The sequence below is a fragment of the Miscanthus floridulus genome, chromosome 2 (genome assembly GCF_019320115.1).
Source record: "Miscanthus floridulus cultivar M001 chromosome 2, ASM1932011v1, whole genome shotgun sequence".
Taxonomy (NCBI): Eukaryota; Viridiplantae; Streptophyta; class Magnoliopsida; order Poales; family Poaceae; genus Miscanthus; species Miscanthus floridulus.
The window spans coordinates 154784489-154855648 of NC_089581.1; the positions used below are offsets into that span (position 1 = coordinate 154784489).

Sequence of the window (71160 nt, forward strand, 5' to 3'; positions counted from 1 at the left end):
TAAGTTTATTGGTAAACCATGGATGGGCTCAAAGAAGAAAGCCATTTGGGTACCAAAGAGCTTAGTAACTAACCTTCAAGGACCCAAGCAAGTTTGGGTACCTAAAAAGAATTGATCTTCCTTTATAGGTTAATTACAAAGCCAGAGGAATGCATTAGGTTCTTGATAGTGGGTGCACTCAACACATGATCGGTGATACAAGAATGTTCAACTCAATCAACACCAATAGCAATGATGGTTATGATAGTATTACATTTGGTGATAATAGCAAAGGCAAGGTCAAAGGACTTGGTAAGATTGCAATATCCAATGACATGAGCATATCTAATGTATTGCTAGTAGAGAGGTTGAACTTCAATTTGCTATCCATGGCTCAATTGTGTGATCTTAGATTCAAATGCATATTTGGGGTAGATGATATAGAGATTATAAGTGTAGATGGCTCTAACTTGATCTTCAAAGGCTTTAGATATGAGAATCTATACTTGGTTGATTTCAATGCTAGTGAAGCTAGATTATCAACATGCTTGTTCACTAAGTCTAGCATGGGTTGGTTATGACATAGAAGGCTTAGTCATGTTGGAATGAAATAATTGAATAGATTGGTTAAGCATGACTTGGTTAGAGGCTTGAAAGATGTGTTTGAAAAGGATAAGCTTTGTACCTCTTGTCAAGCCGGCAAACAAGTTGGAAACACCCATCCTAAGAAAAGCATGATGAGCACTAGCAAAGCATTTGAGTTATTCCTACTTGGTTATTCCACTACAAGCAAAGCATATAGAGTTTGAAATTTGAATAGTGGTACTCTTGAGGAAGTTCATGATGTTGAATTTGATGAAACCAAGGGTTCATAAGTAGAGAATGAGAACTTGGAAGATGTTAGAGTCGTTCAACTTTCAAATGCCATAAAGAACATGGATGTTGGTGAATTGAGGCCTAGGCAAGTAAATGATGATGAAGATGATCAAGTGCAAGTGCTCTCTAACTCAAATGTGCAAGATAATACAAATCAAGCAAGTACAAGTGGCTCTCATAACAATGAACAAGATCAAGTGGCTAGTACATCATCTCAACCCAATGATCAAGCAAGTGCGAGCAATCAAGTTCCAATCCTCCAACCAACCAATATTGCAAGAGATTATCCATTAGACACTATTATTGGTGATATTTCTAGAGGTGTGCAAACTAGATCAAGATTGGCTTCATTTTGTGAGCATTTCTCATTTGTGTCATCCATTGAACCAAAGAAGATAGATGAAGCATTGAAGGATGTTGATTAGGTGAATGCTATGCATGAAGAATTGAATAATTTCACAAGAAATAAAGTATGAGAATTGGTAGAAAGACCAAAGGGACACAATGTGATTAGAACCAAATGGGTCTTTAGAAATAAGCAAGATCAAGATGGGATAGTAGTAAGGAATAAAGCAAGATTGGCCGCACAAGGCTATACACAAGTTGAAGGTCTTGACTTTGGAGAAACATATGCCCCGATTGCTAGATTAGAAGCTATTAGAATCTTGCTAGCCTATGCTTGTGCCCACAACATCAAGCTCTATCAAATGGATGTTAAGAGTGCATTTCTCAATGGTTACATCAATGAAGAAGTATATGTTGAGCAACCTCCCAGTTTTGAAGATGACAAGAAGCCCAACCATGTGTACAAGTTGAAGAAGGCATTGTATGGCTTGAAGTAAGCACCAAGAGCATAGTATGAGAGATTAAGGGACTTCTTACTCTCTAAAGGGTTCATGATGGGCAAGGTTGACACCACTCTCTTCATCAAGAAGATTGGAAAAGATTTGTTTATGTTGCAAATCTATGTTGATGACATCATATTTGGATCAACCAATCAAGATTTTTATGATGAGTTTGGAAAGATGATGGCTAATAAGTTTGAGATGTCCATGATTGAAGAGTTGAGTTACTTCCTTGGTCTTCAAATCAAGCAATTAAAAAATGGTACATTTGTGAGTCAAGGCAAGTATATTAAGGACATGATCAAGAAGTTTGGCATGAGTGATAGTAAAGCCATTAGCACACCAATGGGCACAAATGGTAACTTGGATAATGATGCAAGTGGAAATATGGTGGATAAAAAATTATATCGGTCTATGATTGGAAGCCTACTGATGAGTACAGGCCCGATCTTCCGAGAGGTAGCCGGTAAGTTCGATATGTGGAGATCTCGACGTTGGCAATCCGGCTTCAAATCAGACGCGATTTGAACCCTGCAACCGTTACACCACTGCTCCGTTGGTTATCAACCAAGCACAACTTGATTGACCTCGCTAAGAAGGCTTTTCCTGCAAGTGAATCGAAGAGCACAAGCAAGAAGGTAAAACACGCAATCTGATATTGCAAATATGAATGACGCGAATATCAATAGAGGGTTCAAGAACTCGGTTCCAAAGGACTAATCGACACAGTGGAGGAGATCAAGAACAGGGGCCCTGGATCACTGTAAAAGGATTTGTCACCACAGTTACAATGAACGATTCAGTTTCTCGATGGAAAACTAAACTCTAATCAAAACCCAATTGTGTAGCAGCGGCGGCGGCTGTGTTTATAGTCTAAGACTCGACCTAGGGTTGGGGACGGCCAGGGGTTGGGCACCCACAACTTGGGCTTAAGGCCCAACACGATACATGGCCAAGTTGGCCTAAATAGGTGACGCAGCACCTTGTCGTGGTCACACAGAATGATCCACGGACCTTCTGGAGCTGGGACTAGATCCAAAATGACGGCGTCGTCGTCCCCTTTCCAACGCATCCAAGAACGGCCCGTTTCGACGTCGTATGAGGAAGTTATGACCGAAACAGTGACGACGTGTCTGCTGAATCCGAGGGTGACGTGGCAGCTAAGTTGGGAACGAATTGCAACTTGGGGAAGACCATGGCGTCGGTGTGTCCAGCGTGGCGATGTCCTCATCATCCTCCCCTTCTCGAATTGGAGTCATCCTCGACTCCATCTTGGCAATGTCCTCATCACCTACTCTATGTGACCGCATCAAGGCCGGATGTCATGTTTAGTGTATGCATGTTTGCAAGATTTCAAGCCTCACCAAGAGAAAGTCATTTGAAGACTACAAAGAGAATATTGAGGTACTTGAAGCATATACTAAATGTTGGTTTATGGTACCCCAAAGGAGTAAAGTTTGAGCTAGTTGGTTACTCCGACTCAGATTGTGCGGGATGCAAGGTTGAAAGAAAGAGCACATTGGGCACATGTCAATTGTTGGGAAGATCACTTGTCTCATGGTCATCAAAGAAACAAAATAGTGTTGCATTATCAACCGCCGAAGCTAAATATATATCCGCCGATAGTTGTTGTGCACAAATACTTTGGATGAAGGCCACTTTGAGTGATTTTGGAATCAAGTTCAAGAAAGTGCCATTGCTATGTGACAATCAGAGTGCAATCAAGTTAACCAACAATCCAATTCAACATGCAAGAACAAAGCATATAGATGTCCGCCACCATTTCATAAGAGATCACCAACACAAAGGGGATATTTGCATTGAGAGTGTAGGCACCGAAGATCAACTTGCCGATATATTCACCAAGCCATTGGATGAGAAAAGGTTTTGTAAGCTAAAGAATGAGTTGAACATATTGGATTTCTCAAATATGTGTTGATGCACCCCCCACTCATATGACATGCCTCTCCTTCGAGCAATCCAAGGTAAAAATTGATTGGCATGGCATACATCCTTGCTAAGGACTTGTTTAGTGCATCTAAACATCTTTCACATTTAATAGGCTCATTCATGAAAATCAAATGAATTTGATGATTGTATGGTACCACTATTGCTTCTATGCTTATCTTGATCTAGTGGTAGCATATGACTTGTTTGTGGGCTTGTAAACCTAGTGTTTAATCTAGAAAATGAGCTCTAAGTGTTTAACTCAACATGGTACAAGATAACCCTTATTTGGAGGTGTGAAGAAGCTTGTCCTTGAATCAAACCGAGTTAAATATCTTTGGTAAATGATCTAGATTGGACCAAATTTGGGAAAATAATCCTCACCCCATTGATTGACATTGATTATCTCAACCTATCTATACTTTAAGTCTTTGTGGTCCTTGATGACAAAGGAGAAGAAAAACAAAGATAGTACATGGGGAGAAAAACAAAGATATTAGAGAAAAACAAAGATATTAGTGTACTAATATAATGAAAGACAACAAAGTGAGAAAACTTGACATAAAGGGAGAGATATGACAAAGGAAAGGGATCAATTATCAATTAAAATTTTGAGCACACAAGTAGGTGGAACAAGCTCATGAACTTGTATGGTGCATTTGAATATGCATTTCATATGTTTGCTTGCATGGCACAAGTTTTAAATTTCAATATCCATACTTGTGTGGTGTATGCTAGTTGTAGTTTTGAATGATAAAATGAAAAACTAGCATGCATAGGATATCTAATGATTTCATTTCCAAGTGGTATCAAGCTAACCATGGTGCTAAGGATGGTATAATGGTGCACTCTGATTGGTGTCACGCTTCAAAGGTCCATCTTTTATACCTTAGCATCATTTGGTAGACATTGTCTCCTATATTTCCTATCTAAGCATATGTACAAGCTACAATCTAAACTCTTAGCACATATGTAGGGGGAGCAATTGCTACCATATGGAGTTCATGAAACTTGTCCATATTCTTTTACACTTAGTAAATATGCTTGGACAAGCAACATGGATTCAATTGAATTTTAATTCATATCTTTGTGAAAGGGTTGTCATCAATTACCAAAAAGGAGGGAGATTGAAAGCTCTAGTTTTGTTTTGGTGAATTGATGAAACCCTAAGTGCTAACCTAGTTTATCAAGTGATCATGAGATAGGTAGCACACTCCAAGTAGTGAAGCAAATGAAGATCATAACATGATGATGATGATGCCATGGTGATGACCAAGTGCTTAGACTTGGAAAGAAGAAAGAGAAAAACAAAAAGCTCAAGGCAACGCTAAATTGTAGGAGCTATTTTGTTTTGGTGATCAAGACACTTAGAGAGTGTGATCACATTTAGGTTTGATAGCCATACTATTAAGAGGGGTGAAACTTATATCGAAATGCTAACACCCTTGAAAATGTTTGTGAAAATATGCTAACACATGTGCACAAGGTGATACACTTGGTGGTTGGCACATTTGAGAAAGGATGAAGAAGTTAGAGGTGAAAAAAGTTAGTCTCGCTGGTCACAAGGTGACCGGACGCTGGCCCTCAGTGGGACTGGTGCGTCCGGTCAGTTATAGCAGTGTGGACGCTGGCGTCGGTCAACTGACCGGACGCTGGGTCGCTCATCGACCGGAGCTGAAAGGTTGTGTCCGATCCTATTGTCGGGCAGCGTAGAAGAAAGTCACTGTGAGACCGGACGCTAGAAGAGTCCAGTCAAGCATGACCAGACATGTCCGGTCATAAAAAGTTATCTCTGGATGCTTACTAGAAATGATCGAACGCTGGGGTTCAGCGTCCGGTCACTGTTAGCTACTGCGTCCGGTCGTCTTCTGACCATTGAGATCGGGTGCACTGTATTTGAAGAGAGGGACACGTGGCACGCATCACGTGACCGAACGCTGAGGTCCAGCATCCTATCGATATGACCGGAGCATTCGGTCACCCCGTGTTGTGCCCAGTGAAGGGATACAACGGCTCTATTTCATGGGGGCTTCTATTTAAGCCCCATGGCCGGCTCAAGCTCAGTCTCTTGGCAATTTCGCAATGACATAGCAACCTTATGAGCTTAGCCAAAGCCCTCCCACTCATCTCCATCATTGATTCATCATCTTTATGAGATTGGGAGAGAATCCAAGTGCATTGCTTGAGTGTTTGCATCTAGAGGCACTTGGTGTTCGTGTTTCGCTATGGGATTCGCTTGTTACTCTTGGTGGTTGCCGCCATCTAGATGGCTTGGAGCAGCGAGGATTGTCGAGCGGAGGTTGGTGATTGTCTCTGGCTCCGATCTTGGTGATTGTGAGGGGTTCTTGACCTTTCCCCAGTAGATAGCCAAAAAGTACTCTAGTGGATTGCTCATGGTTTGTGTGATCCTCATCTTGTGTTGGTTGTGCAGCACCCTATTAAGGGTTTGACATATGATGCCAATTAGCACGTGAACCTCTAAGTGAGTGAATCGCCATAACGAGAACTAGCTTGCCGACAAGTAAGTGAATCTCGGTAAAAAATCATTGTGTCATCATTTGATTCCGAGGTGATTGGTCTTCATTGATATTCATTCTTATGATTGATTGGTTCCTTCCTTGAAAAGGCGGTATAAACAAATTGCTCACTCTCTTTACTTTACCGCAAACTAGTTGTCAAGCTCTTTAGTGTAGCTAGTTGTGAGAGCTTATTAGTTTGGTTAGCGTGGCTCTTTAGTTAGTATTTGAGAGCACGCTAACTTAGTGTAGTGACATAGTTATTATGTGGATAGAAACTACATAAACTAGAATTGTGGTAGGTGGCTTGCATTTTTAGTAGGCTAGCGCAACACTCGCTTTGCCTCATAATCATCTAATTGGTTTGTTAAGTGTTGTTGTAGAAATTTTTAAATAGGCTATTCACCCCCCTCTAGCCATTAGGACCTTTAAAGTGGTATCGGAGCTAAGGTCACCGTGATTTGAGGCTTAACAACCTTCGGTGTAAAAATGGCTCAAATCAACAACACCAAGAAGCCACCCCAATTTGATGTCTCAAATTATCCCTATTAGAAGGCTAAGATGACAACATATATTAAGTCAATCAATAGGAAAGTTTAGAAGGTGGTAGAAACAAAGATTGAGATAGAAGATGAAGAGGCTCCCACCGCCACCGAAGAGATGCTACTCCAAAATAATGACATTGCTCTTAGTGCTATCCATGATGCTTTGGATGAAAGAACATTTGAGCAAATCAAGAACATTGAGAGAGTCATGAGGCATGGAAGAAATTGGAGGAATCATTTGAGGGTACTCAAGCCATGAAGGGTGCAAAGGCATACATTCTTAAAGAGAAGTTTGCAAGCTTCAAGATGAAGGAGGATGAGAGTGTGCCGGACATGTTCCATCGGATGGAAGTGCTTGTCAATGATCTCAAAGCACTTGGTGAGAAGATAGAGGACAAGGACTTCTCTAATAAGTTCTTGAGATGTTTACCCACAAGATTCGGCATGTTGGTCACATTGCTAGTGAGGACCGGTTTAGACACAATGACACCAAACCAAATCTTGAGAGATATTATGACCGATGATGCTTATAGAGATGATGATGATAAGAAGGAAGAAAAGAGAGAGAAGAAGGATGAGAAGAGGGATGACAAGAAGAAGAGCGTGGTATTCAAGGCCACATCATCCAAGGGCAAGGCAAAGTAAGAAACATCAAGTAAAGATGATGGCTCATGGGATGATGATGATGATGATGATGAGAAGATGGCTCTCTTTGTCAAGAAATTTGGCAAGTTCATGATGAAGAAAGGGTACCATGCTAGAAGAAAGAAATCTTCATCCAAGAATAAGGAAGAGCCAAGAAGGTGCTTCAAGTGTGGAAGCAAAGATCATCTTGTTGCTCAATATCCATACAATAGCGACAATAATGATGATAACAAGAAGAACAAAAAGAAGGACAAGAAGGAAAAGAAAGAGAAGAAGGACAAGATGACCTTCAAGAAGAAGAAGGGTGGTTCATATGTGAAAGGGTTGTCATCAATTACTAAAAAGGGGGAGATTGAAAGCTCTAGTTTTGTTTTGGTGAATTGATAAAACTCTAAGTGCTAACCTAGTTTATCAAAGTGATTATAAGATATGTGACACATTCCAAGTGGTGGAGCAAATGAAGATCATGACACGATGATGGTGATGCCATGGTGTTGATCAAGTGCTTGGACTTGAAAAGAAGAAAGAGAAAGACAAAAGGCTCAAGACAAAGGTATAAGTGGTAGGAGCCATTTCGTTTCGGTGATCAAGACACTTAGCGAGTGTGATCACATTTAGATTCGATAGTCGTACTATTAAGAGGGGTGAAACTCGTATCGAAATACGGTTATCAAAGAGCCACTAGATGCTCTAACTCATTGCATATACATTTAGGATCTAGTGGAGTGCTAATACCCTTGAAAATGATCGTGAAAATATGCTAACACAAATGCACAAAGGAGATACATATTGTGTTTAACACTTAGGAGCAAGGGTTCAAAACTTCACCGGCGAAGTGTCAGTGCGGATAGTCTGACGGTGTCACAAGTGCTCTATACAAAAAAGACAGGGTTTCATAGAGTGGACCGGACGCTGGCTTCAACTAGACCGGCGCATCTGGTCAATGGAAGCAGTGAAGACGCTGGAGTCAGTCTTCGACTGGACGCTGGGTCACTTCATGACCGGACGCGGAGTGGGTGCATCCGGTCCTGTTGATGTGGCAGCATAGAGAAGAGGAGAAGGACCGGACGCTGTTGCTGCGTCCGATCATGACCGACTGGATGCGTCCGGTCGCAGTTGAGCAGCTCTGGGAACTCTCTGGACTCGACCAGACGCTGCCCCTCCTGCGTCCGATCATGATCGAACTGACGTGTCCGGTCGTAATAGAACCTTACTTGAAGTGGCCGGACGTTGGGGTCCTGTGTCTGGTCCTACACTGTAGTGCGTCCAGTCACAACTTAAGTGTACTGATGACCGTTGAGATCGGACAATCAGCATTTGAAATAGGGGACACGTGGTGAAAATCTAAGGACCGGACGCTGGGTCCTGCGTCCGATCAATACTACCGGCGCGTCCGGTGAGAGCCAATGGGCTAATCTTTTGTGGATATAGGTCTTGTTCGTTCGTCTTATGAGCCGTACCATTTCAGCGAAAAAATAGTGTTTTTCTCTCGTAACAAATAATGGTACTTTCGGCCATGATTTTTCAGCGAATGAAAGAGGGCCTATAATTAGCCTGTTAATGGGTTTACGGACAACCCGTAAGACAACCCATCTTGCATCCCTGACCCGCCTTGCATCCCTATGAAACAGTAATTTCTCTGATAGTCACAAAAACTAGTAAATGGGACTGCCAACCTTTTATTAGGATGAGATATGGAGGTAGTACAGCGACAAAAACATGGACAGATCTTAAGATACCACAATGAAGAAATTCTAGATAAAGAGCAAACTCACGATACATCATACATAGACCACAACAACAGGGACTCTCAAAGCTAAGATTCAACACCACCAGGCAGACCAAAAAGACGTAGAGTTTCTGACCACATTCCGCCATCATACCACATTACCACCATATTAGTGACATACACTCAAAATGCTTTTAACCCAATTTTATTTCACAGAACGGCCGAGGCGAACTGCCGTTTCCTCCAATCACGCAGGCACGAGGACCGGACGTGCGGACCGATGTCTAGCCGGAGATCTGAATGGACTTCACCTCAGGCTTCTTGACGTCCTCCTTGGGCACAGTGACCGTAAGCACGCAGTTCTCCATGGCGGCCCTGATCTGCTCCGTCTTGGCGTTCTCGGGCAGTCGGAACCTGCGCAGGAACCTGCCGCTGCTCCGCTCCACGCGGTGCCAGGTGTCCGTCTCCTCCTCCTGCTCCTTGTTGCGCTCGCCGCTGATCTGAAGGATGTTGCCGTCCTCAACCTCCACCTTGACCTCCTCCTTCTTCAGCCCCGGGACGTCCGCCTTGAACACGTGCGCCTCTGGGGTCTCCTTCCAGTCGATCCGCGCGCCAGCGAAGGCCGCGGTCTCCGAGCTGGTGCGCGGGAACGAGGGGAAGAGACTGCTGCTGCTGCCGGAGCCGAAGGGGAAGCCCTCAAAGGGGTCCCAGAGGTCGAGGGAGAAGGGATCGAACACGTTGCTGCGGCGGATCAGCGACATGGTCGGTTCGATTTTTAGTCTTCTTGTCGACGAATCGAAGATTTTGGGAAAGACATTCGAGCGATTTTGTTGAGCTTCTGATCGCTGCTTGATGTCTCTCTTAATTCCTAGAAGGGGAGCATTTTATAAAGGAAAAGCGATAGCGAAGAAGTGGAGAAGAAAGTAGTTTCCGGAGAGTTCTCACGTGTTCGAGCATGGACCCGACGCCGCTGGATTCGAGCGTGGAGAAATGCTAGAGCTATCCAGTGGGTCTCTCTTCTAGATCGAAAGTAGCTGGGCTTCTAGTAATTTTGTTCATGGGCCAAGGCCCGGTCTTGTGCCAAAAAACAATTTAGCCCAACATCAAACAGGGCCCACGCGTGCACACTCGTCAGACCTCTCTGTCTCGTTGTCTTCCTAGTTCAGGACTTTGGATTCAGGCGACTCGCCGCACGCACTAGAGACGGCAGAGGTGAGCACGGCGTGGTGAAGTCGTGAGGAGGAGGAGAATTCCACCGCCGTGGCAGCCATGTCGGTGCAGGAGTACCTGGAGAAGCACCTGCTCTCGCGCAAGATCGAGGAGGCCGTGAACGCGGCGGTCCGCGCCAAGGCCCTCGACCCGGTGCTCTTCATCGCGGGCCACATGCGGCGGGCGGCGCCCGCCGTGATCACGAGGGTGCGGGCGCGCCAGATCCTTGACGGCCACGGCGCGCCGGCCGTTGAGGTCGAGTTGCACACCAACAAGGCCGTGCACCGAGCATCCGCGGCCGGCTCGGGCGCCGCCGCCGACTCGGCCGGGGCCTCCGAGAGGCGGAAGATCCTCGCCAGGGCGGTCGCCGACGCGGTGCGGGTGATCAACGACAAGGTGTCGGAGGCGCTCGTTGGGATGGATCCGCAGCAGCAGGCGCAGATCGACCAGGCCATCATGGACTTGGACAAGGCGCGCCACAAGGTGGAAAACTCGGAGATCCTTTCCCTTTTTCTCTCCTCTGCGGTTTTTTGTTCCTAAATTCTGCATTGTCAAACCCATGCTATACACAAACAACGACGGATGGCTCCATATGCTCAAGCAATTCTTTACATTGGGTATAGTCAATTTAGGGGCAGTATGGGAAACTAATTATTTCGGTTATATTTGATTGTTCGGAAATAATGCTATTATTTTCACTGTACTTGTGTTTCCACTTACCACTACTGCCTCAATTTTTTTTGTATCTTGATTCCGTTCCCTTATTTCTGGCAAATAGATTTTGTCCAAATGGAAATAGCTATGATATTGTGCGAAATGCAGGCTGAGCTTGGAGCAAATGCTATGCTGGCAGTGTCAATTGCAGCTTGCAAAGCTGGTGCTGCTGAAAAAGAGGTGCTGCTTTTCTGCTAAAATCATCATAATTTGATAAATGTGTCATGCCACAGCACAGAATTCTTATTGCCGGATCATTGGATGCTTGTTGCTGTGCAGGTTCCACTCTACAAGCATATAGCAGATCTTGTTGGCAAAAGCGCTACAACTCTTCCTGTCCCTGCAATTACAGTCATTAATGGTGGAAAGCATGCTGGAAATGGTCTTCCCATTCAAGTATTCCTCCAAACCTTTAGAATCTGAGAAGTTGAAGGCATTATTCCCTTATTTTGTCCACTTGAGTTATCTTTTGCCTAAACAGAAACATATTAATATAGTTAGTTGTTCATGTATATCAGCCATATCAACATGTTTAACTGTAGCTCTGGAGTAACTATAAACCTTTCTTCTTTGTAGGAAATTATGATCCTTCCTGTTGGTGCTAAGAACTTTGAAGAAGCAATGCAGATGGGTTCAGAGACCTATCACCATCTCAAGGTAGCCTTCACTTATAACAATCTGTGCTGCAGATATAACATAAGTGTTGTTTTCCACTGGTACTTGGTTCAAGATGTTCATCAAACATCATAAGATTGTGTTCAATAAAAAACTAATATTGCACTCAGCCTTTCTGGTTCCTTCTCTCTTTTTTCCCGGTCTGAATTTAGCTACTATTAATTCATTTGGGCCGGTTGTCGTTGAGGCAAAGTACTGACATTATGGACCTCTTAGCTCTTACAAGTTTTCCCCTCAGACTGCCAGAAAGGTATGCTCACTTTTGTAGATATTTACTTACTAATAATTACTTTTACAGGATATTATCTTGGAGAAATGTGGCTCAGACAGCTGCAACATTGGAGATCATGGTGGATTTGCTCCAAATATTTCCAGGCAAGTGAGAAACTCATTTTCTATTTTCTGATATCACATATTTCTTGTTTTCCCAATTGGGGACTTACATATGGATTTCAATATGCCAATATCTATGTTGCTTTATTGATGTTCAGCATATCTGAAGGCCTGGATCTTGTTATTGCGGCAATAGAGAGGGCTGGATATAATGGAAGAATAAAATTGGCAATTGATGTTGCTGCTACTGATTTTTGTGTAGGTAAGTAGAAAAGCAGTGCATTGCCTATGCATGGACTATGTAAATGTTCAAAAATTAGCTCTGTGAATAAAAATATAAAACAGACTATGAAATTTGGTGATAGGATGTAATCATTCTGCTGCTCTGGTTGTGTCTGATTACTGGAAGAGTTTCATGCAGTGTTTTCACTTTTAGGCCCCTATCCATATTATTTATGCCTCATTTCTTCCGTGATGTCATCTGTTTGTTTAATATTGTTCCTACTAAACACCAGAACCAGCCCCATTGAAAGCATGCTTTCAGAACCACCTAGCAGGAATCTTGTAACGATGTTGCTACATACTCTACTTGCATTCGGATGACCAGATACTGTACAATCTTGAACCTTAGAAATATTGAGCTTGAATGTTAGTTGATTCTATAGTCCATGCATTGGGTTCTTTTGTATTTGCTGTGTCAATGAGTTAGTTTATGGCTATGTTCACCCAACTCTTTGCAGGAAAGAAATATGATCTGGAGTTCAAGTCAACAAAGAAATCAGGGCAGAACTTCAAAACTGCTGATGATATGATTGAGATCTATAGCCAGCTTTGTTCAGGTATCCCTGGATTGTGGGTTGACATCATCTTTCTTTTTCTTCTACATATTTTAGTTTCATGAAGCATATAAACACAAGTTCACTGTTTTCTTGCCTCCACTTTCTGCACTAGAGTACCCACTTGTCTCCATTGAGCAGCCCTTTGATAAAGATGACTGGGAGCACTCAAAAAAATTGACCACTCTAGAGCTGTGCCAGGTGGTTTTTTCTTCTAACTTTCAGTTATTATTAGTTCGTGAGTAGCTCATGGTATGAAATGTGTACAGGTTGCAGGGGATGACTTGTTAATGTCTGACCCCGAACGCATTAAGCGGGCAGTTAATGAGTACACTTGCAATGCTCTTGTTCTCAAGGCAAGTATCAAGTCATCCATATAAATTCTTTCTTATTGGGGCTAGTTTGTGTTATATATCCATGTTATTGGAATAGTTCGAGAGTGACAAGTAACAGTACCACATGACATGTAACTCTGGAACAAGGCATGCTTTATTTGACAATATTTGGATGCTCATACTTATTGTTTATTAAAACGCTACTCTTCCTTCTCAATGTGCATTATAAATGAAGCTTTGTGTAGTCTGAGTTGTAAGTTTATTTATATAGAACAGTGTTGTATTCAATCTGAAACAGTGATACATTTGTCATCCATATATTATTTGAATTTGCTGAAAGCTGAGAAACTTGCAATTAAACTAGTAGGCTGTAGCCTCTAGGCACATTGTGATCACAACCTCTTGCTTGCATGTGTATTTTCATAACAATCTTTGTTCCCTTAAAGTTCATATGTGATTCTGTTGATGCCCTATTTCGAACACGATTATTTCATAGGTTTTGGCAGGAAACATACCGCTGCCTGCAAAGTTTCTATATTCGTTAGGGGCCCTTAGTATACCTGTTGTGTTTCTTGTCATGTTTAGTTTGTCAATAACATTTTTATATATGCAGGCAAATCAAGTGGGCACTGTCACTGAGGCCATAGAGGTTTTGAAGCAGGCAAAGGATGCTCATTGGGGTGTGATGGTGTCACATAGGTCTGGAGATACTGAGGATTCTTTCATTGCTGACCTGGCTGTTGGTGCTGCAGCCGGACAGATCAAAGCCGGTGCCCCCTGCCGTGGAGAGTGTCTAACTAAATACAATCAGGTTTTTCTTTCTGTTGAATCCTTTATATTTCTATGCAAGTACACAGCATACACACCACCATGAATACAGCTGACTTGTGGTAACCTTGCAACGTTGATTTTGCAGCTACTTAGAATAGAGGAAGAACTTGGAAGTGAAGGTGTCTATGCAGGGGAGAATTGGAGAACTGTAAGCACGAGCTGATCTGTGGTATAATGATCTGTGGTATAATTTGAGTTGCGGGGAGAACTGGAAATCTTGACCCGCCTTCGTATGTAGCCACTTAACTTTTCTTTGTTGTCTTGTCCAATTGCGTGTGCTCATCCTCATCGAGGATATGGAAATAGGGTGGTGAAATGCACCATTTTGTACTAGATGATGGCATTGTTGTCGAACATATATATAGCGGATGCAGTGGTGGGGTTTACATTTTTTGTGTTGTTCAACTTGGATTTTTTTGTTTAATTTGTGTATAGCATGGTTATAAACATGAGTCAGAACCTGAGAAGATGGTTTAAGAAATAGAAGTGAGTTACATTCTAAGTATAATTGGTCCTTTTTCGTATCTCATAGTCATATAGTTGATGCTCTTCAAGGTTATGAAACTATTCGGTAGTGCTCACGTCTCTGGCTTCGACTACAGGCGTGACCTAATTCATTTGCATGAGTGCATACTTTTGTTTTTTCAATCAACTTTGCCTAGATGAGATGAGTGCCTAATAAGCTGGTCTACAAGCTCTATACTGTGGACAGTACCGTACGTTTATGGTTTAAGGCAGTCCCAGTTGATTTTCAAAAATCTTAGTCCGCATAAGGGTTTTTAAATCCTTTTGAATTTAAAGGTGGAAATATCTGGTGCACAAGATAACAGGAGTATATGGATGAACATATACACAAAATTAATCTAGCCCTTTCTATTTATTCTGACTTCCTAGTGGCACATGCGAATATTATAGGCAGTGTCAGCAACTTTAAAGCCGTGAATTGTACCAAGTATAATAAGATGATGTAAGTAGGTCCGTATAAGGTGCCACATGATTTATGTTGAGGTGGAGGAGAGACTAGGAGAGGAGAGGAGAAATAAGTGAAACTAGCTATAAACTTACAGCCGGCTTATACTCGTGCTTCAAGAATCTTTGTGACAGTATGATAGGTCAGATATTAATAGTGTAGTTATATCAGTAGTCAACTATTATATGAGTGGGCTATTAGAAGGTTGTAAATGATATGGCAACAATATACAACTAGCAGTTATCTGTGTTATTATTAGCCATGTTCTGATTGCTCTTCAAATCTCACGAGCATTTCAATTTCCAACGCTTCCATTTGCATCGAACATGCTTAGAGCATGAGGCACTCATGTAATTGTGCTCAGCGTAATCCAGCAACAGGGATGTCTTGCAGTCGGCAGTTCTCTGCGCACAAGACCGTACAAGAACAAACTCGGCTAGTTGCAAGTGTAACTGTTAACCCTGCCTGGGACTGGGAGAGCTTCTTCACTTTCCCTTTCCCTTTCCCTTTCTGGGAGGCAGAAACCTCCCAAAACAGGGTAGCATTTCGACCTATATGGCTATATATAGAGAAGAAAGTTCACTCAACCAAAAAGAACCTTTTAGGACCATATGCCAAACCAGACTGCATAGTACCCAAGACAACAAAACAACATAGACAATAAATATATCGATCAATAAGGGCAAGATACCCGATTTCATTACTTGGTGCACAACAATTTCAGTGAAGATTTCAATACTTGATGCACAACAATTTCATTGAAAATGACAGCAATTCCATGGTTCACTGATGTGATCCAACTAGCACAGCAGAGGATACCAAAATAGAGAAGTCCGGGATCCTCAGGGCGTAGATGGAATAACATACAGCATGCGGTTTTAAGTAAAAACATGAGGCTCTTCAAACCCCCGCTGTTGAAATGGCGCAATCAGGAGGAATCAGAGGCTGGTTGTTCTGGCTGTGCTTCAGCAGCACGCTTGACCGACGCGCGCTTGAGCAAGTGGTTGTAGCTTCCCTTCTCCTTGAAAAGCTGAGAGAAATGGTGTTTACAGTAGAGGATGCCCTCCAAGGCTGCATAGTTGGAAGGTGTAATCGCACAGCCCCCGTGGGAGCATTTGAAGCATGACTTATGGTAGGCCTTTTCTTCAACTGTTACCTGCAATGTTTTTAACAGCCATGCATTAGAACCACTGTCCACATGTTTTGCTGGCTCAAGGAAAGCGATCAGAAATAAGAGTTTTGATGACTCAAGGCAATCATGAAAGGATAATTAGACAAATTAAGATGAACAAAGATAAAATTTTATTGTTAAATGGAGCAAAATTTAGGTTGACAGCACGACCAGGTTAACATGACTAGAAGGGGACAAATATTTTGTTCAGTTGTGAAAGCCATTGAAACCCATGGGGATTGATCCTGAGATGTTCCATAGTAAAGATTGACCTTGATGAACTACTGAATTAGATGCCAGATTTTCACAAGCTACATCCCAAAATTTTGAAAGGAAATAATGAAAAGGAAAAAGGCATAATGTGACCAAAATTACCTTCTCAAGAGGATATGCGGTTTTACCGCAAGTCGCACACTTGTCTTGTGTTCCTGAAAACATCCTTGCAGCTTTGCTTGGTGATCTGGTCTGGATAGCAGATTTTGGACAAAATTTATCACTTCTCCAATTCAGGAATACAATGAGACAAAAACTAACGCATGCAGACTGGCACTCACCAGCTCAGGGGCCAACTTTTCCGGAGTAATCTTTGCGGCTGAAAGAAGAAAACCACGAGCACATCACTGCATCAGATCACAGAAACACAAAAGCTTGTATTTTCATGTCTATGATTCGGTACTGAATGAAAACGTACGTGATTGTGATTGGAAGCTCTTGTTGTAACTCCCGGTCTCCTTGAACAGCTGCTCGAAATGGGCCTTGCAGTACGGCACACCTTCGAACGAGGAATAGTTGCTCAGCTATCAAAGGCGAAAAGGATGAATACGGAGATTGTCAGACCTTGTACAACTGCTTATCTTTGCCTAGACATACATCGAAAGGTCGTCCTAAACAGAAGATCAAATAAGAGTTTTCATTTGCATCGATTTTCTGCCCAATCCTCTCTGTTTAGCGAATGGGAAATGGACAAAATCATGATCTCTCCTGGGCATATAGAATTTTCCTGATACTAGGAAACTCGCACCAGATCCGTTCGCCGCAGTAATTCGCAGATCTACTACCCGATGCTACATTGCATTACCCTACAGATCCATCCACCTACCCATTAGAAGAGAACATGCGCTAGGGAACGTACGGAGAGGGTAGACTTGCAGTGCTGGCACTTGAAGCAGGAGCGGTGGAAGACGACGCCGTCGGTGGAGAGCTGGTCCATCGGGTACACCGTCTTGGTGCACACCTTGCACTTCTGCTGCGTCCCGCTAAACATCATCTCCCGATCACCGGCCAACCTCCCCTCTCTCTGTCCCTCTCTCACGGGTCGTGGCCGGCGAGATCTGACTGAGAGCACGATCCGGCCTTGGCCTGCGCGCGCGTGGCGTGGGATGAAGAATGAACACCTCGCCCGGCGTCCCGATTGCCGCGCTTATATACGCAGGAGCACGAGACGCGATTAAGCGATGGAATTATGACGGGTTCGTCTCCCTCCCCCAGCTCGCCCGCGCCTCACTTTCGCCGCGGCGGAAAGGAAAAGGCAGCAACAAACAAGCGACGACGGGGGATGTGGGAATCGGATGATGGAGGCACAGCACAGCACAGTGCCGTGCTGCTGCTCATTAAACCAGTGAGCAATTATTACTACCACCATTAGTGCGCATTCGAGGAGGAAGCTCCGCGCACAGGATGCTCTGAGGGCTCGGGTCACTGGTGGCGGGGCCGTCAGATGGTGGGACCTACGTGTCGGCGAGTAATGAGTTCCGCAGCTGCGGTGGGGGGGACCGGGAAAAAGTACGGGAGAAGCAAGCAGCCAAGCACTGGTCGCATGGGTGGAGGGGCGAGCGGGACCCAGGCGTCAGGATCTGTGGCGTGGCGCCGTGGCAGGGAGACGGAGATATTATTGCGCGGGGCCCGGGCAGGCGTGGTGCGGCCCACGTCGGCTAGCCTTTTCCGGCTGCCTCGTCGGACTATCCTCTTGTTTCTGCGTGATTGGCAGTTTGGCTCGGCACTGGCTTACGCATTGCATGGCAGGCATTGAAGTCTCTCGCGACTCGTTCTGCCTCTCTCCCTCCCCGTTCGCTTGTCTGAAAAAAAAAAAGTCAAAATACTGTAGCGACTAGTTATGTGAAAAAGAAATACTGTAGCGGCTAGTTAATGAATAGTGCTGCTGTCCAGCCGGCTGGTGCGAAAACCAGCCAGCCGAACGGCACACTCTCCAATTTTTATTGAGACCGAAAGGACGAGGCGTACGTACTCGTATGCATTTTTGATACGCGCACTACTGTCAGGGAGGGTGGTTGACAGTGGGGCCGATGGAGGAGCGTGTCGTGCTCGTTGTTGGGCCGGGTCCGTCACGGTCACGGCGGCGGCGGCACGCGCCAGGGGCGTAGGCGCGGAGCAAGGGCTTCTCCAGTTGCGAAAACAAACCGATGCAACGTCCTACGTGTCACCAGAATGAGTCGGTTGATTGACAGAACCCATGAAGGAGAGAGAAGAGTCAATGCAAACTTTTACATCGCTTCTTTAGCGGCCATCAGCAAAAAAAAATGATCGGCCCTGTTCATTTCTTCATCCGGTGAAGGGCCAAGGAGAGGTTGTGTCCTCTCTACTGCTCTCCCGTGGAGGGGCCCTATGTGTCTGCTCGCGTCGACTCACCGCTGTAGGACAAAGATGGCGCACTCTATATGCTGAACAGGGGGTTGTTTGGCAAAACTTCTGCTAAGAGACTCCTTCAGACGAGCTGGAATTATTTTCGAGAAGTTATAATTTATGACTTCTTTAAAACAGCTTCGACTCCTCTAATTTTCTAAAATATGGATCCTCCTGCAAGTCGTTTGGTATCCTAAAGAGAGAGAGCTGGAGCTATAGAAGAGCCGTGTCAAACAACCTCTCAATCACTCACCACTGCAGATGCTCCGTAGCAGTGGACAGTGGGCAGGTCGACAACCCATCTGTTGCACCTACTGTACAGCTCATTTTTCGTAACCTGTTGCTTTTACGATCACGGAGACCGTTCCTTTCGGCTGAAACGATCGTGGATTATAAGACAGAAGTACTGCTAGTTGGTTTGGTGTGAGAGAAAAATATTGTTGCAGCTTATAATCCACGATCGTATAAGCCGAAACGAACAGGCTGATGGTTAGTGTATTATGCGCCTTGAGCTTATTCAGAACTATTTTTCAGCCATGGAATAGTGTTTTCCTCATAATATTTCAGCATAAGCATCAATATAAGCTAAATTTCAGCATCAGCGAACTAGGTGATGGTTGGTAATACTAATACAGTGTAGCTAGTAGCTAGATAAATGCCAAATTGCAGCTTCATGTTCCGTTGTCAATTGCCATCACCGACCAAATATTCGCTATAGTCTTTGTAACGACCCACTATTTTAGCTCATAGCCAATCACAGCTAAGTGCACAGTAAAAGAAAATCAATTACAACAAGCTGGACAGTTGGCGCACTTTGATATTAAAATGCATAGGTCAATTCTTATCAATTCTTATCCTTGATGGTGTTTATGTACACTTGTAGACCAGGTTCACTCCACAAAAGAATTCAGGCACCATTCTTTTTCATACACAGGTACACTAGTACATAGATCACTTGGGCCATGTTTAGTTACCTCCAGAATCCCAACTTTGACACTATGCAAAAAGAAGATTCTCCGTCACATCAAATTTGCGGTACATGCATGGAGTACTAAATATTGACGAAATCAAAAACTAATTGCACAGTTTGGTTGTACTTTGCGAGACGAACGTTTTGAGCCTAATTAGTCAACGATGGGACAATTATTACCAAATACAAACGAAATGCTACAGTGCGCTACAGGAATTCTGGCACCTCCCAACTTTGGGAACTAAACAGGCCCTTGGTACTAGTTTATGCAACAGCTGGACAGCACATAGTGAAGTGACTTGACAGCTGAGACTTAAAATATCTTCTATGAGAGATGGAGAAGAGCGAGGCGAGTCTTAATGGAGTTTCGTCATAGTTTTATAGGCATTAAATAGATTGATGTGGCACCGTATTGATGAAGAGAGATGATACGAGTTTTATGGGAGTAGAGAGAGTTTCATGAGAGATAAAACTCTTCTGCACTATTTTCAAAATATGAATGCATTGGTAAAATAGCCATGAAATCCCATTGAGACTGGCTAAATAGAAAAAGAGCTCAGGTGAAAGGAGCCTCTCCTCTGTCGAAGCAGTAGCCATCCAGTTCTAGGCTCTTCACTCAAGTTGAGGCCTCCAGAAAAACAGCTCGTCCACTCCTTGCTTGAGAAAAACATAAACTTTTTCAACAGCACAAGATGCTGACTTGATCTGAGAGCGACATGGGGTGAAAAAGAAGGGGGCTGACCAGGCGAGGAAGCCACGAGAGATCCAAGTGCCTGCAAGAAAATCAGGAAGCACATTCGAAGTAATCAAGACCCATAGGGGGGAGAGTGTCTGAAAGAAACAAGCCCAAGGTTGGAGCTAAATATTATCAAGATTAAGGTGAGGTTTCACCTACACAGCCTAGAGAAAATATTCCTTTGTCTACCAAGAGCACAGAACACATGCCAAGGGGATGAATATCTTGACTGTACTAGTTTTGCACATAGAACAAACACTAGACAATCGGCTTGTTCGCTGGTTTAAGCTGGTTGGTGCTGGTTTGTTGTGAGAGAAAAAAAATTATTGACGAGTTAAATAAGTCTAGCTGAAACCAATCAACAAATAGGGTGAATATGTTCAGGCTGCAGGAAAAAGATGGGCTAACTATTACTAGGACAAGAAGTATTCTTTTTTTAGCACAAGTACACACGAAATACTTGAGCCTTGGTTAAAACTCTTAACACAATAACCTATACATCTAGAGCACTCAGATACGTAGCATTGAGTTACAGATTTAGAGGCTAGGTAAAAAAACAAAGGAAAGGAAGATACGGGCGTGTTCGGCTGATGCACAGTGGATTTTAGATAGTTTTAGATAATTAAATAGTGTCATATGAGAGAGAATAAACTGAAATAATACTAAAACAAGCCAAGAGTATACCAGTTGGGGAGAGTTGTTGCCGGAGTCCAAATCCCCAGAAGCACGCTCAGGGCTCCTTGGCCCTGCCTAGGTGTCATGGCTGCCCAGCTCAGCACCTCGGTGGAAACCTGCACACAACACAGAAAAAAATCGAAGGAGAAAGGTAGTTAGATAGCTCCTAGCGTCCTTGGATTTGGTTTTGAGGGAGTAATCGAGGAGTAAATCAAACCATGGTTGTCGATTTGGGAAAGGTAGCTTGAACGTCATGGATGCACGAGGGGAAAAAGGAAGTAGAGAGAAAATGAGAGAGAGAGGAGGGCATGCGCTGGTCTCTGGGTCTGTTGACCCTGCTAGCTGCTAGTGCTTTTGGGCTGCAAAGCATTAGTACTAGTACTGTACAGTCGATGGCTTCAATTAGGTGCAGGTTCAGCTCACGTGAGAGTAGAAAGAGCTTGACGATACTAAATTAATTAATTTAATGATTGGCTAAGTACAGCTATGCAATCTTGTCTTTACAAATCACAGTATAATTGATACTAAGTATCAGGAAGCTATTTCTTAACTGTAGGATGAACACATGGCTACGCTGTGTATATATTTGTGTGTTGTCTATTTTTTTCTAAGTGTCAGTATATATTACTAATTACAGTAAGCGAGCAAGGTCAGGTGCAAGAACATCCAGCAAAGCAAATTGAACCCGAGTTGAATCCTAACAACTCAAGCAAGAATCCTTCGTTTCCTCCTTGAGTTTTTATACAAAATTTGGTAAAATAAAAGTAACCTGCATTGAATGTTATTTTCTGAAATTTATTATGGATGGATGACATGTGAATCGGATGACATGGAGTTAGCTGATGGAACAACTATGTCAAAGTGTGCAAAAATCGTTGAATTAGTTCAGCTCATACAACTAGCATATTGCCTTCCTGTCAGTGTGCAACAGCACTACATATACTCAGTACATGTGTATTAAAAAAATCACTCAACAACACTCGCCTTGCAGGATGGACGGACGCTGATTAGGTGAACATGACCTTGTCTTTTGCCTCAGGTCCAATGGGAATGGAGGCATTTCATCTGGAAATCATAGCTTCCTACCCAGGGGAGGACAGCTTTCAAACTATCCCCACAATGGTGAGGCCGGAAGTTCCAATGCCAATGGCGAGGCTAGGAATATTGGGGATATTCTACTGGTCATGGAAAATTCCCGAAGAGAGTCACAAGAGAATCAAAATCGCTTCATGGAGGCCATAATAAACAGACTTACTCTAGGTAGATTAGCACAATTAGTAGTAGGGGTTAGGTTGGGACAATTCCTTCAGACTCAACCACCATCATTTTCCAAGGCCGTGGACCCCCTTGAGAACCATGACTGGTTGATGGAAATTGAAAAAAAGCTTGAGACAGTTGGTTGCTCAGATAAGGAGAAGGTGAGGTACGCAGCCCACCAATTGAAAGGTCTTGCTGGGACTTGGTGGTCAAACTTTAATCACAATCATGCCGAAAATGAACCTGTAACATGGGCAGTGTTCAAACAAGCTTTCACCTTGGCATTTGTTCCAAATGGAAAAGTATCTATTAAGAAGAGGGAGTTTCGAAATTTAAGCCAAGGGAATAAAAGGCTGGGAGAGTATGTGCATCAATTCACTGAATTATCAAGATATGCCCCTGAAGATGTGAACACTAAGGAGAAAAAGGTTGAGAAATTCATGGAAGGGTTACACTCATTCCTACGGATGCACTTGAGACCTCACATGATCACCAAATTTCAAGATCTGGTCAACAGGGCCATAGTACTTGAAGATGAGCATTCTCAGTTGGGTGAAGAAAGAAGGAAGAAAGCAAGGTTTGAGCAAAGACCCATGACGCAGCAAACACGAACACGTCCCCAAATGCCATTGTTTAAACCATCCCCAACTAACTACCAGGTTTCAGCTCCCAAATGTGGTAAGTGTGGAGGGAGACATCTTACCAAGGACTGTTTAAAGGGATCGGGTGTATGCTTCAACTATGGCAAAGAAGGGCATCACAGAGCTAACTGTCCCTACCCAACAAAAACAACTGTGCAGCCTGCACAGTGCACTCAAGTGATCAATCAACCAGTTAGGAGAGGAGGTGGCGGACAGGTGAACACAGCAGGGAGAGGAGCAGGACGTGGTGGACCAAGTGGGGGAACAACCAAGCTGAATTATGTGAATGCAGAGCAACTAGGAGTTGCTACAGATATTATCACAGGTAAATTACTCATTCCACCAGCTGTTGGTACAATCCTTTTTTATCAGGTGCTACACACTCCTTTATCTCTTGAGACTTTGTGATTAAACATGGAATAGTGCACGCACCCTTGGAAAAAGTCCTGGGGGTCAATTCACCAGGTGGACCATTAAAAGTAGAAAAGGTATGCAAAGACCAGCTCATAATAATTCAGAATATTAAGTTTTTGGTAAACCTACTTGTGATAGATATGACCGGGTTAGAAGTGATATTAGGCATGGATTGGTTGCATGACCATGGGGTATTGTTAGACTGTGAACACAAATGTGCATCCATAAGAATGTCTGATGATTCTAGAATGTTCTATTTTGGAATTCGGACTAGACTGGTAGACCCAAATGCAACTCTAGCAAGCTTTAATGAGAAGAAACTAGAAGACATACATGTAGTTCAAGAGTTCCCTGATGTTTTTCCTGAGGACTTGCCAGGCATGCCACCAGATAGAGAGTTAGAGTTTGCAATTGAATTAATACCCGGTACAACACCCATTTCCAAACGTCCCTACAGAATAGCACCACAAGAATTAGTCGAATTGAAGAAATAGTTGGATGACTTAAAACAAAAAGGATTTATTAGAGAGAGTGTGTCACCTTGGGGTGCCCCTATACTATTCTTAAAGAAAAAGGATGGAAGGCTTAGGTTATGTACCAATTATCGTGGTCTGAACAACGTAACAACAAAGAATAAATACCCACTGGCACGGATAGACGACCTATTTGACCAACTAAGAAATGCTTGTGTATTCTCAAAGTTGGATTTAAGATCTGGTTATCATCAAATGAAAATGAGGGTAGAAGACATAGAGAAAACAACCTTTGTGTCGAGATATGGATATTATGAGTATACAGTAGTTCCTTATGGATTAAGCAATGCACCTGCTATGTTCATGAACTTGATGAATAAGCTCTTTATGAAGTACTTGGACAAATTTGTGGTAGTTTTTATTGACGACATTCTCATATTTTCAAGAGGAAAGAAGAGCATGTTGAGCACTTGAGAATTGTACTACAGATCCTAAGGGAGAACCAATTATATGCAAATTTTAATAATGTGAATTCTGGTTACACCAAGTAGCCTTTTTGGGACACGTAGTGTCAGTGAGAGGAGTTGAGGTAGACCCAAGCAAGATTGAGTCTATGATGTCATAGAATCGACCTACAAGTCCCACTGAGATACAAAGCTTTCTAGAATTGGTGGGATATTACCGTAGATTTATAAAAGGATTCTCCCAGATTTCTGCACCACTTACTAAGTTGCTAAGAAAAGGCGTTGAGTTTGTTTGGACAACAGCCTGTGAGAAAAGTTTTCAAGTCTAAAGAATAGGTTGACCACTGCACCAGTATTGACCTTACCTGAAGGTGGACAAGAATATATAATATATTGTGATGCCTCTAGGTCAGGATTGGGGTGTGTTCTAATGCAAAAAGGTAGAGTGATAGCATATGCATCTAGGCAACTGAGGAAACATGAAGAAAATTATCCTACACATGACCTTGAACTGGGAGTTGTGATCTTTGCACTAAAGATTTAGAGACATTATCTCTATGGGTCTAAGCGTGTCCTATATAGCGACCACAAAAGCCTCAAATATATATTCACTCAGAAGAAATTAAACATAAGGCAAAGGAGGTGGCTTGAGCTCATAAAGGATTATGATCTCACCATTAACTACCATCCATGAAAAGCTAATGTGGTTGCGGATGCTCTCAGTAGAAAAGCCCATTGTAATAAGCTATCAATTGAAGAGTATTCCCAAGAACTAAGTGTAGAGTTGGCTAAGATGGAAATAGAGTTTATATTGTCAAGTACAGAAGCAAATATTGCAACCATGACATTCCATCCCACCCTATTGGACCAAATCAAAGAAAAGCATAAATCAGATGCATTTATTGTGGAAGAAGCAAGAAGAATTAGAGCAGAACAACCATCGGAATTTAGATTGGAAGGAGGAGTTCTCTGGAATCATAACAAAATCTGTGTACCGGATGTTTATGAAATTAAGGAAGTAATTTTGAGAGAAGGACATGATACATTATACACCATACACCTAGGGAGCACAAAAGTGTACAACAACAACAATGTATTTAAGTCCCAAACAAGTTAGGGTAGGCTAGAGTTAAAACCCAACAGAAGCCATCAAGGTTCAGGCACGTGAATAACTATTTTCCTAGCACTCCTATCTAAGGCTAAGTCTTTGGGTATATTTCATCCTTTCAAGTCTCCTTTTGTTGACTCTACCCAAGTCAACTTCGGTCTTCCTCCGCCTCTCTTCATGTTACTATCCTGGCTTAGGATTCCACTATGCACTGGTGCCTCTAGAGGTCTTCATTGGACATGTTCAAACCATCTCAACTGGTGTTGGACAAGCTTTTCTTCAATTGGTGCTACCCCTAATCTATCACGTATATCATCATTCCAAACTCGATCCCTTCTTGTATGACCACAAATCCAACGCAACATACGCATTTCCACGACACTTATCTGTTGAACATGTCGTCTTTTCATAGGCCAACATTGTACACCATACAACATAGCAGGTCTAATTGTCGTCCTATAAAACTTGCCTTTTAGCTTCTGTGGTACCCTTTTATCACATAGGACACCAGATGCTTGACACCACTTCATCCACCCTGCTTTGATTCTATGGCTAACATCTTCATCAATATCCCCGTCTCTCTATAGCATTGATCCTAAATATCGAAAGGTATCCTTCCTAGGCACTACTTGACCTTCCAAACTAATATCTTCCTTCTCCCGAGTAGTAGTGCCGAAGTCACATCTCATATACTTAGTTTTAGTTCTACTGAGTCTAAAACCTTTGGACTCCAAAGTTTTCTGCCATAACTTCAGTTTCTGATTCACTCCTGTCTGGCTTTCATCAATTAGCACTACATCGTTTGCGAAAAGCATACACCAAGGGATGTCCCCTTATATGTCCCTTATGACCTCATCCATCACTAAGACAAATAGATAAGGGCTCAAAGCTGACTCTTGATGTAGTCTTATCCTAATCAGGAAGTCATCCATGTCTCCATCACTTATTTGAACACTAGTCACAACATTATTGTACATGTCCTTAATGAGCTCGACATACTTTGTTGGGACTTTATGTTTGTCCAAAGCTCACCACATAACATTCCTTGGTATTTTATCATAAGCCTTCTCCAAGTGAATAAAAACCATGTGTAGGTTCTTCTCCCTGTACCACTCCATAACTTGTCTTATTAAAAAAATGGCTTCCATAGTTGACCTTCCGGGCATGAAATCAAATTGGTTCATAGATGAGATTATCCCTATGGGCACGCACCTGAAAACAAAAGTCTGCCACCAAAAGCTTATGTTGAGAAACAACACACTCCCCTAGTATCACCTTGTAACACAAGCATGCTCGTTTGTCCTTTCTTCTTGCGAGGACAAAGTCAATCTGGCTAGAGTGTTGTCCGCTACTAAAGGTCACTAGATGAGATTCTCTCTTTCTAAAGAAAGTGAGAAGGCTACTGAAGCATGAAAATGTACAGGGATCTAAAAGGCAATTTCTGGTGGAGAAGCATCAAAAGAGAGATTGCAGAATATGTAAGCAAGTGTGACACTTGTCAAAAAGTGAAGGCCGAGCATGAACGACCTGCTGGATTATTAAAGCCACTAGATATTCTAGACTGGAAATGGGAAGATATACGCATGGATTTTATCATGGGCCTTCCTATGACTTTACGCAATAAAGATGTCATATGGATCGTGGTTGATCGGCTCACTAAGTCAGCACATTTCATTCCCACCAACCAAAAATATTCATTTGACAATTTGGCTGAATTGTACCTAGAAAGAATTGTATCTATCCATGGAGCACCAAAAACCATAACCTCATACCGAGGATTCATATTCACTTGAAGTTTCTAGAAGAGCCTCCACCATGCTTTAGGGACAAAACTCAACTTTAGCACAGCCTATCATCTGTAGATGGATGGCCAAACGGAGTGGGTGAACCAAATACTTGAGGATATGTTGAGATGTTGTGCAATGAATTTTGGGGAGTCATGGGACAAACACCTACACCTAGCAGAATTTGCATACAACAACAACTATCAATCAAGCATAGAAATGGCACCATACGAAGCTTTGTATGGATGTAAATGTCGATCACATGTTAGCTGGTATGAAGTGGGTGAGAAACCATTGCTAGGCCTAGGTTTAGTATGGGAGAATGATGAGAAGATATAGGTGATCAAAGAGCGACTTTGGATTGCACAAAGTAGACAAAAGAGCTACGCTGACAAACATCGTCGAGAATTGAAATTTGCACCTGGAGATTATGTGTATCTGAAGGTAACCCTAATGAGAGGAGCTCATCGATTCGGAATAAAAGGGAAGGTAAGTTTTAGGTATGTTGGACCATTCAAACTACTAGGACATAATTCAACTATAACTACCCATTTAGCTTTCCAAAATACATGATGTATTCCACGTCTCACAATTAAAGAAATGCCTAAGAGAGCCATCTGAACAACTTCAAGATTTGAATATCAAGCTGTAGCCAGACTTGAGCTATGAAGAGCGTCCACTAAAAATACTAGAAGTTGAAGATCGACAACTGAGGAGGAGAACAATCTGATTCTGCAAGGTGCAATGAATGAACCACTCTATCCGAGAAGCAACTTGGGAAAAAGAGGAAGATCTATGCAAAGCTTATCCTGACCTCTTTAAGTAAGTTCGATTTCGAGGATGAAATCTTTTCTAGGGGGGAGGATGTAAATCAATTCTTATTCCTTGATGGTGTTTATTTACACTTGTAGACCAAGTTCACTCCACAAAAGAATTCATGCACCATTCTTTTTCATACATAGGTACACTAGTACATAGATCACTATGGCTACAGTTTCACCCACTTGGTACTAGTTTATGCACATGAGGTGTAGCCATGTCCTTCTAGAATGAGGTAATCCAATCTAGTAGCAACAGCTGGACAACACACAGTGAAGTGCCTTGACCAGGCTGAGACTTGGAGTAAAATATATTCTATGAGAGATGGAGAAGAGTAGTACAAAAAGAGCTTAGTAAAGGTGAAAGGAGCCTTGCCTCTGTCAAAGTAGTAGCCATCTAGTTCTTGGCTCTTCACTCAAGTTGAGGCCACTAGAAAAACACCTCGTCCACTCCTTGCTTGAGAATAACAAGGACTTTTCCACCAGCATAAGATGGTGATTTGATCACCATGGAGAGCGACGTGGGGTGAAAAAGAAGGGGGCTGACCAGGAGAGGAAGTCACGAGAGATCCCAAGTGCCTGTAGGCAAATCAGGAAGCACATTCATAGTAATCAAGACCTATAGGAGGAGGAGTGAGTGTCTGAAGGAAACAAGCCCAAGATTGGAGCTAAATATCATCAAGATTAAGGTGAGGTTTCACCTACACAACCTAGAGAAAATTTTCCTTTGTCTACCAAGAGCGTAGCACATAACACATGCCAAGGGGACAAATATCTTGACTCTACTAGTTTTGCACATCAAACAAACACTAACAATATGTTCAGACTGCAAGAAAAAAGATGTGTGAACTGTTACGAGAACAAGAAGTATTCCTTTTTAGCACAAGTACACACATAATACTTAAGCCTTGGTTAAAACTCTAACATAATAACCTACACATCTAGAGCACTCAAGTATGTAGCTTTGAGTTACAGATTTGCAGGCTAGGTAAAAAATAAAGGAAAGGAAAATGTGGGAGAGAAGAATTCACTGTCATGTTGGGGAGAGTTATTGCCAAAGTCCAAATCCCCACACAGAAGCACGCTCGGGGATCCTTGGCCCTATCTGGACATCATGGCTGCCTAGCTCGACACCTCGGTGGAGCACGCCGCCGACGCCCAACCTATACAAAACACAGAGAAAGAAATCAAAGGGGAAAGATAGTTAGATAGCTCCTAGGGTCCTTGGATTTGGTTTTGAGGGAGTAATCGAGGAGTAAATTAAACCATGGTTGTCGATTTGGGAAAGGTAACTTGAACGCCATGGATGCAGGAGGGGAAAAAGGAAGAGGCTTTTACATGTGTGCCATTAAAAAAGTTTGTAATTACACACAAGCCATTAAAAAAGTTGACCGCAGATAGGTGCCACTGCTCTAAACTTCTTTGCCTTACACGCTATTCCATCCATGTTCTATTTGTTTTTCACCATTTGGTAGCCCTTATAGGTGGGACCGGTTAGTGAAATTGTCCACAATGCCCTTGGGTGGTGGCCGTCCATCCTCTACCTGCCTGCCCCACTTATTAGAGTTTGGAACTACAGCATCGATACTAATATAGAGCCCTTCGTGCCTTCCGGGGTGCAGTACCGCGGTCTCCAGTAGACGGTGGAGGCGGCGCCAGAGCAGGAGGTGGAGGACTTCTCCCTTGAGTGGTGGCACCTGATGTCCGCCTCCCTAGCCTTCCATGACCGCTGGCTCCATGAGTACGGCGCGCTCGGCCTGCTCGACACCAAGGAGGACCTGGACGACGACGCGGAGGTCAACAGCTTCCTCCCTGATGACTTCTTCTCCCCTCAGGCCCTACGCCAAGGTAAGCCGCCATGCCGCCTCGCACCTCGCCCTCCTCATGGCGTCCATGGCCGCCCACTGCTCATCCTCGTGCTCTCGCTCGCCTTCCTGCTCCTGCTCCTCCTCCGTGGCACCTCGCCCTCCTCGCGACGTTCGTGGCCATCGCGCTCGCCGCTACCACGGGGGCCGTGCGCCTGCTCTGGGGACGCATGCGCCTGTGCCGCTCACTAGGCTCTGGCTCCGTCTAGTGGTTCATCGGGGACGATGACGACAAGCCGTTGGAGCATAGGCCGCGGCTACCGAGGAGCGCTGGGGCTTGGGGCGAGACCATGGGGCCATCGGGGTTCACCGCACGACCGCCTGGGAGGTCGTCGGGCTAAGTCACGGGTCAGGTCACCGGGGAGCAGGCAGGTAGAGGAGCGGGCGCAACTACCGGTGTGGGGCCTAGAGCTTGTGCGGTCGCCGAGGGCGTGGGGCCAGGCCGCCGCCACCGAGGGTGTAGGGCGGTGCTGGGGCTGGGAGCATGGGGCTAAGTCGTCGGGGTCGCAGGGCAGGGCCGAGGCCTGGAGGTGCCAGGGGCGTAGGGCTAGGCCACTAGGCGTGGTGCTGATGATGGAGGAGGCCGCGTTGTGGTGCATAGGAGCATCTGGGTCGTGGGAAGAAGATAAGGAGGAACAATCAACATGGTTTCCACCGCCAAAGGGCAACATGGACAATTTCACTGGCTAGTCCCACCTGTAAGGGCTATCAAATGGCAAAAAATAAATAGAACATGGATGGAATGGCGTGTAAGGCAAAGAAGTTTAGAGCAGTGGCACCTGTCTGCGGTCAACTTTTTTAATGGCTTATGTGTAATTACAAACTTTTTTAGTGGCACACATGTAAAAGCCTCAAAAAGGAAGTAGAGAGAATGAGAGAGAGAGAGAGGAGTGCGTGCATTGGTCTCTGGGTGTGTTGACCCTACTGGCCTGCTAGCTACTAGTGCTTTGGGGCTACAAAATATATCTATACAGGGGCCGCCCCCGCTGTCTCTCAACCTCATCTATACAGGGTCACCGGCGCCTTCACCACCCTGGCCATGCGCGTTCCGGCTTACACCCCCGATGCGAGTGGCTGGCAGCCAATTCCGCTGCCTCTATGGAAAGACGATTGGCTGGGGTCCTAGGATGGGTGGGTTTAGTTTCGATAGATCAAGGATGGATTTACTACTATATCACTCCCTTACAGATAGATTTTTCATGTAGGAGAGGACGAGAAATTGCAGATAGATTTTTCATGCAGGAGAGGACGAGAAAGCACCAGATCCCATCGGCCTTCACACTAGTCTATGCAGGTAAGAACTCCACCGGTCCATAAGACGTTATTTTTTGGAAACTATCACATGGACTTGGAGAGCATGCATGTGGAATACTTGTTTCGTTTGCAAGTATAGAGTTGAGGGGCATTTTTGAAGAAAATGTTAAGAATCCACAACTACTCCCTCCATCCACAAAAGAATACAATTCTCGTATCTTGAGAAATCCAAATACTTTCAAGTTTGACCAAATTTATATCGAACAATACAAATATTTATGATACAAAATAATTATCATTAGATTTGTTATGAAATATACTTTCATAATATACCTATTTAGAGACATAGATGTGAATAGTATTCATGGTAAATTTGGTCAAACTTGGATAGCTTTAAACTATAGTTGCATTCTTTTGTGGACGGAGTAAAATATAAATGGATTTTATTATTCAGAATCCATATTTTAAAAAGAGTTAAATGCACCAAAGATCCATTAACTTATGAGGAAGTTTCAGTTGAGTCCATCAACTTTCAAAGTTGCTTTTTGGGTCCATAAACTTTTAAAATGGTTCACTGCAGTCCATACCTATTTATTTAACCTTAAATTCAAAACACATTTATAGAAAACCCCTTCCCACACGCATGCAGTGCATGCGTCGCTGGGTTTAGTGCTTTACTTGCTCGTGCCTTCCTACACGTACGACCATCTCGGCAGTGGGTGGGAACGCCGGCCACCTGCACATCAATCGGTGAGCGCGACGGTGGCCTCGTGCACGAGTGGCTAGGTGGCGTGCGCGACGCCCTCGGCCTCGCGCTCCACCTGCTCCCGGCACGCCTCCCGTGCACCCGGCTGGGACATGCGCTTGACGAAGGCGGCGAAGCGGCACCAGTTGTCGGGCTGGAACAGATCAGGCCCCATGCGCAGGTACGTGAACGCCACCATGCGGTCCTCGGCAGCCCTGTCGGTGGCCGTGGCCACCACCTGGTCGTGCGCCATCTCGTCGTAGCCATAGCCGGCAAGCTCGTTCCGCCTCCGCCGTCGCCATAGCCAGCAAGCTCGCACCGAGCCACCTTTTCGTCACCACAGTAGCACCACAAGATCCCCAGCAACCCACAGCATCCACCAGTGCACACTGTTCAAGCTTGGTAAGCCATCACGCCATGCAACACCTCGCCGGAGCTTCGCCGCTAGCCCCATCTCCGTGGCCACGTCGCCACCGTCCACCCTAGGCCATAATAGGGCGCTAGATAGCTCCGCCGCAGCTCGGTGATGCTCGGCATAGCGTTCGACTGAGCCGTTGTAGCCCCCACTGGCGTAGCGCCGTCGTCCAGTGCCGCCGCTCCGCCATGAGCGCCGCCGCTGTACATAGCCCCGACGAGAGGTTCCACCGAGTAGCTCACCCGGTGCGCTAGGTCACGTAGGTCGCTCGGTGAAGACATCACCGCCGGCGGACTCGCCGTCGATGAGCCATGGCCACGCGATCTTACTCAGCACCGCCAGCTCTGTTTTGGTTTCGCTGATCGGTGGGGTCAACTAACCAGTGGGTCCCGCGTGTCAGCGACTCCATGTTTTAAAGCCAGTTCATTTTGAATGCAGATTTCATATGTTTTGTAATTTTTGTATCTTCAGTTTGGTAGCTTCAAAAATTATGGAATAAACTTGTTAGTGTTCCTTAGGAAGTGTAATATTTAGGAAAAATATGTTTTTAACATTTATAGTAGAAATTTTTGGAGATTTAAATAGGGATTTGAAATGTGCTTTTGAATGCATTCAAATTTGTTTATTTTATATCTAGAGTTCCTGTGCTCCAAAATTTATGAAATTTTTGTGGTAAGCTAGTATTAGCATATATGAACTCTAGTAAAAATTTGAGGACCAGTGCATGTGTAGATTTATAGTTATAGATTTTTCTTTTATGAATAGTTAATCCTTGCATGAATTTTTATAAATTATTTAGGAATCCAAATTTCATGAAATTTGTTGGAGGTAATCCTAGTACCATATGGATGCTAAGAAAAATAGGAAATCTGTTGCTTGACACTTTTTAATAGGGTTTTCCATTTATGCTATTTCAAGCCTTGCTTCCTTGTCATTTTTGTATAGGATGTTCTACTTGGTAAAATGACATAAAACTTTTACAGTAGTCCTTTGATAGCATTAGTAAGGCACTGTAAATTTTTGAGAATTTATGAAGTACATCTGATATATGTTTATTATTTAACCTAAATATCTCAGTAAAATAATAAAGGCATTTAAATAAATAGTTTGAGCTTCACCATTATATTATCTAAAATGTATTTGGTATGCTTACACTGTTGGTAGATTTTATGTTGTCAAATTTGGAATGATTACATGGAGTAGAAATATTGTTACTTTGTATTGCATGTTGAATAGTTTCTGGACAGATTCTAGAGTTTGATGAATTGTATGTTGAAAATGATGTGTACTGTAAAAATAGTTAATAACAAAGTTGTAGAGAATTGGATAAGTTTTCAGAAAGTCTAGGATCACTGTGTTTGGATTAGTAGAACTCCAGTTATGAGTGAAACAATTAGCTACTATTTTGTGGCATAGTCGATGCATTGTAGAAGTAGTTAATTAATAATCGAGAAGAGATATGCACCTACTCAATAAACATGATGCACTTGTTAACATATATGCATTCGTAATACTTATGACATATTCATGCATCTAGGATCGGAGGAAGAGATCACGTTGCTGGAATTCAAAGAAGCAGAGGAAGGGAACCAGCAGGAGGATCCATAGGCCGCAGCTCCCGAAGGCGTGGAGCAGAACCCTGAAGAGCTTCCGGAGTGTCCTGACCACCGCCCTACTTCCTTCCTGCGAGGCAAGCCCTAGAGCATTATAAGTCTCCCAGTAATTTACAAATGTTTACTTATGTACTTATGATTGATGCATTAGGTTATAAGAGTTGAATGGAACCACTTGATGCATGTAAATTCCTTGTCCAGATATTAACCCTTTAACCGGTATAGGTCCAGGATCGAATAAATGCTTAGCCATGCTTAGATCGGTAGAAGTCGGGTGATGTCCTATCATCTATGAGATATAGGTGGATACCGGAACACGGTTGGCTATATCTGCTATCATGGAACAGAACCATGGGGTAAAAGAAAATTGAGACCGGACGGGAAGTCGATAGAGAAGCAGCAAGACATGGAGGTCTTGGGTGTGGATCTATCTCCATCTGTGTCAGTTAAGGACCATATCGTTGTTGGTGCTTTTGACAAGATTGAACACATGCCTCTCACTTAGCTGGCCGGATAACTCGTTCCGACCGTGAAGCCGAGTAATTCAACTCAGGTCGGGAACCGTTCTGTTGTGCGCTCCTTCCGGGGAACGATCAGACTGAGCCCAAGGGCAGGCTTGGCCTGAGCATCCTGGCATCTGGTGTTCCAGATTGTGCGGTGCGGTATGGACCCGCGAAATGTGTACCTAAGTTGTACCAAAGGTGACCTAAGGCTATCGTGGCTGGTAGACCTAGGTTTGTGTTAGGAATAAATTCCCAGCTGGTTGAAATCGATTCGAATCGTCGTCTCTCCCGGATAGTGAGAAACTTGGCTAGTCCCAACATCGTAGTAACTGTGTTATGGAACATGATGGTTCGGATGAATATGGAATTACAATACCTGCTATGGTTACTATTGTATGCTTCTAAATGATATACCACATGTTTGGCACAGGATAGTTGCTAATCTAGAAAATGGATAGTTATATTTAACTTGATAAAGGAATCATAATTGTACAATGGGTCAATTGCCTTTCACGCAAAATGCTGTCAAGTTACGTCCACTTATACAGCCTTGCATAATCCTTGGAGTCATTTTATTTCTGGTTCATGATGGGTAAGTCTAGCTGAGTACCTTCTTGTACTCAGGGTTTATTTTCCCATTGTTGCAGATGGCACTGTGTATCATGGTTATTGCAAGAGTTGCTTCTATCCCGCTGTGGATGAGGAGTAAGCCTTAGGCAGGCTTCTTTATTAATTCCTATCCTTGCTTTTGTGGACCATGATCCGACTTGGCACTGTATTAAACTATGTTGGAAACTTTATTTTCGAACTTAATTGCTTCCGCTTTATTTATCAAACTCAGTTTGTAATAACTTTTATTCGTACTCTGATGATGAAATGTATCTGTGAACTTTATGTAATATGTGGCATGTATGTTGAATCCTGTACGATCTTGGTTGTTGTAAATCGTTTATCGAGACCCGTCATGGTACTCGACGGACTACCGGGTTTATATGGGTTCAAGTATGACAGTGCGACCGCTTGCGGGCTGCCATTGTACTTGTACTCTTATAAATTGGTCGGTTCTGCGACAGCTGGTATCAGAGCAAGATTCAACGTTATTTGTCACAAGTGTATTTAAAACAAAAGTTTTTGTTTTCCAAAAACCCTTCTCTAGCAACTATTAGTTATATAATAGGTATTTGAAATCTAAAGTGTGCCAATGATCACTTTCCTTATGCCCAAATTAAGGACTATTAGGTGGCTATTTAAGTACTAACATGGGGGTTTTTACTTCGTCGTCCATACGGCGTGCTATAGTATGGATGCCATTCACTTGAGTGGTAATGTATGGATCAAATGCCTCTACGTCAAGGTAAGATGATGGGTGTATGACCGCAAGATGTGAGAGTGCGGTCGGGAAGAGTTAGCTTTGGTATGGCTATGTATGCATGCTTGCATGTGTATATGGTACGTATTTAATTGTGGGTTTAAATTATTGTCGGGTAGATTGATACAGAAGTATATGTATGGGTATACATATATGGAAGTATTTACAATTACATTCTGCATATTTCATTATGGGTTTAGGGCTGAAATGAAATTTTATGCAGGTACACTAACAACAAAACGTGTAGCTCGACTAGTTACGCTATTTATGAGAGAACGTATGTATGCCACCGTGTCTACCGTTAGAAACAAATTTTTCCTAAGTTTGTGAGGACGTACGAAACGAGCATGCATCATGATAATTATCATTCACATAATTACATTGTTCCTCCCCTTATAAAATTCTTACTCGGTTATGTAACTCTTATCCATTATGGCATTGTCTCAACAAAGGGTACATGTTAATGGTGCAGATGGCACGCACCAAGCAGACTGCTCGCAAGTCCACTAGAGGGAGAGCTCCCAGCCGTCAGCTTGCTCCACGTACTCGTCAACGTCACACGTTCCTTGGAGAGTTTGGGATGCCTACACTCTTGTGGAGAGTGCTCAGCTATGTAGGCTATCCTGATAGAATGGAACCCCGCTACTTCTGGGCGAATGAGCAGTTGGGAGAAGGTCTTTTAGTTACTATGGAGGCCATTGTTCGTCCCCGAGGTGACGATTCTAAGTGGACAGGCTGGTGTTATGAGTCAACTGGCAGGACTGCTGAAGAAGCAGCTGGCAGGGCAGCCTTTGGGATCCTGAGGGATATCATGGATCATTTTCCTCAGGAGCTGGCAGCCGCTTTGGTAGGAGTCTTTCCGAGGGGCAACCCCTCCACTGACTCATGGCAGCAGGCAAGAGAAAGATCTTTGGAGATTGGTGCAGCCAAAGGGCAGAACAGTGATAACCCTTCCATGAGCGCCATGTTCGCAGTGATGAGAGTGTTAGATGGAGTAGAAGGTAGCCTCAGACATGTTTCTGGTGCTCTTGGTCATGCCCACGAGGATCGACGTCAGCTTCAGAGGGAGCACGATGCCAAGATTGAGAGGCTCACTGAAGAGATGACTTGGTTAACTCACCAAAGGAATGCGGCTTGGACTAGGGAAGATGTTCTGAGAGCTCGACAGTTCGAGCTGGGGCAGCAGCTGGCCAATGTGGAAGAATACAACAATAATCTACATGAAGAGGTTCATCTACTGAACAACTAGCTCCACCCTTATATCCCACCTGGAGCCGCAGAGATGGATCTAGAAGGGGACGAGGAAGAAGAAGAAGTAGAGCCTGAAGAAGAAGTGGAGCACGAAGAAGGAGATGATCCTATCTCTGACCTCGATAGTGATCATGATGAGGATTAGATTGCTTAGTACTTAATGGAAGGTCTAATGTATCACCTTTATTCATGTAACGGACCTATAGTTCGAATTTGGCATTAGTAACCCGACTATCATGTAATGTTGATTAATCGCACGTTTGGATGAACATCAATGCAATTCTAGTCCTTTGTCGGTAATCATGATTTAAATTTGCATGCGTTATGAGCGCGATAAGTGGTCTAATTGGGGATGTCATGTTGCGAGAATGAAGTGTTATGCCTCTGTTTTTATTGTGATTTTGAGAATTTTCTCCAGTAATTTCAGTTTGGCATGAGTACCTAATTCATCTGCAATCTCTTGGCATCAACCAATAATCGCTTATTGTTGCAACTTCACAGATGACGCGCACCCGTGCTAGAGCTGGTGGCAGCCAGGATGGCAACCATGATGACTTGCCACCCCCACCGCCACCGTCTGCTCAGGAGTTCTTTACCTAGTTCCTAGGGAGCCAGAGGACAATGGAGGAAGCTTTGCGCCTCATCGTGTAAAACACTGCTCGTGGCCACCCACATCAACCAGGGGCCGAGCCAAATCAGCACATTACATTCAAGGAGTTTCTAGATACGAAGCCTCCAATCTTCAAGGTGGCTGAGGAACCACTGTAGGCCGATGAGGGGCTGAATACCATTGAACAGAAATTCTGTCTGCTGAGGGTCACGGAGCATCCGAAAGCAGAGTATGCTTCTCATCAATTGCAAGGACCAGTAGGGATCTGGTGGACACATTTTCTGTCATCTTTGCCTGCTAACGCGTGAGTGACCTGGGAACAGTTCAAGCTGGCTTTTAGGGGACACCATATTCCCCTGGGCCTGATGCGCATGAAAGCAGCCGAATTTATGAGGCTCACTCAAGGAACAAAATCACTCACAGAATATATGCACACATTCAACAACTTGTCCAGATATGCTCCAAGTTTCGTGGATACTGAAGAGAAAAAGATAGAGAGTTTCAAGCGAGGTCTGGGTACTAAACTTATGAAGACTATGGCAAATTCTAGATGTGCCACGTACAATGAGTTTATTAGTGATGCCTTGACCCAAGAAAACCACAACAACATGCATGCAGTTGCTAAGGGTCGCAAAAGGGCATATGAGGCCGGTGCATCCGGATCCTTCTAGTCAAAAGCACCTATCACAGCTAGGCCACAATTCCATCCACCTACACCCAAGTTTATACCTCCACCACCGAAAGCTCAGAATAACAGGCCACAAAAACCATTCCGTAAGGCGTTCACTGTTGCCCTACCAAAAGGAAATGGCAATCAGGACAGCTCCACTGGATTCAGAAGTAATCAACCATGTTTCAACTGCAACCAACTAGGTCATTGGTCCAAGGAGTGCCCCCACCCCAAGAAGAATAGCAACCAGAATCAGAACAATCAGAGACAGGCGAATGCCAGGGCACGTCAGGGACAAGTGCATTATACCGCTGTAGAAGAAGTGCCCGCCGGAGAAGTTGTCACGGCTGGTATGTTTCTCGTCAACAAGCATCCCGCTGTTGTTTTATTTGATTCGGGAGCTTCTCATTCATTTATGAGTCAAGCATTTGCATCTAGACATGATCAAGAAATAATTGAAGTAAGCAAAGGGGGTTTTAACATAAGTTCAGCAGGGGGAACTGTTACTACCAAAAAGATAGTCAAAAATGTACTCATCTCTATACAAGGGAGGGAGTACACAATAGATTTGATAATATTGCCGGGGTTATTGATAAGTGTAATCTTAGGCATAAATTGGATGAAGGATCATGGTGTTCTTATTGACACTAGCACCCGTACTATTATGTTGACAGAACCCACGGGAGGGAATGCTTTTCTAGTACCACTCTCCCGCGATTTCAAACCCCAACATTTAGCCTGTGCTATCCAAACCACCACAATATGTGATATCCCCGTGGTTTGTGATTTTCCGGATGTATTTCCTGAGGAATTATCAGGTCTACCCCCGGATAGGGATGTGGAATTTAAGATCAAATTAGTGCCAGGTATGGCACCCATATCTAGAAGGCCCTATAGAATGCCACCCAATGAGTTAGCGGAACTTAAGGTTCAATTGCAAGATCCATTGGACAAGGGTCTTATCCAACCTAGCTCATCTCCATGGGGATGTCCAGCCTTGTTTGTGAAAAAGAAGGACAAGTCATTGAGAATGTATGTAGATTACAGACCACTCAATGCTGTGACCATCAAGAACAAATATCCGTTGCCCCGCATCGACATCTTATTCGATCAGCTAGCGAAGGCAAAGGTATTCTCCAAAATTGACTTGAGATTAGGCTACCATCAGATAAAGATCAGACCGGAGGATATACCTAAAACTGCTTTCTCTACTAGGTACGGCTTATACGAGTATTTGGTTATGTCTTTCGGACTAACAAATGCTCTCGCCTACTTCATGTACCTGATGAACTCGGTATTCATGCCTGAACTTAACAAGTTCGTGGTCGTGTTTATCGATGATATATTGATTTATTCAGAAAATGAGTCAGATCATGAAGAGCATCTGAGGATTGTCCTATCCAGACTGAGGGAGCATAAGCTATATGCGAAGTTTAGCAAATGTGAATTTTGGATGAGCAAAGTACCTTTCTTAGGTCACATTTTATCCAGAGATGGAATCTTAGTAGACCCATCCAAAGTACAAGAGGTCATGGATTGGAAAGCCCCAACTTTGGTTCATGAAGTTCGGAGTTTTCTAGGGTTAGCAGGATACTATCACCGGTTTATTCCAGATTTCTCAAAGATAGCTAAGCCTATGACCAGACTACTTCAGAAAGATGAGAAGTACAAATGGACACCAGAATGTGAAACAACTTTTCACACCCTCAGAACTTTGTTGACTACAGCACCTGTGCTAGCACAACCAGACATTGAAAAGCCTTTTGATGTATTCTGTGATGCATCGGGAATAGGTTTAGGATGTGTGCTTATGCAAGAAGGAAGAGTAATTGCATATGCTTCTCGGCAATTGAGAAAACATGAAGTCAACTACCCTACACATGATTTGGAACTTGCAGCCATTGTCCATGCATTAAAGATATGGAGACATTACTTGTTGGGCAATGTATGTCATATCTATATTGACCACAAAAGTCTCAAGTATATCTTTACCCAGCCAGAGCTAAACATAAGACAATGAAGATGGTTAGAATTGATTAAGGACTACAATTTAGAAGTGCATTACCATCCGGGTAAAGCTAATGTAGTAGCCGATGCACTCAGTCGGAAGTCCCATTGCAACATTGTGGAAGCATTATTGGAAGATGGATTCAACTTATTACATCCTGCTGTACTACACAATATCACGATCAGTTGTTCACTGGAGAGCAAAATCATAGAGCTACAACAGATAGATGTAGGAATAAGTCACATCAAGAGAAAAATGCAAGAGCAGGAAACCAAACATTTTAGATTGGACGAAAGAGGTGTATTATGGTTTGAGGACCGGCTAGTGGTACCAAAAGACCGTGAGCTAAGGAATCAAATTTTAGATGAAGCTCACTCATCCAAATTGTCCATCCATCCGGGTAGTAGTAAGATGTATCAAGATTTGAAAACCCATTTTTGGTGGACTAAGATGAAGAAAGAGATCGCAGCCTATGTTGCTAGGTGTGATAACTGCTGTAGAGTAAAAGCTGTCCATATGAAAACTGCTGGGTTACTTCAGCCATTGCCGATTTCAAGATGGAAATGGGAGAAAATCAGCATGGATTTTATCACAGGCCTTCCAATGACGCCAAAAGGTCACGATTCAATCTAGGTTATTGTTGATCGTCTCACCAAGTCAGCACACTTTATACCCGTGAACACACGGTATATAGTTGGAAAATACGCTGAGATATATGTTTCCCAGATCGTGAGACTGCATAGAGTACCCAGGACTATAATCTCAGATCGAGGACCATAGTTCATAGCTCATTTCTGGGAGCACTTACACCAGGCTTTGGGAACTAAGCTAATCAGAAGTTTGGCATATCATCCGCAAACTTCAGGACAGACAGAGCGAGTGAACCAAATCCTAGAAAATTTACTTAGAGCTTGTGTTATATCTTCAAAAGGTTCATGGGAGAAATGGTTACCTTTAGCTGAGTTCTCCTATAACAACAGTTATCAAGCGAGTATCAAGATGGCTCCATTTGAAGCCTTGTATGGCAGAAAATGCAGAACTCCATTAAACTGGATTGAGCCTGGTGAAAGGAGATACTTTGGTATTGACTTTGTCAATGAAGCCGAAGAGCAAGTACATATCATCCAACAACATATGAAGACAGCTCAATCAAGACAAAAGAGTTATGCCGACAGAAGAAGAAGGCCACTAACTTTTGAAGTGGGTGACTATGTATACTTGAGAGTATCATCCATGAAAGGTGTGAAAAGATTTGGGATGAAAAAGAAGCTTTCGCCAAGATATGTAGGGCCATACAAAATTTTGGAACGAAAAGGAAATGTTGCGTATAAGTTACAACTTCCACCAGAGATGAGTGCAATCTTTGATGTGTTCCATGTTTCTCAGTTAAAGAAATGTCTTCGAGTACCTGAAGAAGCTATTGCACCCACCAACGTGCAGCTTTAATTGAATTTGACCTATGAAGAAAAGCCAATTCGAGTATTAGAGGAGATGGAGAGAGTAACAAGGAGTAAGATTATTAAATTCTATAAGGTGGTGTGGAACAATCATAGTGAGCAAGATGCTACGTGGGAAAGAGAAGATTATCTACGAGAAGTTTATCCTGCCTTTTTCCAAGAATGGTAGGTCTTGCAAATCTTGGGACGAGATTTTTATAAGGGGGAGGGGCTGTAACACCTTGGGTGTTAGCCTTGCATAACTTGACTTGCATAGCATGAGCATGATCATAAAGCATTCATATATAAGCTTTGACACTTGAAACATTGGGTTGCAACATCTGCAACGTTTGCTTATTATCGCCTGTTTCTTAAACATATGCAACTTTTCTTGTTATTTCATGTCTCCATGTGTCTATGCATATGATCATGAGTGGACACATGTACTTGGTGGATGTGAGTCACACAAACATGTAGCCACACCTAGGGTAGCAAATAGAACCTTGTTCAAGGTTGTATTTCATGAACCAACACTTAAGCTTTCTTGTGATTACACTAACTAGCTCAATGAGTGACTACTACATGAAATGATTGAATGGCCTTGCAAATTGCTTAAACATGTTTAGAGTATCATTATGAACAACTTTGATATTCATGGTTAGGGGTAAAAAGGTCATTAAGCCATGCTTTGATGTGTATCATCATTTAAAAGTGACATGTTTGACCAAAGTTGAACTAGGTGTTAGAGACCTTGCATGGAGGGGATCACTAAAGCAATGTTGTAGTGTTTGACATAAGGAACAACTTTTATTTTTGGGTCACTAACTGATTCAGCTCCTAACATGTGTGAAATTGGATCACAAAAATCAGTAAAATCAACATCTCATGACTTATGAAATTTTGCTAAGTCCTGGATCACTGACAGCCTGACAAGCCGACCTTGATCATGATTTTACTCAGTTTATGTTGCGAGTTAGTGTAGCACCTGGTTTTAAAGGCAAAACCAGATACACACTATATGTGAGCCCAGGAAGTCAAATCTCACATACAGCCACAAATCAGGGTAATATCAAAAGACAATACTTATTACATAACGTATTAGTAAAAGAAAAGTACCCTTAGAGTATAGACAGCGGAAAGTTGACTCCGATCTTCTGGCAAAGACTCCAAATTCACAGGGACGACTGACTGGTTGACCATAAGCCTAACTCCTCCAAAACCAGCAATCTGGTACCCATCCAGGATTTTTATCCAATGTATAGAAAAGTAAAGCAAGTGTAAGTACATGTCGTACTTAACAATTATATCATGGGGTTCATGAGGCTCAAAAAGGCTGACACTGGTTTACTGCGATTAGCTTTAATAGATCATCTTTTTAGCAATTGGCTGGCAACAAGTTTATCCATAAGACCATAAACTCATGATCAGGTAAACATGAATAATGTATAGCATAAACAATCAATTATTAGCATCATCATTATCCATTAGTGATCATCTCTATTCCATAAGGGTCCAAGGTCGCTTGTGTCTGTGAGCACGGCTGTTATAACAGTTTTACACTCTGCAGAGGTTGTACACGTTCACTGTGAGTCATGATTTACCCTTTCACCCGAGGTGATCAGCCTCTTGACCCACTACCAAGGAAGGTCAACAGGGTTCACTATGAAGCCTTTCAAAGGTTCGTCTAACAAGTTAGGGCCGCTAAGGTTTACCCATCAATAAGCATGAACCCCCCTCCAAGTAGTGACTAGCAAGTGCACCTACTTGGCAGACCGAGATCATACCCGTTGGAGCCCCTCTTGCACCATAAAGGTAACCACTAACAAGCTAGAAAAGGTCCTCATACTAAGCTAAAGCCAGAGCCATATGACCCTCACAGCTGTACTGTAAGTCCTGGATGATCACTTATAGATAAGTCCTTAGGGAGAGGAATCTGAAGCATATAAACACTCCAGCCCCCTAGTTCCATGTTACTAAAAAGTCATGTTTTAATGTTTATTGCATATACCATTAGTCAAGTTACAAGATCATGGTTTTGATTAAGCACTAGCAAAACTATCCAATGCAGTTACCCAAAGGTTTTCAAGGAACAAGATATCAAATATCTAGGATATCCTTAATGGTAATAAGGGAGACACATGCAATATGAATTAAGTGTTTAAATGTAAATAGGTAACAAGGATAGTCCCATGCTATACTTGCCTTACACACCGATCCTTCGGTAAGCTTTAATCTTTGATGTCTTTCTTCTTCTGGATCACCATGTGTATCTCACCGACTGGACAATCGTAGAACACCACACAAACATCCATACACATACATGCATAGCATACAGTTGTATCTATATCAGGACAGTACACCAATCATAGAAAAATAAGTAAAAGAGATTGAAACACGATTCTACGTATTGCTACGAACACACAGTCGCGAGAGGCACGCTAATCGAAGCTATGGTTGAAAAGTTACAACTACCGAGAGATTTGCTTAATACGTGGAAAATAAACTATAGGCTTCATTTATGTTAACTTTATGAATTCATATACAAAAGATATTTTATAAACGATATGGATTGAATTAAGTCAATCTTAGATTTAAATTATAAAACAAAAGTAAAAGAAATCATATTTTATGTATAAAACCGAGTTGCATAATCATTAATCAAGATATGATTTAAACTATGATTTTTATGAGATAGTAATGTAGTAAACATCATTACTAATGCGTATACCTCGACGTTATGAAACAAACGCAACTTGAACGGACTATTTCGGAGTTAGAATGAATAAGTTACGATTTAAACTAGTTTTGCTTTAATTAAATAATAGATTAAATCTACTCATGAATTTCAAGTGTTGAAAACATGCCTAACCGTTGTATAAACATGTAGAAAACATAAATACGATCCTAACGCAATTTGAATGGATCAAATCGGACTTAAAATGCAAAAGTTACGCATGAAATAAGGTTCAATGGCATTTCTATAAATATTTGAACTCAAATTTGAATTAACACAGTTAAAATTCTGAATTTAAATGCATTTTGGACTGGGCATACTATTTCTAGAAAACACAGGGTCTAAAGTGAATAAAAACGGGACTGAAAAACACTTATTTTGAATTGATTTAGATTGCGGGTTGATTCACTGGAAACCGAGGGGCTTTTCTGCAAAAATGGTGCGGCTGACCAAAGGTTGACTGCATCGGCTGACCGGGCGCCACGCGGCAGCTGCTGGTTGGCGCGGTGTGCCACGCGTATGGTGGGCGCGCGCTGACCGGCGCTGCGGGCCGAGTCCATGGCCACGGTGGACCGGCTACATACCGAACCAGTATGGCCTAATCGTGGCTGTCCATCCAAGAACGGACAGCGCCAAATGAAGGGGGCGCGTGGACCGCCAGAGAAGAAGCCCTACGCGGCGGCCGCCATTAACGCCGGCACCTAAGCTCACCGGGAAAACATGGGAACGGTGATTCTGACATCCAAACTAGACGCGGACTATACCTAGACGATGCGCGCGGTGATGCGATTTCGATACAACAGAAAGGTAGGGCGGGGGAAGCACGTAGGAACAATGGCCCCACGGCGGCGCCATGGCCGGTGGGTCGGCAACTCGCTGCTACGGTGTCCTAGCGCATGGAACAGCGACTGGGAGGCACAGGAAGCGTCGGGAGCTCACCGCGATGCGTATGGCGGGGAGCGTAGCGTCCGGGAAGGCCTCGAGGGGGCGGTTCGTCGTCGTCGTCGGCGGCTGGAGAGAGAAAGAGAGGGCGCGGTGAGGGGAAATCTGAGCAAAATGAATCCAAAATCGAGAAGGGGAGGCACCTACGGCTGCGTTGGGTCATGGCGGATCTCACGGGCGTGTCGGCGTCGAGGATTGAGGCGCGGGTGAGGGAGATTGTCGGCGGTGGGGAGTTACTGGACGCGAGCAGAGGAAAAAGGGGAGAAGGAATGGGGGTTCGGCTCGGCTTTATAGGCCAGGGGTGCTGCGGCGTGGAAGGAAGGGAGCGGGGCACGGCGATGGCCTTCCATCCGGCTGCTTTCCATGTGGCGCGGTGGCTTGCCGTCGTTGTAGCGCCATCGGCGGGCGTCTAGAAAGGAAAGAAGCAGGGGGAAAGAAAGGAAGGGGAAGAAGGGGGTCCGGCTGACGAGTGGGCCAGCGGGCAGTGAGCAGGCCGAGCAGAGCGGCCGGTGACTTGCGCGCCGAGTGCGGGTGCGGGCGACTGACTGGTGGGGCCAGTGGAGCAGTGAGAGGGAGAAGGAGGCGGTTGCTGGCGGGCGTAGGCGCGCAGGCAGGCCAAAACGGAGCGGCAGGCATGCGCGGAGCTGGGCTGTCGAGCGGGCCGAGCGCGTGCAGGTGCGGCGCTGAAGGCTGAGTGGGCCGGCAGCTGGGCCAGGGCAAGCGGGCTGCGGAGCAGTGGGCCGCGGAGGCGAGGTAGCAGGCCGGGCGTGGGAAATGGGAAAGAGGGGAAAAGAGGGCCGCCTGCTGGCTGGGCCGATTCCTGGCTGGGCTGAAAGTGAAGAATACAAGATTTTTTTTTAAATTCCTTCTCTATTTCCAAATTCTTTTTCTTTTCTTAATTCAAAACAATTTCAAATATGATCCGAATCAAGTATAAATACGATTTCAATATACTTTCTAATTCCAACATAGATGAACCAATGTTTGGTAAGTTTCCAAAAATAACTTTTTAAGTTCTTACATTTCCAATTCCTTTTCTTTTTCTAATCTTCTAATTCTAAGCTAAATTCAAAATTTTCTTTTCTTTCTTTTCTTTTATTTCAAAGCCATTTTCAAACTCTTTTAAAAAAACATTCCAAATTACTTTGGAGTTTGGATCAACACCATTCATCACAATAAATAGAATGCAACAGCATGTATGCTCACACATGTTGCTACCTTATGATGAATTTTAAATTAATGAAACTTTTTATTTTCCTATATTTCATGTGCACAAAAATTCCAACTTAAAACATTTTAACTCTATTTCAAAAGAGGCAATTTTTAGGGTGTTACAGTTAGCATGAGATCATTGAACAACATTTGGAGATGGTACTTAGGACTACGACTTTGGTTCTAAAAGAAATCACTGAATCGCTTTGCATAGGGAGTTAACTCGATTGCAAAACCCGCTGTCAGGCTCGGCTTGCTTAACTGATGAACTGAACGAAGCCGTTCAGTGGCCGACCACCGGCAGAGCCTACGCACCGCGTGTCCGCGGCGATGGCCGCGCGTCGCCGTTGCCCTGACCGCATAGGCCACGATGCGCCTGAGCGTGGCTTCAACACTCTAGCGTCCGCCCGCACTCAACAGCGCTCCATTTTCGCATTTCGCCTCCTCCCTCCTCGCCGTAGCATAGCAGCGAGCTCGTTCCGCCTCCGCCGTCGCCATAGCCCGCGCAAGCTCGCACCGAGCCGCCTTTTCGTCACCACAGCAGCACCACAAGATCCCCAGCAACCCACAGCGTCCACCAGTGCATGCTGTTCAAGCTTGGTAAGCCACCGCGCCGTGCAACGCCTCGCCGGAGCTCCGCCGCTAGCCCCGTCTCTGTGGCCACGTCGCCACCGTCCACCCTAGGCCACAATAGGGCGCTAGATAGCTCCACCGCAGCTCGGTGATGCTCGGCGTAGCATTCGATCGAGCCACCGTAGCCCCCACCGGTGTAGCACCATCGTCCAGCGCCACCGCTCCACCATGAGCGCCGCCGCTATACATAGCCCCGACGAGAGGTTCTACCGAGTAGCTCACCCGGTGCGCTAGGTCACGTAGGTCGCTCGGTGAAGACATCACCGCCGGCGGACTCACCGTCGACGAGCCATGGCCACGCGATCTTTCTCAGCGCCGCCGGCTCTGTTTTGGTTTCGCTGACCGGTGGGGTCAACTGACCAGTGGGTCCCGCGTGTCAGCGACTCCATGTTTTAAAGCAGTTCATTTTGAATGCAGATTTCATATGTTTTGTAATTTTTGTATCTTCAGTTTGGTAGCTTCAAAAATTATGGAATAAACTTGTTAGTGTTCCTTAGGAAGTGTAGTATTTAGGAAAAATATGTTTTTAACATTTACAGTAGAAATTTTTGGAGATTTAAATAGGGATTTGAAATATGCTTTTGAATATATTCAAATTTGTTTATTTTATATCTAGAGTTCCTGTGCTCCAAAATTTATGAAATTTTTGTGCTAAGCTAGTATTAGCATATACGAACTCTGGTAAAAATTTGAGGACCAGTGCATGTGTAGATTTATAGTTATAGATTTTTCTTTTATGAATAGTTAATCCTTGCATGAATTTTTATAAATTATTTAGGAATCCAAATTTCATAAAATTTGTTGGAGGTAATCCTAGTACCATATGGATGCTAAGAAAAATAGGAAATCTGTTGCTTGACACTTTTCAATAGGGTTTTCCATTTATGCTATTTTAAGCCTTGCTTCCTTGTCATTTTTGTATAGGATGTTCTACTTGGTAAAATGACATAAAACTTTTACAGTAGTCCTTTGATAGCATTAGTAAGGCACTGTAAATTTTTGAGAATTTATGAAGTACATCTGATATATGTTTATTATTTAACCTAAATATCTCAGTAAAATAATAAAGGCATTTAAATAAATAGTTTGAGCTTCACCATTATATTATCTAAAATGTATTTGGTATGCTTACACTGTTGGTAGATTTTATGTTATCAAATTTGGAATGATTACATAGAGTAGAAGTATTGTTACTTTGTATTGCATGTTGAATAGTTTCTGGACAGATTCTGGAGTTTGATGAATTGCATGTTGAAAATGATGTGTACTGTAAAAATAGTTAATAACAAAGTTGTAGAGAATTGGATAAGCTTTTCAGAAAGTCTAGGATCACTGTGTTTGGATTAGTAGAACTCCAGTTATGAGTGAAACAAGTAGCTACTGTTTTGTAGCATAGTCGATGCATTGTAGAAGTGGTTAATTAATAATCAAGAAGAGATATGCACCTACTCAATAAACATGATGCACTTGTTAACATATATGCATTCGTAATACTTATGCCATATTCATGCATCTAGGATCAGAGGAAGAGATCACGTTGCTGGAATTCAAAGAAGCAGAGGAAGGGAACCAGCAGGAGGATCCGTAGGCCGCAGCTCCCGACGGCGTGGAGCAGAACCCTAAAGAGCTTCCGGAGTGTCCTGACCACTGCCCTACTTCCTTCCTGCGAGGCAAGCCCCAGAGCATTATAAGTCTCCTAGTAATTTACAAATGTTTACTTACGTACTTATGATTGATGCATTAGGTTATAAGAGTTGAATGGAACCACTTGATGCATGTAAATTCCTTGTCCAGATATTAACCCTTTAACCGATATAGGTCTAGGATCGAATAAATGCTTAGCCATGCTTAGATCGGTAGAAGTCAGGTGATGTCCTGTCATCTACGAGATATAGGTGGATACCGGAACACAGTTGGCTATATCTGCTATCGTGGAACAGAACCATGGGGTAAAAGAAAATCGAGACCGGATGGGAAGTCGATAGAGAAGCAGCAAGACATGGAGGTCTTGGGTGTGGATCTATCTCCGTCTGTGTCAGTTAAGGACCATACCGTTGTTGGTGCTTCTGACAAGATTGAATACATGCCTCTCACTTAGCTGGCCGGATAACTCGTTCCGACCGTGAAGCCGAGTAATTCAACTCAGGCCGGGAACCGTTCTGTTGTGCGCTCCTTCCGGGGAATGATCAGACTGAGCCCAAGGGCAGGCTTGGCCTGAGCATCCTGGCATCTGGTGTTCTAGATTGTGCGGCGTGGTACGGACCCATGAAATGTGTACCTGAGTTGTACCAAAGGTGACCTAAGGCTATCGTGGCTGGTAGACCTGGGTTTGTGTTAGGAATAAATTTCCAGTTGGTTGAACTCGATTCGAATCGTCGTCTCTCCCGGATAGTGAGAAACTTGGCTAGTCCCAACATTGTAGTAACTGTGTTATGGAACATGATGGTTCGGATGAATATGGAATTACAATACCTGCTATGGTTACTATTGTATGCTTCTAAATGATATACCACATGTTTGGCACAGGATAGTTGCTAATCTAGAAAATGGATAGTTATATTTAACTTGATAAAGGAATCATAATTGTACAATGGGTCAATTGCCTTTCATGCAAAATGCTGTCAAGTTACGTCCACTTATATAGCCTTGCATAATCCTTGGAGTCATTTTATTTCTGGTTCATGACGGGTAAGTCTAGCTGAGTACCTTCTCGTACTCAGGGTTTATTTTCCCATTGTTGCAGATGGCACTGTGTATCATGGTTATTGCAAGAGTTGCTTCTATCCCGCTGTGGATGAGGAGTAAGCCTTGGGCAGGCTTCTTTATTAATTCCTATCCTTGCTTTTGTGGACCGTGATCCGACTTGGCACTGTATTAACTATGTTGGAAACTTTATTTTCGAACTTAATTGCTTCCGCTTTATTTATCAAACTTGGTTTGTAATAACTTTTATTCGTACTCTGATGATGAAATGTATCTATGAACTTTATGTAATATGTGGCATGTTTGTTGAATCCTGTATGATCTTGGTTGTTGTAAATCGTTTATCGAGACCCGTCGTGGTACTCGACGGACTACCGGGTTTATATGGGTTCAAGTATGACAGTGCGACCGCTTGCGGGCTGCCAATCCGTTGGGAGACCCCCATATAACGCCATGCCGTTTGACCAAATCTTCATCCCACACCATGCTGACATCGCCGCTACGCCCTAGTTGCCGACTCCACAGCTCGCCTGTGCCGCATTGCTTCCCTGCCATGAGCTCGTGCCTCCAGCGCTGACTCCCATGTCGCCTTGCTGCATTGCCGCGCCCACGCCATCCGCGCTCGTGCCTTCTTCGCATCGTCGTGCCCAACGCCAGCGCAACCACCATGCCCGTGCTCTTCTTTAGCGTCGCCGCTGTTCCTGCGCTCTGCTTCAACGCCACCGTCGTGCCTTCACCGGAGCTGCGCCATAGCACCAGCCGCCCATAGCTCAACAGCACCACTAGAGCCTCCTCTTGTGTCTACTTTGCTGATCCAGTGCTCCCTACCTCGTCGGAATCCCAACCCTAGCCGATCCGGTGGTTCCTCAATTTATTCCTCTTCTCATCGATTCACCGGTTCGTCAGGTAGCAAGCCCTCGATTCTAATTTCGTACCTAATTGCTTGCTTCTTAGGGTTTCATATCTCTAGATTTATTGTAATTATTCATATATCTGATCTATTCCATCATGTAGCGAGTCGGTGTTTCTGAGGTCTCATTGGCAGTTGTCAGTCAACTCGGGGCCAAGCTCGCGAGTACGGATCGAGGCCAATCCTTAGAAGTGATAGTTGGTAGTTGATTCTTATCAGGGCAGTTGTTCTTTTCAGCTTCATTAGATGGCTCATGTCAAGAATGTCGGAGGAGGTCCTGGTGATGAGGATTCAAGGCCCCCGCCTCGCCTGCCTACAGATACAAAAGGCAAGGCGATGAAAAAGCTAGCAACGAGGAAGCGCAAGTACCCTGATGTAGGTACAGCAAGAGCAGCCTGTCGGTGTTTCGTACGAGAACCGGCAAGTAAATTTATAGTAATGCGCATTGGGCTCGGATGGTGCGCTAAAGGACACAAGATTTATACTAGTTCGGGCCGAATGTCCCTACGTCCAGTTTGTTGCTGCTCGTGTTATTAGCACCGTAAATGGTCTGTAGTAAGGGGTACAAACGATCGAGAGAGGGACTGGTCCCAAGTCTCTGATGGAAGGGTCGAAAAAGGGTCAAGAGCTTCCTAGCCGCTTGACTATGTGTATGTGTGTGTTCTTGTATTGTTCGGTCCAAAGTTCCCCCCTTTTATGGGAGAAGGGCCTCCCCTTTTATAGATGAAGGGGCTGGCTTTACAAGGACGAGGGCTTTACCTAATCTTGTGGCTCACGTCTACCTAGCCTGGTCCTTCATTCTAATGAGTGTGAAGGAAGATAAGTGCCTACAACACTGTCGATGTCTCTGTGGAATGTCAGGTTGATTACAGAATGCTGCCTTGCGCAGGGTATGGGCTATAATACAGTGGTTTTGACTTATTAGCCTCTCCCAGCCTTGCTCCGCACGTCTTCTGGTTCCTGTGAGTCTTCGTCAGAGGGACGAGGGGTCAGGGTCTGGAGTAACACCGTGGTCAAGGCCTTCCGACTTGGCGGACCTAAGGGGTCGAGAAGCGGACGCCGCTCCCTCGGGTCCATAGCGTGGTGACGGAATATCCGCCGTTCATGGAGATAACAAATCCTTTTCTGGAGCATAGCGGTTGTCATATATCTTCATCGGGTTCCGTGTCCTAGGACTGAAGGCGACGCCTACAACTCTACAGGGTGAGGAGCACGCACCTGTACAACCTTTCGGGCTCTGCGGCACCTGGAAGGGTCTAAAGCACCTGTCCCATCATCCCCTAGCAGTACTTTTCCTACCAGGGCGTAGGGTATGGTTCTTGGAGCCATGGTTGACCCGAACGTCTTGTCTTGCCCTATCCCTATCATCTTGAGGGAATGGGGAGAAGTTGTCAGGTAAGGTGAATCCAGTCTTTAGATATGGAGCAGGGTGAGGCTCGTTCCTTGCCACCGGGCAAGACAGAGACTAACCCTAAGCCCTCGGGCGAGGCAGAGCTATCTCAAAAGGCGTCGGGCGAGGCAGAACCAAACTCCTGTTATTCGAACAAGAGATGAAACAGTGCTCTTATGCGTCCAGAAGCTTTTAACGTTCGGTGGTTATTGGTTCCACCTTCTGGGGTATCCCGGTCTTAGGTCCCCGACAGTAGCTCCCGAGCCTCTAGGTGATTCGAGTAGAACCTCCTGGAGGGTGTTTTTTTTGACTTTGTCGAAGTTACTTTGCTAGAGGGTGCGCGCGAGCGCACCCGATGGGTGTAGCCCCCGAGCCCCCAGGTGATTCGAGTAGAGTCGCCCAGGGGGTTGTATCGGTCCCTTCGTGGGTAAGGCTGAAGGACTTAGTTTTTCGTCAAGTGGATGTTTTCCCGAGGGGATCGTGGTATCCCATTCGCGGGGAACTTATTCAGGGCTGACCTATCTGGTGCTTGCGCCCTTGATTTTGGATCATTCGTGGACCCTTCCTTAGTTGGGCCAGCCGCTGAGCCTCTGGGCCCTAGGTGGGCCAAAGAGAAAAAAGGTCTTCGTGGCTTGCATTTCCTAGGCGGGTAGAGAGTCCGGATTCGCCTGGGGAAGGCGAACCGTCCACCATGATTTTTGGGGTGAGAGGATGGGGACTGTGCGCGCGTGTCCCACGATGTGACGTGGTGGGTCGCATGGTAGGCCCGGAGATCGAGGCGGACGGTTGCCCTTCTTGCGTCCGTCGCCCCTATAAAACCATGGGGTTCGCCCCCATGGTTCCATATTTCGCTCCCTTGTCTCTGTGTCTCGAAACACCCACCACCAATCGCCCCAGCCTCCTACGCCCGCGCCACCACCATCAGCCGGCTTGCATCCGTGTCGCAGCCGCCGTCAAGCTTGCGCCTGCCCCATAGTCACCGTCGAGCTCGCGCCCACCTTTCTCCTCAATTGCTTTGATGGAGTTGTGGGGCAGATCTAGCATCACCCCATGGCGTTTGGAGGGCCTCGTCCGCCACGGCCTTCTCCGCCCGCTGTCCGCTGTCTAGGAGTGGCTGCTACCTGGCGACAAGGGTGAGCCAGTGTCGCCCGAAAGGTATGTCATTTCTTTCGCCATCTTCCATGAGCGGGGATTCGCGGTACCCGCACATAGATTTCTTCGGGGGCTTCTGGATTATTACGAGGTGGAGCTGCAGCATCTAACTCCCAATGGGATTCAACACATGGCAGCGTTTGTTGCCCTGTGTGAGGGTTTCCTGGGGATCAATCCCCATTTTGATCTGTGGTGATATTTCTTTAACATTAGTTTGTCGAAGAGGAAGATTGGGGGGAAAGATGTGAACGCGCCGATGGGATGTGCCAGCATTCATCTGCGCCATACCCGGTCGAGGGGTTACCCGTACATGCGTCTGGCGACATCCAACAAGGGATGGCATTCGCAGTGGTTTTATGTTAGGGATGATGTGAGTGCCACCCTACCGAGGTACACTGGATGCCTTATTGTAGATGCTCCGGAGTCATGGAGCTAGGGCATCCAGTCAAAAGACAAGAAACACCTCTCCGACCTTCTCTCCGCCCTCCAAGCCCTGAAGGATCGGGGTGTAAAGGGGACGGGGATTATCGGCGCCTATCATGCGAGGAGGGTGGTGCCACTAATGGCGCGCGTGCTTCCCCTGCATCGGATGATGCCCGGGATGTCATTCGAGGGGACGGTGCTCATTGACGAGGTGCTCCCTTTCTTGGAAGTGGCGCAGCGCATTAAGGAGGTGACAGAGCTGACGAAGGATTCCGCAGGCAGGGTCCTCGACATTGTGTATCCGGTGCCCAGACATCCTCCAACACGGCCGGAGCCTGGGTTCTTTGAATTCGTAAGCCTTCTTCTCTCGTGCTCTTTTCTTTTCTCTGAATCTCTATTTTTTGATACTCACCTTCATGACGTTGGAACCAGCCGAGGGGGCTAGTCTTCAAGGACAGTCCGGTTCCGCTGCCCAAGGACAAGGCCATGGCAGTGGTGAATTGACTCGCGGCCGAGCAGGACAAGAAAGCAAGAGAGCAGATGAAGAAGGCAAAACGACTGAAGTAGGAGGCACGGGATTGGGGAGAGGATGTGAGCAGTGAGGATGAAGACGACGACGATGATGATGACGATGAGGTAGCCATCGGTGTGGATTGGGGCGTCCTAGAGGACGAGGACACGCTGACAAGTGGCCACCCATCCGTGCAGGGACCCTTCCCTTTCCACGCGGAGGGAAGTAAATCGATGAGGTCGGTGGAGGTCGGTGAGTCCGTCGCTTCGCACGGCATGCCGGCCGAGGACCGGTGGACGGGGGAGGGCGGGCTTGCTGCCGTCGACCCTGAGCCGATGATGGAGGGGAGTGACTCTGGTGCCGCGCCCCACGAGATGATGGAGGGGAGCGGCTCTAGTGCCGTGCCCCACAAGACGATGGAGGGGAGCGGCTCTGGTGCCGCACCCGACGAGGTGAGCCCCCCTACCCTGGAGTAGGGGGCAGGCTCAAAACGGTCCCGCCTAGATGAGTCAGGGTAGGGATCTGGGGATCCGTCCCCAAAACACTTCTGCCGGCCGAGGACGTCAATGTAAGCTGCTGATTCCCTTGTTTTCATCCTTTTTCCATTTCTATTTTAAGCTAATGGTTATTACCTTTGTGTAGGTTCTTGTAGACGGGTCACCCCCTGGGGCTAGCGCCCAAGAAGAGTCTCGCCATTCAAGTGGGACAGATGGTGTCACCTAGCATCACCCCTATTTCAGGTGGGAGTGGTGCCGACATTGGATCTGCGTTGGCCAACCTGACGGCATCTGTGGTGGCACCCACGCCCGTGGAGGTTACTAAGCAGGCGGCCTCCTCCATGGTGGATGTGGAACAGCCGGCCGAGGGCCGCATACCGCCGGTGGAGGTGGTCGTGACCGCGCCAAGCCAGGATCAGCCAGGCACGGTCGTGGTGGCGCTCGAGGGCATAGTGCAATCCGTGCCACCAGGGGCCCAGGTGGATCCGCCTGTGGCGCTCAAAGCGGCCTAGACGGAGGAGGGTCCAGTCGAAGGGTCCTCGAGTGCGGCAGTGGTGCTGCATAGGGTCAGGAGGGAGCCGCCCCCAGCCCCTTTGTCAGGAGGAAGCCGCTCTCCCGCGCGGGGGGAGCCACCACTTCAGTGGATGGCCGCTCAGGACCCGACGTCGGCTCTTTTCTCGCTCGATGATCATTCTAAGAGCATGGAGCGGGAGGGTCTTGACATCAGAATTTCGACCATGCTAGAGGCCCTAGACCAGGCCAGAGGAGCCCTGCGTGAAATTGTCATTCCTACTACCCAGGTATTCGCTTGATTTTCTTCTTTCTCCGCATGTTTTTGTGTTTTTGCATTTCTGATTCCAGTCTTGTTTCTCTTCAGGTTCTTGTTGCTCATAGCCAGAATAAATCTCGATTCCTCCATGAGCAGAAGGCGGAGTGGGATCGCCTCTCTGAGGAGGCCCGGCTACGAGCAGACATGGCCACACAGCTTGCTACCACCCAAGAGCGGGAGGCCCAGGTGCGTCAAGATGCGGAGGAGGCCCATGGGATGTTTGAGGATTTGTCAGCGAGGTCCAAGCTAGATGGGGAGGAGATCTCCAGGCTCCAAAAGGAGCGAGACGAGCTGCTGCAGAGGAATGCCGCGGCTAATGAGAAGGCCGACGAAGTCCTAAAGGAGCTGGAGATGGAGCGAGACCTCCGGCGGAAGGCCGAGAGTAGGGCCACGGCCCTTCAGCAGAAGGTGGACGAGGATGTCGAGGTGGTCCGCTCTCTCCAGGCGGAGCTCAGTGACGCGGTGAGCTGAAGGTTGAGCGCCGAAAACATCTCCGTCAAGCTAGAAAAAGAGGCTGCCTATGCATGAAGGGCCCTTCAGGTTGAGAGCGATGAGCACGATCTTCTACAAGCTACGGTCGGGGTGGTCCTTAATGCCCTAAAGGTGGTGGAGCCGGTGGAGACTAGCCCGCTCGCGGCTCGTGCCGCAGGTATCATGGCTTGGGTGGGCCAGCTTGAGGAGAGTGCTTTTCACGCCAGGATCACTCAGACCTTCACCGTCGCCCATGCCCATTACGAGAAAGAAATCAACCTAAAGGTGATGAGCGAAGGTTTCCCCTCCACCTATGAGGATGATCAGCTAGAGGAAATGGAGAAGATGGTTGATCCCCTTGTGAAAAACCTGGCGGATAATCTGAAAGAGATGGTTCTCCCTTCACGGGAGTAGTTAGTCAAATAATTTTGAGAACAACTTATATGTAATATGTGGACAAGTGTCGGTATTTTTCGAGTTTTGACGCGGTTTTGTGATTTTGCGTCGTAATTTCGTTTTGTTTGATTTTTTGTGATCTTACCAATCTATTCCCCCGAATCTTGCCGCTGGTCTTGATGCGAGGAGATTGTTTCGAAAGAAAGAAAGGAGGTGGCCATACCTTAACTAGCCCCCGAGTAAGGTCTGACCCCCTGCATTTGCTGGGGTCGGGGGTTACTGGAGATCGGAACTGTTGTTTTGGTGACAGGGTCGACGAAGTCCTTGGATGACATTGCACTATTTCCCACCCTGTCTTCCAATAGAAATCCCCAACCGGGGACTCTATGGGCTCGACAAGGTGGGGCCTTCGAACCTGTATCCCTGTATTGATTGGCTTGAGCCCCCGGGCGTTGTTAGGGTCTGATAGGGGTCGGCCGTAATTTGCGTGTTACCCCATCCTCGATTTTCGCAATCGGAGGGGCTGAGTAAACGACACTTGCCTCGATGGCTCGAGTATCGCGCTCAACGAGCTCACTAATGGGTACGTTCATGTGGAATCTGGGTCCATCATTTGTTGATGGGGTCGGCAGAGCCCTCTGGTGGTAGTCCACAACTTCTTAACCCGCCTCCCGGCAAATGCCCAAGCCGTTCGATAGGCTCAGGCGGCCCGATGGCCTCTCCTCGATGGAGATTCTGTGGGTTTGGCTCGGGGTTAGAATCGAACGAGAAAAGGTCGAGACGTCCCTGTCCGCTTCTAAGCGGGGTCGAGCAGGGCCGCTAGGGCTTGTCTCGATTATTTCTCCCTGGCTTTGTTTGGCATGAGGCGGCCTCAAGCCCTTCGCGGGCCGACCTTCGAACCTCGGCATGTGGTCGCCTATATCGAATGAGGCGACGGCCGTTTCGTGATGCGACACGAAGCGTTGGGATGTTTTGCATATGTATAATATAATCGAAATGAAGGCGGGGTCGGTAATGTTACCTTGGCGGTATGAGTGACAAAAAGCTCATACCAGATGTGTCAGTGCGGGGTTCGAACCCTGATGTTTGCGATGAGGTTGGAGTAACCTGCATAAGAATCGCTATTCTTTGTTTTTCGTATCTCGGTGGCGGTCCAAGCCATTTAATTAACTTGGGCAATCTGATAGCTTCTCCTTTGGGGGAGATTCTGTAGGTGGACCCCTCCAAACCCTTCTTGAGAAGGCAGACGTCGAAGCTGGAGATGTGAGGGGCGTTGAGCATGATTTTTCTGGCGAACAGAAACACCATAGCTACCGAGGCATAGGGTCTGCTTGTTTGTCCAGTTTTACTCAAAGTTTTATGCCCGTATTTCGCATCCTTAGTTTCAAGCGTACGGAGGGGGTCGGGTGAGGAGGATGTCTAGATTGGTAGACATCCTCGGCAGCTCCCGAGTGATGTTCGTGTTCCCGCCGTTTGACGGGGTCGGAAGCTCGAGAATGAATTTTAACACATAAAGTAAGAAGGCTGAGATGCTTATCTTTCTTTGGATGTTCGTTTGCCGTCTCTTCTGGGCCGAATGGCTGGCCTAGGATATCCAAAAGGTCATGTCGTGGGATCATCCCGTGGTCCTGCATGGGGAGGCGAAGGGTTGTCTGCCTATGTGGGCGCCTTAATTACCACGTCCGGAGCGGGTCAGTGGCGGGCCATACCCAGGCAGTGTTTGGTTTGACCAAGGGGGGACGCCTCGTCGACCGGGGCGCGTCCCGTCAGTTTCGGCGTGTCCCCTCAGGTATCAATCAGCATTGATTCCGTATTTAAAGAGGGGAAGGGAGAGGGTTTTTCGTTCAACCTTTCGCCTTTCCTAAGCTACAGAGCCTCCTCTTTAAATAGGGAGGGGGAGAGGAGTTCTCATCCCACCTCCTCTTCTGCCTCTAAGCCACTATTTCTCCTTCTTCTTCCTTTCCGCCGAATGCGTCCGTGCGTCGCGGCGGTTCCTAAGTGAGGAAGAGTAATGCCAGAGAGAGAGAAAACTCACAAATTTGGTCATGAATCTAGAGTGTGATGTCGAGCCAGAGGTTATCTAGCGTAGATGAGGTGGTGCGTGCCACCCTTGCCGAGGAGTCGCTACTGCCAAAGGGAAGGGGCGCTGGTGGGCGCCGTTCGTCGTCGACTTTGCTGTCGTTTGCTGTGTTCCTCCTTTGGCAGGAGGGGTTTCCTACCCTGACGCCATGGTCAGGGTTGCAGCTGACGATGATGGCATAGTCCCTAGATGCCCTGGTGGAGGCATCGCTGTTGGGGTTGCGGCTGACAACGATGGCGTAGTCCCTAGTGGAGGGGCACCACCGTCAGTGGTGTGGTGCTCGGCGTTGCAGATGACGGCGCCTTCGTGGATCCCATGGAGCGGCGGGACATCGCCGATGGAGAGCATGACGTGGCGGCCGCAGTAGATGAACTGGCCCGTGTACATGCTCTGGGCATTGCTGATGGAAAGCATGGCGCGGCGACCGCAGTAGACGAGCTGGCCCATGTACACGCCCCGGGCATCACCGATGGAGAGCATGGCGCGGCGACCACAGCAGTACTTGTAGTAAAGCTAAGCAGAGACTGTAATTGAATAACTTTGTGGGGAAGCCTCTGAGTAAGCAGTACATTATTCCTTTTTGTAATGAAATCACTTTGGTGCTTTCCGACCCTTCTCATGGTCTAAGTCATAAGAAACTAGGAATGTGGGCGAACTATTTCTAATTGAGCTGGTGAGCAAGGAGGTTGCAGCCGCTGGGGTATGGGTGTCCCACAGTCCTACCAGTTGTATTCAGAATTGGTTCCCAAAATCTTAGCCCTTAGGACTTGTTTATGAGACGAATGGAAAACTTAAAGAATGTTTGTAAATATAACATAGGAGGTTTTTGCAAGCGTAATACTTGTATTAAGCGTAATACTTGTATTACATATGTCACATGTTACGATCACATGCCAGCCCCCGAGTGAGGTCTGACCCCTCGCAACTTGCAGGGGTTGGAAGTCACTAAGGATCGGGGTTTTGTTATGACAAAATCTGATAAGGAAGAGTGTATGCTTATTTTAAGGATAGAAACGACGTAGCTGCTCAATGTTCCAGGCGTTGGTGAAGACCTCGCCGTTGATGGTTTTCAACCGGTAGGTGTCTGGGCAAAGTACTTCTGCGATGATGTAGGGCCCTTCCTAGGACGGGGAGAGTTTGTGGCGATCCTTGTTGCTCTGCACAAGATAGAGGACGAGGTCTCCGACGTTGAAGGCTCGACCCCACACCCGTCGGCTGTGGTACCGTCGCAACGCCTGCTGGTACTTGGCCGAACGGAGGTGGGCGACATCGTGGGCTTCTTCTAGCTGGTCCATGGCATCTTGGTGGGATGCCTCGGCTCCCTGTTCATCATATGCTCTGATTCTTGGCGCTCCATAGTCAAGGTCCGTTGGAAGAATGGCCTCGGAACCGTAAACCAGGAAGAAGGGTGTGTAGCCGGTGGCCTGGCTAGGACTTGTCCTTAGGCTCTAGAGCACGGCCTAGAGCTCAGCGAGCCAGCGCACGCTGAACTTGTTCAACCGGTTGAAAATTCTGGGTTTGAGGCCTTGAAGGAGCATGCCGTTTGCGCGCTCGACCTGCCCATTTGTCCAGGGGTGTGCGACGGCTGCCCAGTCGATTCGGATGTGTTGTTCATCATAGAATCAAACGAATTTCCTGCCGGTGAACTGCGTGTCGTTGTCTGTGATGATGGAGTTCGGTACTCCAAAGCGATGGGTGATGTCGAGGAAGAATAGCACCACTTGCTCGGATTTGATCATGGATATTGGTCGAGCTTCAATCCATTTTGTAAACTTGTCTATGGTGACAAGCAGGTGGGTGAAGCCCCCGGGTGCCTTTTTGAGTGGCCCAACCAGGTCGAGCCCCCAGACCATGAAGGGCCATGTGATGGGGATCATCTGGAGAGCCTGGGCCAGGAGGTGTGTTTGCCGAGCGTAGTACTGGCACCCTTCGCAGGTGCGTACAATTTGCTCGGCATACTGTAGTGGGCCAGTAGAAACCTTGTCAGAATGCATTCCCAACCAAAGTTCTTGGTGTGGCATGATGACCGCAGACTCCACCGTGGATGTCGCCTAGTAGGAGTTTTCCCTGTTCGCTAGGGATACAGAGTTGCAGAATCCCGATGTGACTCCATTTGTAGAGTTCGCCTTCTATAAGAACGAAGGACTTGGCGCGTCGTGCGAGCCATCGGGCTTTCGTCTTGTCTGCCAGTAGTATGTTGTGGAGGAGGTAGTCGAGGTAAAGCGTTCTCCAGTCATCGGGAGGATCAGACTCCGCTGCTGGGTCCTCTTCAAGCTCCATGACCTCGGGGTCAGGCGGAGCAGTTGGAGGATCGGCCCCTGGGGTCGGACTAGATGGGCCATCGTTGGCTTGTTCCGACCCCGTATAGCGTACCGAGGGTTTTGTTGGTCGCTGGCAAAGACGCCTGTCAGGACAGGCTCTCGGTCGGATGCTGCTTTCGCAAGCGTGTTGGCTGCTTCATTGAGGCGCCTTAGGATGTGATTGAGTTCGAGGCCGTCGAACTTGTCCTCCAGCTGTCAGACTTCTTGATAGTATGCCTCCATCTTGGTGTTGTGGCAGCTTGACTCTTTCATGACCTGGTTGACGACTAGCTAGGAGTCACCCCTGACGTCGAGGTGTCGGATGGCCAGCTTGATGGCGATTCGTAGGCTGTTGATGAGCGCTTCGTATTCTACAGTATTGTTTGATGAGGGGAAATGGAGCCAAACCATGTACCTCATGTGGACCCCGAGGGGAGATACAAAAACTAGTCCTGCCCCGGCGCCCTTCTTCATTAGCGATCCATCAAAGTACATTGTCCAGTACTCTTGATCGACAGCCGCCGGTGGCATCTGAACCTCGGTCCACTCTGCGATGAAGTCAGCCAGCACCTAGGATTTGATCGCTGTTCGGGGGGTATAAGAAATGCCCTGATCCATCAGCTCGATTGCCCACTTTGTGGTTCTTCCTGTAGCGTCATGGCTACGGACGACCTCGCCGAGGGGGAACGATATCACTACTATCACGGGGTGCGACTCGAAGTAGTGGCGTAGCTTCCTTTTGGTGATGAGGACGGTGTAGAGGAGTTTCTGGATTTGGGAGTAGCGAGTTTTGGAGTCAGATAACACCTCGCTGATGAAATATATAGGGCGCTGCACCTTGAAGGCGTGCCCCTCTTCCTCTCGTTCTACCACTAAGGCAGAGCTGACCACTTGGGTGGTGGCCGATATATACAATAGGAGGGATTCTCCGTTGCATGGAGGAACTAGGACTGGAGGTTTAGTTAAAAATCGCTTAACCATGTCAAGCCCCTCTTGAGCCTCGGCTATCCACTTGAAGCGGTCAGATTTCTTCAGGAGTCGATAAAGGGGGAGACCTCATTCGCCGAGGCGTGAAATGAATCAGCTGAGGGCGGCAAGGCACCCTGTGATCCGCTGAACCCCCTTTATGTTTTAAATCGGGCCCATCCTTGCGATGGCTGATATTTTCTCTGGGTTAGCTTCGATGCCATGCTCGGAGATGATGAAGCCGAGTAGCATGCCCCTTGGGACCCCAAAAACACATTTTTTGGGATTGAGTTTGATGCCGTTTGCTCGGAGTTTCACAAAGGTTTGCTCAAGGTCGGCGACAAGGTGGTCAGCTCATTTGGATTTGACTATGATGTCATCGACATAGGCCTCAATAGTTCACCCGATGAGGTCTCCGAAGCAACTGAGCATACAGCGCTGGTATGTTGCCCCAGCATTTTTCAGACCGAAAGGCATCAAAATGTAGCAAAACGATCCGAAGGGGGTGATAAAAGATGTCGCGAGCTGGTCGGACTCTTTCATCGTGATTTGGTGGTAACCGGAGTATGTGTCAAGGAAGCAGAGGGTTTAGCACCCTGAGGTGGAATCGACTATTTGGTCTATTCATGGCAAAGGAAACGGATCATTTGGACACGCTTTGTTGAGGCCGGTATAATCGACACACATTCTCCATTTCCCGCTCTTTTTTCGCACAAGAACGGGATTCGCCAACCACTCTGGGTGGTATACTTCCTTAATGAATCCTATGGCCAATAGTTTGGCTATCTCCTCACCGATGGCCCTACGTTTCTCCTCGTCGAAGTGGCATAGGCGTTGCTTTACCGGCTTGGAGCCCGAGAGGATCTGGAGAGTATGCTCGGCGACCTCCCTCGGGATGCCTGACATATCCGAGGGTTTCCACGCAAAGATGTCTTTGTTGTCGCGGAGAAAGTCAACAAGCGCGCTTTCCTATTCAGAGGAGAGCGCGATCCCGATACGGACTTTTTTGCCCTCGGAGCTGCTAGGGTCCAAGAGGACCTCCCTGGAGCCTTCTGCTGATTCGAACGACCCGGTTGATTTCTTCACGTCGGGTGCCTCTTCAACGACCTCTTCCCTGAGGGTGGTGAGTTCTTCGGAGGCGATGACTACGGATGCGTGTCCGCAGCATTCGACTTCGCACTCATAAGCGCGCTGGAAGGAGGTGTCGATGGTGATGACCCCACGAGGGCCCAGCATCTTCAGCTTAAGGTACATATAATTGGGGACGGCCATGAACTTCGCATAGCATGGTCATCCCAGAATGGCGTGGAAAGTCCCCGAGAACCCCACTACGTCGAAGGTGAGGGTCTCCGTCTGGTAATTGGACCGATCCCCGAAAGTGACAGGCAGATCGATTTGCCCCAGTGGCACGGCTTGCCTACCAGGCACGACGCCATGGAAAGACGCTCGGATGGGATGGAGGTTCGTTCAGTCGACGCCCATCTCATCGAGTGTCTTGGCGTACATGATGTTGAGGCCGCTGCCTCCGTCCATCAGTACTTTCATGAGCCGCTTTGGACCGACGATCGGATCGACGATAAGAGGATACCTTCCCGGGTGTGGGACGACATCTGGATGGTCAGTCTGGTCAAAGGTTATGGCGGATTCCGACCACCGGATGAAGGCCGGCGTGGCCGGTCCGGCGGTATAGACCTCGCGACACGCGACCTTCTGGCGGTGCCTAGAGTCGTAGGCCGTTGATCCTCCGAAGATCATGAGGGCGCCGGTCGGCGTTGGGAAGGCGTCATCCTTCTCCTCAGTGTCGTCAGTGGTCGGAACATGTTCCTTCCCCTGCTCCCCTTTGTTAAGGCCCCCGGCCAAGTATTTGCGCACGAGGCCGCAATCCTTGTATAGATGCTTGGCCGGGAAGGCGTGGTTTGGGCATGGCCCCTCGAGCATTTTGTTGAAGTGGTTTGGAGTGCCCTTCATGGGCTTCCAGCCACCTTTGCGGTCGGCAGCGGCCACGAGCGAGTTGTCGCGCTGTTGCTTCTTATTTTTCCTTTTGACGGGACGGTTGGAGGCGCCTTCGCCGGCGTCCTCGTCCTGCCTCATCTTTTCGTCGGAGCGATCAAAGATGGCTCCGACCGCCTCCTCTCTAGAGGCGTGACTGGTGGCGATGTCTACGAGTTCCTTGGTAGTCTACGGGCCCCTGCGTCCTAACTTGTGGACCAGGGATTCGCAGGTTGTTCTAGACAGAAAGGCTCCTATTACATCGGCGTTGGCGACGTTAGGGAGCTCGTTGCACTGCCGAGAGAAGCGCCGAATGTACCCGCGAAGGGTTTCGTCGGCCTTCTGGCGGCAGTTCTTGAGGTCCCATGGGTTTCTAGGGCGTTTGTACATGCCTTGGAAGTTGCCCACGAAGGTCTCCGTCAGATCCACCCAACTCTGAATAGCATTGGACGGTAGGTGCTCTAGCCATGCTCGCGCCGAATCGACCAAGAATAGCGGGAGATTACGAATAATGAAACTGTCATCACTCGCACCACCAGCCTAACATGCAAGCCGATAGTCTTCGAGCCAAAGCCCGGGATTTATTTCGCCAGAATATTTAGAGATGTTGGTAGGCGGTCGATACCTTAGGGGGAACGCGGCGTTGAGGATGTGCCGACCGAAGGCCTGAGGACCTGGTAGGCCAGGGCTCGGGCTTTGGTCTTCGTTGCTATCGTAGCGTCCGCCATGTCGGGGATGGTAGCCGCGGTGTGCTGCTTCTCCATCGTCGCCATGGGCGCATTTCCGAGCGTCGATGATGTTGCGTACGTCATGGCCATGGCCGAGGCGTTGATGTACTAGGACGGTGGATGGCTGCCTGCCAGCTGGCGGTGTTTGGTGAATGGACGTGTCCCTATTGGGACGCACTGAGGGCGTGCGCAGGCTGGTGTTGGGTTCGCGTCGCTGAGACAATGACCTTTCCGCCTGCTGCGCCGCCGCACGCTCAAGCAACGTGCGAATCTCCCTGTGGGCCCGGTGATCTTCGGCTATCGCGGCCTCTGGAAGGCCATGCAGCAAGGCGGTTGCTGCGGCGATGTTCTGGCTGGCTTGGGCAAAGTGAGGAAGGGTCCCATCATCGGTGAGGATCCTTTGGTGTACGGTGCGGGCCGTGGCGCGCGCGCCCCCCGTCTTTGCGGCGTTCAATCTCGCGATTGATGTCCGCGTACTCCCGAACGAGCCCTTACCTGGCCTCATCGATCTCTTGCTGATGGGCCCTCAGCTGCTCCATCCTGAGGCGAGATGGGGCTGTTGTCTCTTCCTCGGATCTGCCGTTAGGGTTGTTTGTAGGGGTGACCTCTTCCCTGGAGACACTTTCGACGTGACCCTCGGGGGTCTGCGCCATGAAGCATTCCCGGGAAGGGTGGTGGCTCCCCCTACTGGAATCCGAACTGGAGAACGATCCTGGCTCCTTGTTGAGGAGCTCATAGAGGGTCTCCGTATCATGCTCAATTGCCCCCACGAACTCGATGTCCGTGGGTGACTGAACAATACGTAGCGCCAGAAGGTGGCCAGCGGTCGCCGCAGCGTTGCAGAGACTGAACGAAAATGCTGTCGAGGCGCTCCGTACGGGCCCTTTCGGACATAGGGTGGCATTGTGAGAGGCCTCCCTTGATGACTGGGGTCCAAGGGAGTTGCCCAGTGGGCCCTCAAGCCTAAGATGGCTGAGGTCGATGGAAGAGAGAGACCGGGCGGCTGTGTGAGTCAGCGCCAGCTCTCCTTCTAGTGTGATGATGAAATCTAGGTCACCGAAATGCACGTGTGCGCCCGGGGCCTAGCTGATTGCGTGGGTGGCCATCCGAGGCCTTTTCTGGAAGGCGCAAAGTCCCCTACCTGGCGCGCCAACTGTCGGTGTTTAGTACGAGCATCGGCAAGTAAATTTATAGTAATGCGCGTTGGGCTCGGATGGTGCGCTAAAGGACACAAGATTTATACTAGTTCGGGCCGAATGTCTCTACGTCCAGTTTGTTGCTGCTCGTGTTATTAGCACCGTAAACGGTCTATAGTAAGGGGTACAAATGATCGAGAGAGGGACTGGTCCCAAGTCTCTGATGGAAGGGTCGAAAGGGGGTCAAGAGCTTCCTAGCCGCTTGACTGTGTGTATGTGTGTGTTCTTGTATTGTTCGGTCCAAAGTTCCCCCCTTTTATGGGAGAAGCGCCTCCCCTTTTATAGATGAAGGGGCTGGCTTTACAAGGACGAGGGCTTTACCTAATCTTGTGGCTCACGTCTACCTGGCCTGGTCCTTCATTCTGATGAGTGCGAAGGAAGATAAGTGCCTACAACACTGTCGATGTCTCTGTGGAATGTCAAGTTGATTACAGAATGCTGCCTTGCGCAGGGTATGGGCTGTAATACAGTGGTTTTGACTTATTAGCCTCTCCAGCCTTGCTCCGCACATCTTCTGGTTCCTGTGAGTCTTCGTCGGAGGGACGAGGGGTCGGGGTCTGGAGTAACGCCATGGTCAAGGCCTTCCGACTTGGCGGACCTAAGGGGTCGGGAAGCGGACGCCGCTCCCTCAGGTCCATAGTGTGGTGACGGAATATCCGCCGTTCGTGGAGATAGCAAATCCTTTTCTGGAGCATAGCGGTTGTCGTATATCTTCACTAGGTTCCGTGTCCCAGGACTGAAGGCAGTGCCTACAACTCTACAGGGCAAGGAGCACGCACCTATACAACCTTTCGGGCTCTACGGCGCCTGGAAGGGTCTAAAGCACCTGTCCCGTCATCCCCTAGCAGTACTTTTCCTGCCAGGGCGCAGGGTATGGTTCTTGGAGCCATGGTTGACCCGAATGTCTTGTCTTGCCCTGTCCCTATCATCTTGAGGGAGCGGGGAGAAGTTGTCAGGTAAGCTGAATCCAGTCTTTAGATATGGAGCAGGGTGAGGCTCGTTCCTTGCCGCCGGGCGAAACGGAGACCAATCCCTATCTCTTGGGCGAGACCGACCCTGCCCTCTGGGGTCGGGCGAGGCGGAATCTATCCCTCAGCCCTCGAGCGAGACCGAGCCCACCCTAAAGGCGTCGGGCGAGATGGAGACTAGTCCTGAGCCGTCGGGCGAGGTAGAGCCACCCCAAAGGCATTGGGTGAGTCAGAGTCTATCCCTCAGCCCTTGGGCGAGACCGAGCCTGCCCCAAAGGCGTCGGGCGAGATGGAGACTAACCCTAAGCCCTCAGGCGAGGCAGAGCTATCTCAAAAGGTGTCGGGCGAGGCGGAACCAAACTCCTATTATTCGAACAAGGGATGAAACGGTGCTCTTATGTGTCCAGAAGCTTTTAACGTTCGGTGGTTATTGGTTCCACCTTCTGGGGTACCCCGGTATTAGTTCCCGACATAGCCGTAGTTGCAGAGGCCATAGAGCATGCAGAGAGAGAAGGTGCTAGGAGTGGTGTTGTTATTATAGATCAGCTTTCACCAACATAGAGGGTTGCACTTGAGCAGGTTGAGCGTCGTCATGGTGGTCCAACTAGGACTATCATGGTTGGTGGACAACGTGTGGTTAATGATGAGAGTCAGCCTTAGGGGGAGTCACAGCAGCAGCCATAGCCAGCAGAGCAGACTCAGGAGGGAGAGTAGGCCGAGGAGATAGAGCAGGCACCTCAGCCATAGTTACACCACTCTGGTCATACTCGTGCTCCAGTCACACCAAGGCTAGAGACATAGCGGAAGGGTTCTCGTCCGCCTCCTAGACCATAGGGTCTACCTCCAGTGACTCATCTAGATTTGAGGGCCGCCACGGCCAAGCAGGTGCAGCAGCTCAGATTTGTGGACTTTAAGTAGTGGTTCCCACCGAGGAGGGATGATTGAGCTTCAGAGGGCTTCTACACACCACTACAGGAAGATTTTTATAATGCATATATGAATAGTGGGGCAGTATTCAGATCTCAAAGGGTGTGCAACATTGTGTCCATTATAGCAGTAAGTGGAGAGCATATTCGCCCTTACCTATCTTACCTGTCAGGGCTGATAGATTTACTTGTTCGGATAGGCTTATATGTTCCATCTTGGGTCCGTGAGTTCTATGCTACACTTTGGATTGACCCATTGCACAAATTTATTCACTTTGCTTTTAGAGGCAGAGATTACAGGCTGATGAGCTCTAGGGTCAGAGAGATACTCAAACTTCAGGAGCAGCCCATCTGGCTACATGAGGTTTGATATGGACAGACAACGCCTCCCAGACACCCTCATGGCGGTCTTGTGCCCCCTACAGATCTAGTCCACCATTGCTTCACAGAGCCTTTCGGCGAGAGGTCGAGCAGGACACCTAGTGATCTCACTCCTACTGCTAGAGTGCTTGATGCTATTATAAGGAGGACACTACTTCTGAGGATGGGGTATTGCGTGGGCTTAACTAGCATATAGCAATGGCTACTGAACTCTCTGATGCAGTAGACTGTGTTTGACATTTGGGATCTCCTTCTATCAGAGATGGAGGATACTATTGTAGAGGGGTTCAGGGGTCACAAGCAGCTGCCATATGCTCACTGGATTACATTCCTGATCCACAGGGCAGTTACTATGAGGCCACCTAAGATGCTAGTAGAGTATAGTGGCGCTACTATAGAGTTCCCTACATACAACATGACTCAGATGATTTGCCATAGTGCAGTGAGGACACCTAGCTAGCCACACCGTCGTCCAGAGATGACAGAGACTATAGCGTAGCAGGATGAGACCATCAGGGGCATAGCAGCTATAGAGGAGCAGTTAGATGCTCAGCAAGAGGGGATGGTCGCGAGCGACCCCAGTGATAGCTCAGACGATGACTACCAGTCTATCCCTCAGATGCCTCCTTGATGACATGACCATGAGGTTGGTAGCTCCAGTTCAGCTCCACCTACACCACAGACAGATCCCGCTCTACTTGCTATACTTGAGCGGATGAGGCAGGATCAGGCTCGCTAGGCTCAGGAGACCGCTGCTATATTTGCACAGTTTTAGACTTGGCAGGATGAGTTCCAGTGACAGTAGCAGGCGATCCAGTAGCAGTAGGCTATACAGTAGTAGCAGTAGGCCATGCATCAGCAGTAGCTTATCATGTAGCAGCAGCTACTTGGGTTTATGCAGCATGTTGTGATAGCTATTGGGCTCCACCGCCACAGCCTTCACCCCAGCTTGGTCAGCCTGCCACCACTTCTATGACTCTAGCTTTCCAGCCTAGTGGGCTTCAGAGTCAGGGACTGCCAGTGCCACATTTTCCTTCACCTACAAAGTAGGTGTCCTAGTGGTTTGCTTTGCTAGTGCCAGCCCCACAGTTCACTCCTCTTCATACGGGCTTTACTTCGCCTCAGAGTTCGTCAGTGCTCACCCCAATTTCTAGGAGCCTTGGTGCTTCATTCAGTGAGTTGACAGGGCAGCCTACACCACCAGAGCTACATGTCCTAGGTCCTTCCACAGTTGCACCTATTACCGGGACTACAGAGACGCTCCCTTCGTTAGTTGCATCATTAGAGCAGGCAGTGCCAGTTATAGATCTGACTTAGACCGCTTTAGCATCGCTTCTAGCTATAGAGGGTTAGACTGCTTAGAGCTCAGGATTAGATGATGATGGCACATAGTTCCAGCTCGCTCCTCGTACCTCAGCGCCCGACTCATCCGCTGCAGCCCCGCCGACCGATCCGTAGGTTTTGGTGTTTGATGCCAAAGGGGGAGAGGGATCGAGTATGTTAGCTTTAGGGGGAGCGATATATTTAGGGGAAGTCTATCTATTAGCTTATAGCTTATCTATTACATTTGGAGTTTTATGTGTGATACATTATGCATTCATGTTTACTATTATGCATTGAACTACTTAAGTGTGATCATAATCGTGATATTTATGTGATATGTGACATGTGTTCTCTCTACTTTGAATTATTTATGTCATACCACTTGTGTTATGCTCATTTGCTTTGCTTCTACGTTTTACTCTGATGCAAATGAGCTTTATTACTTGTACTCATGCTTATTTTATATCTTTTTGAGTACATCATGTTGGCTTGGGTCATATAAGCTTGCCTAACCCTTTTGTTCTTATTGTCAAAAGCTTATATGAACCAAACATGTTAAAAACCTCATCTCTTTCACATACTTGAGGTGGTATTATCATCAATCACCAAAAAGGGGGAGATTGAAAGCATCTAGGCCCCTAGTTAGGTTTCGGTGATTAATGACAATACGTGATTACTGTGACTAATGTGTGTTTTGCAGAAACAATTGAGTTAGGTCACGGTAATGGAGATCGATTGGGCAATCGTGGTTGTCATGCCCCTATGATGGAAATCGTTTCGGATTTCAAAGGATGGATGACAAGGTTAAGGATGGACTAGTTCTAAGTGTCGATTGGAGTTAGAGAGACACTTAGAGTAGTTTAGGACTTTGTTTTTCCTTTGGTCGTACTATTAAGGGGGGTATGGACGGGTAGCTTGACCTAGGTGAGTCTAGTGAGTTAGGTGTGGTGCACACTTGTTAAAACTAGCACTAGGTAGCTCCATAATAACCCTTTGATCCAATGGAGCAAACTTCATTCACATATGTTCAAGAGTTGGATGTGAATGGAGGGTCAAATACTGATCGGACACTGGCTCTGGTGTGACCGAACGCTGGCTCAGAGTCTGGTCAGTTCATTTGACCAAGGTGAAATCGTCTGGAAGTGACCAGACGCTGTGAGGTCATGGTATTGGACGCTGAGGGCCAGCATCCGGTCGACTCCAGTAAGGTCCCAAGGTTAAGGATGGACTAGTTCTAAGTGTCGATTCGAGTTGGAGACACACTTAGAGTAGTTTAAGACTTTGTTTTTCCTTTGGCCATACTATTATGGGGGGTATGGACGGGTAGCTTGACCTAGGTGAGTCTAGTGAGTTAAGTGTGGTTCACACTTGCTAAATCTAGGACTAGTTAGCTCCTAAAATGACCTTAGATCCATTGGAGCAAACTTCATTCATGTATGATTGAGAGTTGAAAGTGAATGGAGGGTCAAATACTAACCGAACGCTGGCGCAGAGTCCGATCAGTTCATTTGATCAAGGTGATTTCATCTGGTGCAACCGAACACTGATAGGTGAGTGACCGAACGCTGGGTGCCAGTGTCCGGTCGACTCCAGTAAGGTTCTAGAGAGGGAAAATCGTTACCGAA

General features: G+C 46.4%; 4 protein-coding genes across 4 annotated transcripts; 1 reads left to right on the forward strand and 3 right to left on the reverse strand.

Annotated features, from left to right (window-relative positions):
• Positions 1-9009: 9009 nt before the first annotated feature.
• On the reverse strand, positions 9010-9957 carry LOC136534010 (17.9 kDa class I heat shock protein-like). Its single transcript, XM_066526512.1, has one exon. It carries the CDS (start codon positions 9841-9843, stop codon positions 9367-9369), a length of 477 nt encoding a protein of 158 aa, XP_066382609.1. The 5' UTR covers positions 9844-9957; the 3' UTR covers positions 9010-9366.
• Positions 9958-10074: 117 nt separating this feature from the next.
• LOC136534000 (cytosolic enolase 3-like) lies at positions 10075-14523 on the forward strand. The gene is made up of 11 exons (XM_066526506.1): positions 10075-10774; positions 11114-11185; positions 11285-11401; positions 11582-11662; positions 11979-12055; positions 12172-12275; positions 12754-12852; positions 12965-13050; positions 13119-13205; positions 13798-13995; positions 14101-14523. The coding sequence occupies exons 1-11, from the start codon at positions 10352-10354 to the stop codon at positions 14176-14178; spliced, it is 1422 nt and encodes a 473-aa protein (XP_066382603.1). The 5' UTR covers positions 10075-10351; the 3' UTR covers positions 14179-14523.
• A 1131-nt stretch (positions 14524-15654) lies between these two features.
• On the reverse strand, positions 15655-17750 carry LOC136540193 (LIM domain-containing protein WLIM2a-like). Its single transcript, XM_066532200.1, has 5 exons — positions 17289-17750; positions 16848-16953; positions 16711-16748; positions 16532-16621; positions 15655-16141 (listed from the first exon to the last, which is right to left on the reverse strand). The coding sequence occupies exons 1-5, from the start codon at positions 17421-17423 to the stop codon at positions 15914-15916; spliced, it is 597 nt and encodes a 198-aa protein (XP_066388297.1). The 5' UTR covers positions 17424-17750; the 3' UTR covers positions 15655-15913.
• A 41143-nt stretch (positions 17751-58893) lies between these two features.
• On the reverse strand, positions 58894-59238 carry LOC136537292 (uncharacterized). The gene has a single exon (XM_066529318.1). The coding sequence runs from the start codon at positions 59236-59238 to the stop codon at positions 58894-58896; it is 345 nt and encodes a 114-aa protein (XP_066385415.1).
• Between the last annotated feature and the right edge of the window lie 11922 nt (positions 59239-71160).

What these genes read in the sequence shown, in the direction of transcription:
- LOC136534000 (XM_066526506.1), top strand. Translation starts at nt 10,352, where the DNA reads ATGTCGGTGCAGGAGTACCTGGAGAAGCACCTGCTCTCGCGCAAGATC. An exon ending in CTATAGCCAGCTTTGTTCAG is followed by an intron (nt 12,853 to 12,964) that starts GTATCCCTGGAT and finishes TTTCTGCACTAG; the next exon opens with AGTACCCACTTGTCTCCATT. An exon ending in GTCTAACTAAATACAATCAG is followed by an intron (nt 13,996 to 14,100) that starts GTTTTTCTTTCT and finishes TTGATTTTGCAG; the next exon opens with CTACTTAGAATAGAGGAAGA.
- LOC136540193 (XM_066532200.1), bottom strand. Translation starts at nt 17,423, where the DNA reads ATGATGTTTAGCGGGACGCAGCAGAAGTGCAAGGTGTGCACCAAGACG. An exon ending in ACTGCAAGTCTACCCTCTCC is followed by an intron (nt 16,954 to 17,288) that starts GTACGTTCCCTA and finishes CGCCTTTGATAG; the next exon opens with CTGAGCAACTATTCCTCGTT. An exon ending in AAAAGTTGGCCCCTGAGCTG is followed by an intron (nt 16,622 to 16,710) that starts GTGAGTGCCAGT and finishes TCTGCTATCCAG; the next exon opens with ACCAGATCACCAAGCAAAGC.
- LOC136534010 (XM_066526512.1), bottom strand. Translation starts at nt 9,843, where the DNA reads ATGTCGCTGATCCGCCGCAGCAACGTGTTCGATCCCTTCTCCCTCGAC.
- LOC136537292 (XM_066529318.1), bottom strand. Translation starts at nt 59,238, where the DNA reads ATGCTCTCCATCGGTGATGCCCGGGGCGTGTACATGGGCCAGCTCGTC.